This window comes from Artemia sp. Qi Xiang Cuo, chromosome 13, assembly GCF_049724085.1.
Source record: "Artemia sp. Qi Xiang Cuo chromosome 13, ASM4972408v1, whole genome shotgun sequence".
NCBI classification, from domain to species: domain Eukaryota; kingdom Metazoa; phylum Arthropoda; class Branchiopoda; order Anostraca; family Artemiidae; genus Artemia; species Artemia sp. Qi Xiang Cuo.
The window spans coordinates 55,045,876-55,117,964 of NC_142806.1; the positions used below are offsets into that span (position 1 = coordinate 55,045,876).

Consider the following 72,089-nt stretch of genomic DNA (forward strand, 5'->3'; position numbering starts at 1 on the left):
TTCTAAGTGATACTTCAACATATAAAAAACTTAACTCGGACCCAACTGATTTGTATGCTAAAAGATTAAGAAAATATTTAGAAGACCTTAAAACAAATGTAAGAATCACAACACATATGTATCACAAGTTCTTTCCAAGGGTATCAGTTAGACCTAGAATATATGGTTTGCCAAAAATACATAAAACAGGTATCCCCTTAAGACCTATTGTTTCAACAACCAATTCACCAACGGTAAAAATCGAGAAATGGGCAGCAATGACACTTAAACCATTATTATATCTCCAAAATTCGTATATAAAAAACTAGAAATTTTTAAAAGATAAACTTATAAGTGTAGAAATATCAGAAGAATCTAGATTGTTCAGTTTTGATATAAAATCCATGTATACGTATAGTCCTTTAGATAAATCGTTTAGTATTTTATCCAAAAAACTGGAGGAACTAAAAAATGATATAGAAGAATTATCTTCGGGAATTGAACTGGAAACTATATTATATTTAGTCAGAATAACTAGCAGGTATACTAAATATTTCACGTTTAGAGATATTTTTTACCATCAAATTAGGGGTTTAGCAATGGGAGGGCCTTTAAGTCCGTTGATAGCAAATATTTATGTAGAATATGTTGAAAATTTAGCTATAGAAACATATTTTTTAAAACCTAAATTTTGGGGCAGATATATGGATGATATTTTAGTTATTTGGAATTACGGGGAATCAGAAATTGAAGGTTTTTTGGAACATTTAAATAATTTTGGAGGAGAATTAATTTTTACAATTGAAAAGGAAACAGAGAATAAGTTACCGTTTCTAGATATTTTGATCCATAGAAATAATAACGAACTAGCATTTTCAATTTACCGTAAACCGACTAGTAACAACCGTTATTTGTCTTTCACATCAAATCATCCAATCCAGGTAAAAAGTGGTGTGGTTATTTCTTTAGTTGATAGGGTATTAAAATTATCATCACAAGGATACATAAGAAATGAACTAATTTTTATTAAGGATATTATAATAGGTAATGGCTATCCGGAAAATATGATTTCTCAAATAATTGAAAAAAGGAAAAAAAGTTGACGGAACCAAAAATATTAGAAGAAGATGGGTCAAATGGATAAACAAATTACATAACTTTGTCTTTTATACCAATTTTATCACAAAAATTAAGAAGAGAATTAAAAAAAACATAATATAAATACGGCATTTAAATCAGGACATAATATAAGCTCGTTGTTAAATAAAGGGAAAGACAAGGTACCAAGAAATTTGCAAAAGGGAGTATACAAAATTCCATGTTCTTGTGGTAAATTTTATGTGGGAAGAACGCAACAAACTTTAGAAAATAGGCTACAACAACACAAGAATGCAATAGATTGCGCTCTAAAACAAAACAAAACACCAGAATCGTTTGAGTCAGCTGTTGCAGAACATCTTTATAATTTTCCTCATCGCAGTATTTTATTTGATCAAACAAAAATAGTAGATACGTCTGTAGGACTTTTACAAAGCTTGTGGGAAATTATAGAAATAAAAAAGATAATATATGGGGGTACTAGTATCAATAAAGATGAAGGGGAATTTAGGATCAATTCAATTTATAATAGTTTAATTAAAATGCAGGCAAGATATTCAACCAGTACTGATTTTAATAATATTTCTGAAACGAAGGATGACCTTGCGAACAAAGGTCAGAATGGGTTAAATGATGAGAAAAGTAAACGAACTGCAGCTAAGCTTGCAACCAAACGAATCCATTCAATTTATATTCATAAATTGGTTGATGAACTTGTGAAATTTAATTTGGGGTTATGGGCCGGGGGGTTAGTTGACCTTTTATTGTTTTGGTCTAAGTATAAATATATTCTTCATTTTTGATAGATTTCCATTTATATACTGGGAGGAGGCGATTTGAATCATTATAGACATTCAGTGCATGGAAGTGTTTATTTGATATATTTCCATTTATATACTGGGAGGAGGCGAGTTGAATCATTATAGACATTCAGTGCATGGAAGTGTTTATTTAATATGTGAGTTTTGTTTCTTATTTATTTATATTTTTTCTTTGTTTTTTTTTTCTTTATCTTTATGTGTTTAGTATGTTCTATTTTGATGTAAGTTAAGTTTTTTTTATTTTATTTTATTTTTTTTTCCGTTGAGAAAGGCTCCTGGATGTGAGATCGAAATATTAGGAGCTTTTGTGCATAATTAATTGTTTTTGTATTTCACTGCTTTATAGAAAATTAAAACCCGTTTTTCTTGTTTAAATTGTTTTTTGTTTTTAATGGAAAAGCAGTGTGGTCTAAGAAATTATTTACGTTTAGCCTACGGGTGGCAAAAGACCAATTCAATTTTATTATTTTTGAATTTAGCAAAAAATATGCCAATATAATTACACAACAAAAGTTTTTAGAAAAGTGCAAAGTAAATAAACTAATTCCAAAATCGTTTCGTTTTAATTATCATTTAAATACATATAATGAAGAAAAGCACACGAGAAAGTTAAATTTACTAAACTTAAACTATATGCTGAAAGATAAACGTTTCCAAAGATCACAAGTTGTAAAAGAAATAGATTTTTTAAAACATAGCCTTGGTAAATTCCTTAATACAAATGATTTCCAACAAATTATATCAATCTTTAAAAATTCTTTTGAACATGTTCTAAGATTATCTAGGGAAAGACTAAACCAAAAATTTTTGCAGTTAAAAAGGGAAAAACAAAAACAAAAACTATCAATTTATAAGCCTATTTATTTCCCAGGTCCTGGGGTGGTTAATTTAAGCAGAAAGGAGTTAACCAAAAAACAAAAGGAAATCCTTGAAAGAGGTATACAATTCGGACTAAATCCTAAAAATATACCGATAGAGGAAATTATTTCAAAGATTGAAGCAGGGATTCATAAGTTTTCAAAAGATATAAATAATGTAGATGAGTTAAGACTAAGGGTAGTGAATATTTTAACAGATTTTGGCAGTTATCGAGAAAAAGATAAGAACAAAGATATTAAAATTTTAAAAGATTTAAAAAAAGATGATTCTCTAATAATAACTAAAGCGGATAAGAGCAATACAGTAGTGATCCTAGAAAAAGATGATTATGATAGTAAAATAGAAACAATTCTCAGTGATACTTCAACATATAAAAAACTTAACTCGGACCCAACTAATTTGTATGCTAAAAGATTGAGAAAAGATTTAGAGGGCCTTAAAACAAATGGAAGTATCACACCCCAGATGTATCACAAGTTCTTTCCAAGGTGATCAGTTAGCCCTAGAATATATCGTTTGCCAAAAATACATAAAACAGGCATCCCCTTAAGACCTATTGTTTCAACAACCAATTCACCAACGGTAAAAATAGAGAAATGGTTAGCAATGACACTTAAAACATTATTATATCTCCAAAATTCGTTTATAAAAAACTCGCAATTTTTAAAAGATAAACTTATAAGTGTAGAAATATCAGAAGAATCTAGATTGTTCAGTTTTGATATAAAATCCATGTCTACGTATATTCCTTTTGATAAATCGTTTAGTATTTTATCCAAAAAACTTGAGGAACGAAAAAATGAGATAGACGAATTATCTTCGGGAATTGAACTGGAAACTATATTAAATTTAGTCAGAATAACTAGCAGGTATACTAACTATTTCACGTTTAGAGATAATTTTTACCATCAAATTAGGGGTTTAGCAATGGGAAAGCCTTTAAGTCCGTTGTTAGCAAATATTTATGCAGAGTATGTTGAAAATTTAGCTATAGAAACATATTTTTTAAAACCTAAATTTTGGGGCAGATATATGGATGATATTTTAGTTATTTGGAATTACGGGGAATCAGAAATTGAAGGTTTTTTGGAACATTTAAATAATTTGGGAGAAGAATTAATTTTTACAATTGAAAAGGAAACAGAGAATAAATTACCGTTTCTAGATATTTGGATCCATATAAATAATAATGAACTAGCATTTTCAATTTAGCGTAAACCAACTAGTAACAACCGTTATTTGTCTTTCACATCAAATCATCCGATCCAGTTAAAAAGGGGTGTGTTTATTTCTTTAGTTGATAGGGTATTAAAATTAGCATCACCAGGATACATAAGAAATGAACTAATTTTTATTAAGGATATTCTAATAGGTAATGGCTATCCGGAAAATATGATTTCTCAAATAATTGAAAAAAGGAAAAAAAGTTGACGGAAACAAAAATATTAGAAGAAGATGGGTCAAATCAAGAAACAAATTACATAACTTTGCCTTTTATACCAATTTTATCACAAAAATTAAGAAGATAATTAAAAAAACATAATATAAATACAGCATTTAAATCAGGACATAATATAAGCTCATTGTTAAATAAAGGGAAAGACAAGGTACCGAGAAATTTGCAAAAGGGAGTATACAAAATTCCATGTTCTTGTGGTAAATTTTATGTGGGAAGAAAGCAACAAACTTTAGAAAATAGGCTACAACAACACAAGAATGCAATAGATTGCGCTCTAAAACAAAACAAAACACCAGAAACGTTTGAGTCAGCTGTTGCAGAGAATCTTTATAATTTTCCTCATCACAGTATTTTATTTGATCAAACAAAAATAGTAGATACGTCTGTAGGACTTTTACAAAGCTTCAGGGAAATTATAGAAATAAAAAAGATAATATATGGGGGTACTAGTATCAATAAAGATGAAGGGGAATTCAGGATCAATTCAATTTATAATAGTTTAATTAAAATGCAGGCAAGATACTCAACCAGTACTTCTTTTAATAATATTTCTGAAACGAAAGATGACCTTACGAACAAAGGTCAGAATGGGTTAATTGATGAGAAAAGTAAGCAAACTGCAGATAAGCTTGCAACGAAACGAATCCATTCAATTTATAATTCATAAATTGGTTGATGAACTTGTGAAATTTAATTAGGGGTTATGGGCCGGGGGTTAGTTGACCTTTTATTGTTTAGGTCTAAGTATAAATATATTCTTCATATTTGATATATTTCCATTTATATACTGGGAGGAGGCGAGTTGAATCATTATAGACATTCAGTGCATGGAAGTGTTTATTTAATATGTGAGTTTTGTTTCTTATTTATTTATATTTTTTCTTTGTTTTTTTTTCTTTCTCTTTATGTGTTTAGTATGTTTTATTGTGATGTAAGTTAAGTTTTTTTTTTTTTTTTTTTTTTCGTTGAGAAAGGCTCCCGGATGTGGGGCCGAAATATTCGGAGCTTTTGTGCATAATTAATTGTTTTTTATTTCAATGCTTTATAGAAAATTAAAACCCGTTTTTCTTGTTTAAAATTTTTTTTGTTTTTAATGGAAAAGCAGTGTGGTCTAAGAAATTATTTACAAATTTCAGAACCCTCTTGAGAGAGAAGGAGTGGATATAAGTACTTCAAAACACCTTCCCATGACATACCCTAGCCTTTAAACCCATCCTTGAAAGTTTCATATTCCTAACCTAACCCCTTTCCAAGATTGCCAAAAGTACCTAATCAGAATTTTACTGAATTAGCAAAGGGATTAGGCTCTAAACACTTTTCTTAAGCCATGTTTGTGATGTAAATCTTTTCTGATAGTTTCAATGGTAAAATTCTAGATAAAGGGCTTTTGGCTATCTTAGAATTTGGTAGATTTAGGCAAATAAGATTTTAAGGAATAGATCTAGAGCCTTAATGATTTCCTAGGAAGATAGTTTGAAGCTGCTATCTCTACTTCTCTTTTATTTCTAGGGCTTATAAGACATTGCTTTCATTAATTTATATTGTATATTCACTCCTGTAAGTTTCATGTGCTTAATATACAACCTTTGGGGTTCTCCAAGAGTTCAAATAAATATGGCAAAATAAAAACAGGGGGGAAGGCATTGAAATTGTCTGTAACAAGGATATGAGTTGAAACATTTAAAATACATGCTAAAAAAGTTATAAAGTTTAGTTCAATTGTCTGACTATTTTATGGATAAAATAAGGCTTCTCTGATGGTTGATGTAGTCTTATTAGATGCTTGATTAGTCATGTTTACAATTTTGGTTTTTATTGATTGTTTTTCAGTTGAGAGATATCCATGGGTTCTTTGGTGCCCTCACAAAAGAAATGGAGGAAATTGACCCTGAGCTGTTTTTTAAAACCTATCGGATTGATAAAGAGCATGTGAATGCTATTGCAACTCTGGTCCAAGCTGATATTGTGAAAGAGGACACAATAATGAGAGTAATGAGACCTGCAAATCCAGTTAAGGCCCATTTAGCTGTGACACTTAGGTGAGAATTATTCTGTTCTTTTGCTTTTAGTATAGATTAGGACCCAACCAGTATAGATTCTTGGGGTCTGATAACATATATTGCTATCATACTGACTCAGTACCAATATAATTTGCTGATAAATTCCTCTCTGGAAAAAAAACCTTACCTGAAGTTTAAACCTCCTATTCTTTGCTCATATTCATAGTCACTTGTTTCTTCATTGTCTATACACACCAAAGAACAGCCTCAACAATTCACTGTGTATTCCAAATGCATATATGCTTTTTATAGTATTTGTATTATGGGGGAGGGAAGATTGTTAGAGGCAGAATTTGTTTTGAACTACCTGTTCAATGTTCTGAGGTAAAGATTATCAAGATTGAATGTGATTCACTCATCCATCTGATTTGTGGTAGGTAGAGTTGGATGACGTTTATTTACTTTTACCTCATGATGTTATTTATAAATCAAAGAATAGAGGCTTGATATGATCTTTTTTGTCTTTACTATTGATTCCCCACTGGGAGCCCCATTCGTCATGAGAATTATGCCTAGCATCTGGTGATACAAACAAAGACAAAATAATAAGCAATAATTTTATTTAGATTATCACCCAAAGATGGATAGACAATGGAGTTTCAGTAAAAAGTATGACAAAAATGGCTTAAACTCAGTCTTGTTCCTCCAGACTGAATTTATGGTTTATTCATATATGCCTTAGTTGGAAGCGTTTCCCCTATTTTGTTGTTCCCATTACTGTTAATCATTTTATTCATGTTTTTCACTTCTAAAAAATTAATAAAATTTTTTTTGGAAAAACATGAATGCTTAATAGATATATTTTGAATGAAATATAATAATATTAAAGTGATGTTAATATTGTTATATTGTTTTTTTTTTTTTTTTTTTTTTTATAGAGGAATAGAAATTATATTTAAAAAAACTTAAATTAAAATTTTTTTATTAAATTATATATTTTGTATTAAAAACCCAGATTTTTTTTTTGCCTCGCCATAATGAGCCTCAGGCATTGTATTTATCTGTTGAGAAATATTCGCTCAGTTTTTGACCTATTTATTACTACAAACACTTGATTAAGCTATGTGATCGACACTACCACATTTAAATGAGGAAAAAATGGCCTTGATAAATTTCTTTGTGATATAAGGTAAAATACCTTATTTGGAGTTTCTTGACTGTTAAAATATTTTATGTAAAACAGTCAATATAATTTTTCTCAAAGGCTTGGTTATTAAGATAAATTGAAAGTTCTCTACCCTTTGTACTTTGCAGAAATTAAGTCAGTGTAAGGTTTCGATTTTATGCCCAATTTTAGAAAGCATATAAATGTGATATAAATGGATTTGGACTACTGAGTGTATCTCCTTTCACTTGTTTTCTTAGATGGAGAACAAATTCAAACTTGAATGTTTGTTTATTTCAATCTTGTGGCCCCAGTTATTTTTTTGTATTCTCTTTTACAACTGAATTTATACAGATCAATTTTTATTTAGAAAATATGACAACTATCCCATCTTTTGTGGAAGTTCCCTTTTATATATATATATATATATTATATAAATATTTTATTTTCAGGTATCTTGCAAGTGGGAATTCTATGGCAACATTATCATTGTGTTACAGAATAGGACAATCCACAATTTCAGGCATCATAAAAGAAACATGCGAAACAATTTGGAAAAACCTATAACCTATTTAAACCTACAACCATGAAGCCACCTTACAAGGAAGATTCTTATGCAATAGCCAGAGTTTTTTCTGAACTTCGGGACTTTCCACATTGCATTGGGACAATTGATGGAAAACACTGTCAAATTCAGTGTCCTTCTAATTCTGGTTCTGATTTTTTCAATTTCCATCAATTTTACAGCATAGTTTTGATGGCTGCTGTAGATGCTCGCTACAAGTTTATTTATATTGACGTAGGCGCTAAAGGAAAGGAAAATGACAGTACTCTTTGTTGCCAAACTCAGAGGATGTTATCCCATTTGTTTTTGTTGGGGATGAAGCTTTTGCTCTTCAAAAAAAACTTAATGCGGCCATATCCAAAGTATGGCAGCCTCACCGAACAACAAAAGATATTTAATTACAGTCTGTCACGGGCTAGAAGGGTGGTGGAAAATGCTTTTGGGATAATGTCCATTAAATTTAGAATCCTCAAAAGTAGTGTCAATTGCAAGCTGGAAACAATGGATCTTATAGTGAAAACCACTTGCATCTTGCATAACTTTCTTTTAGGATCTGATTTGTCAAGACATAACTTCACCACCCTTGTTGACTGAGAAGTAAATGGGCATATTATTCCAGGCTCTTGGCACAACAGCTCTAGCCTAGAGTCAGCTGGAAATTTATCCAGTAATTTCTCATCTAGAAATGCTATCCTAGTAAGAAATACCTTTAAGGAATATTTTACTGGTACTGGATCTATTCCATGGCAGGATCAGTCTGTGCAAAATGGATATATTAGTCTCAGCCCGTCAAATTTTTTTTTCTCTTTTGAGTTTGCAAATGAGGCTATTTCCATAAAACGCGTATGTTACATCAAAGTTTGTTTTCGGATTGGGGTAAGTAATGGAATAGCATCTTAGTACCATTTAGTTTTTAATGATTAGCAATCTTCAAAGAGAATAGTGCTGGATAATCTTGAGGAATAGAAAAAAAATATTAGATGAAAATTATCTTTCTAGAACTCAAACTATTTTGTAGAAAAAACCCATTTATTTATTAAATTTTTTTATTTTTTTCATGGGTTCCTTGAAGCGATTTTGCATTTATCTTAAAAACTAATCTTGTTGTTATTATTTCTCAAATATATTTAAGAAGTTATTGAAATATAATGTTTTGTTCAACCCCAACACTCCAATCAGATTCAAAGCCTGTTTTGGCTTCATTTTAAAATTGAAGCCATTTGCCACTGAATTTGTAATGTTTCTTAAGCAAGACAATTTTTTTTCCTTTTTTGTTTTTGTTTACTTGCTTAACCCAAGACACTTCCTAAACCCCATAAAGTACAAACCTCAAGATGTTTGTTTTTCAAGCCCCTATTTTTTTCCAGTACTAAAACATGCACAGAAAGGTATCAAAATTACAATATTTATTTAAAAAATTCGGCAAGAAAGAAAAAATTATCCAAATATTTTTTCAACAATAGCCATTCTATCTGTGCTAGTAATCTCCTTTTCTTTAGTGTCTACTTTATTCTTGTCTTCCATAGTTTTTTGTACTATTTTAATTTGTATTTTGGTAACATGACACATATACTGGACTAGGCAGGATTCTTTCTCCTATTAATGTTATTTAATTTTTGTCTTGCATAGTTTTTGGTTTGCTTTAATGATTATTTGTTCATCTGGGGTCTAATTTTTTGGGGTCTCCAATTACCTCAAATGAATTACAGAATTTATAGACAATTGTAATTACCTTTATTAAAACCCCTACACCTTAGTTCTTCCTTAGGAGTAATGATAGACTATCTATCAACCATTGTTGTATGTTTCTTAAAAAGGTATGCTAGCTTTGCATCTAACAGAGACAATCTGTCTTGGCTTTACTCTATTAGCCATGGCTTTCCATTTTTTCATCACTTCCATATATTTGATTTTAATTCAGTTTTTTTTCTTCTTCTTGTCCTTTGTTTTTTATTTATTTTTTTTTTTTTGCTAACTTTAATTAATTTTAATTGATAAATTTAATTGTTTTTTGCATAACTGCCCTTTAATTTCTACAAACGTGTACTGATTATACTACAATATCAAAACAAATAAAAAGGTTATCTCTCTTATCTAAGTATGTTAAGTGCCAAAACCAGCAATAAGATTACCTACCATACATGATATATTAGGACCTTAACTTGATCAAATACAACCAAATCCAATTGAGGAAGCCATATTCGAATCATTTACCTAAAATTTTTGTGGAAGTAACTTATAACATAACTATGATAACTTAGTATTGATAAGCAGAGTAGTTTATATAAAAAAAATAAAAAAAACACAATTACTCAAGTTTATCAAGCTTTTGTTCAAAAACCTCCAGAGCAGCCTTCTGAATACGGATTTGGCTATTCAAGGGAAGGCCATACAAGTTTTTTGCAAGCGTGCATCAAAATCCATAGTTTCTTGACCCTTCCCACTCGTCCTTTTTATTGATCCTATTTTCAAGAAACTGCTTGACAGCAGACATGGTATGTTGTACATCTGCTGTCTGTTGTAATTCTTCTGGTACAGTGGGGAGTCTTTTTCTTTTTTATTGTGAGAGTTGGAGGTGGAAGTAGATGAAGAGGTTGGAGTGGAGGTTCTTGGGTTCTTGGGAGGTTAAAGCGTTATTGGGAGTGTTGGAGGTGGAAGTAGGTGAAGACGTTGGATTAGATTCTAGGTGAACAAAAGTGGTTGGAAGAGGAGAACAAATTGGAGGGGGTGCAGGTATTGGCACGCTTGGGATGTGCGGTTGTGTTTTTAGATTATGCCGGAGGATTTGGGGGAGGGGGAAAGATTTCACATGAAGAATTTGAATTTGATATTTGGAGGATGGGGGGATGGGGGAATATTTCACATGAGGAGTTTGAGTTTGATGTTTGGAGGAGTGGGGGATTGGGAAAGATTTCACATGAGGAGTTTGATATTTGGAGGATTGGGGGATGGGGAAAGATTTCACATGAGGAGTTTGATACTTGGGGGATGGGGAAAGATTTCACATGAGGAGTTTGAGTTTGATATTTGGAGGATTGAGGAATATCTGAGTAGAGGTTTGATGTTGAGCTTTCATCACTTGAAGTGGTAGTGGGCAGGTCCGTGAGTCCATCATCTCCAGAGAGCTGAATAATGACTGTCTCTTCAGTATGTGCCAGATTCCCTGATGTCTTGCAAGACAAAGTAAGTTGAAAATATTTCCATTTACACTAAACAGCACATATATTTTTATCTGTAGCTACCTTTGAAAACCAGAAAATTAAACAGTCTAATTTTTGTCACAGAAAGTAAACAGAACATAAGGAAGATGCAAATGGTTGGTAGTTTGTCAAGTATTACTATTCCTTAATAGCCTTGTAATCAGTTATAATAAATTGAAGGACCTTAGTAGATTGTTAATACATTACTGAAATTGGCACAAATAAAAAGTACTAAGGTCTACTACACATTAGGGACATGAAAGATGAGTAAATCTTTAATAATTAGAGGTGATTGCACGAAAATATTAACAGTAAGATTTCAACAAAATATTTTAGGATAAAATACAGGCATCATCTATAGGAAAATGACCAATAAGGTTTCAATAAAATATTTTAAGATAACATGCAGTCATCATCTATAGGAAAAATACTTTCCAATCACAATAATCATTCAAAGAAATGATAAAATCATCAAGTGAAACACATCTCAAATCAACTGCAAATGTAACATGAAGCAAAACTAAGAAAAACTTGAATTCCTCTACAGTTTGAAAAATTGGGCTTCTTGAAAAAATTTATTACTTCGCAACCTGAACTCAAAAGAATAGAATCACATTAAACTTCTATTTTGCAACCCAAACATTATAGATACATGTAAATTGCAAGACACACCCAAGTATTTGCAACTAGCTAGCATGAAAAAAAAAAATGCATGCAAGACAAAGAATTAAAAGGAGACAAAAAAGTTAGTTGGGAACCACCTGTATTTTGGCATTCTTATTTGGACTAAGATCAAAACGTCAATATAGCAATGTTAAAATTTTGAAAATATATACAAAATGGAAAATGATTTTTAAACAGTGTTGTTTGAGTAACCAGACTGAATTTATGCCATTTTTGCCCAATTATTTACTGAAACTTTATTGACTATCTTTGTGTGAGTATCTATATAAAGCTATCGCTTATTATTTTGTCTCTATTTTTATAATGAGATCCAAGAAAGGAAGGAAATGTACAAAGGTACAATTATCTATCTGTTTTTTTAGACAGACTGAAGGTACAAACCTCCAAGCTTTGACAAATCCAATCTTACTTTTGGCTCCTTTTTTAAGGGGACTTTCTTTGGATTCTTTTCCATCCAACTAAAAGCAGTAGAGGCAGCATCAGGTACAAGTGACTTTCCTCTTAGTCTACATACATAGGGGGAAATCATGCAGCTCTATACTAGCCAATAAACACATGGTAAATATATGATATGGACTATACATTTGGGAAAGGTTGGGTTTAAATTGAAGGTATAGATGCATGGTTGATCCTCTACATAAGGAAACATGTTAAGAACATAATACTTCATAATATGCAGAATAATCCTACTTAACATATTCTGAAGGGGAAGAACCTTTATCTTCAATTCTTTTCTTGTTTTTCTAAGAAATTCATGAATTTCTTAGAACATATACATAAGGCTGTACCCAGGATTTTTTTTATGGGGGGGGGGGGAGGGGGTTCAATCCTCCCCCTGGGTATGACCTTGAATACATATTGACAAAGTACACACCCCACCCCCTTAATGTGTAAACATTTACCCAGAATTGCATTCTGGATCTAAATACAACCTTCATTTGCATCACAGATAAACTTAATGCCCATGCCTAAATGGATCAAAATCAAATTATATATTTGCAGGTCATATTGGTGGGGGTAAAGTTGATCTGTGATGCAAATGAAGAATATATTTAAATTCAGGATGCAATTCTGGGAATACATTTGCATCTTACAGGGGTTGGGGTATATACTTTGTTAATATATAGGTTCTAAGAAATTCATGAATTTATTAGGAAAACTGGAAAAGCAAGGAAAGAAAAAGAAGTGAAGATAAAGATTCTCCCCCTGCAATAAATGTTAACTGGGATTACTCTGCATATTCTGAATTAAGAACTGTTTTCTTAACAAGTTTCTTTATGTGGAGGACCAACCCTGCATCTACACTGAATTTAATTAGCAACAATAGGAATTAAGCTATTATATTTGGAAAAAGCACAAATAGGCATTAAGTTGTATGTTCATTGGTCAGATAGGCTATGTAGATTGTTCCATATTTACCAATATTCGTTAAAAATTACAAATTTGGGCAATCACATCAGTAGCCTAGCCTACAAAAAATGCTGCAGTTTTAAATGCATTCAAACCCTTCCTAACGTTTAAATTTGTATAATGAGCCAACAGTTCATAAAAAAAAACACATAAAAAGCAAAGGCAAGCACATAAAACCTATTAATGTGGAAAAGGGAGTATATAAGACAGTAGGCTACCTGGCTGTCCAATTTCAACAGCTATTTGATTCCATCGGTCATTTTTAAATTTTTGATTTTTTTAACTATTATTTCTTTTATAATAAAGACAAGGATGGTTTTGGTCAAAAGCAATCAAGTCCATATTTGGTTCTACTTTCACATTAACTCTTTCCTGTCTTTGATCAGTCATTTTTACAATCTTCTCAGTCCTCTTGAAGGTAAAATAGGTTTTACCCTTTGTAAGATCAGGAATCCTATCACCCTCATAGGGTCAAGTTAAAAAAATTTCAACGAAAAAATCCTATCACCCTATGAGGAAAACCTCATAGGAATCCTATCACCCTCAAAGGATTTTGATAAAATCCTACACGTCTGATTGAACCTTTAAATCTTTTGTCAGAAAACGCTTAAAAGTGAAATCTTTGAACAAAGATCTTACATCTTTGGTCATTTTTGTGCAAACGTCTTCTATCATTCTGCTCTAATCAGTGGCCTGAGAACACTGATGAGTATATCATCGAAGTTCTCTCATCATTGTTCTATATGGCAAAACAGTGGCGGTCTTCACACTTTTTGCTAACATCAGTGAGCTGTAAGATCTTCGAACAAAGATGAGTTAAAAAACGATAATCTTTGCAGAAAGATTTAAGATCTTAGATGTAAGATCTTAGTGCTAAAAAACGGGCCTAATATAATAATCATTTCTATCAGAAATGAATTTTAGCCCCCCCCCTATATACGCAAATTCCGGGTATATATTTCTACATTAGGGGGGGGGTAAACTTTGGTCAATATTTACCAAATCATATTATTGAGTTAGGAATAAAGTGAATACACCATTCATTGCCTTTTTATATGCTGATTATGAATATAATAATCATTTCCGATAGAAATGAAATATAATAATCATTTCATAAAATGATCATAAAATGAATATAATAATCATTTCAGATAGAAATGATTATTATATTCATGGCTCGTAGCCTTTGATGGGTAACATTAAACCTAATGGAATTTATATGGATTAAAAATGGTCCTTACCAGTGTCCTATGTGTGGTGAGGAGGAAGATCTTATCCATTTTATGGGTACATGCCAAGAGTTAAGAAATTTGAGGAGGGAAGTGTTTTCAACAGATTTTGGAGGGGTGGATTGGTTTGAAAAAATTTTAAAAAGTAGAAATTTTGATGATTTTAGAAGGTTGGGTAAATTTGTAAGAGTGGGTATGGCACATAGAGAAACTTTTTTGATGAATTGTGAGTAGTTTAATGTGTTTTTTTTTTTGGTTTTGTTATTTTGCCATGGTCCGAAAAGGCTTTTGTTGCAATAAATATCTATCTATCTATCTATCTATGGCCTACTTGAAATCAGCATAAAAAGCCGATCCTTTTGATATATCTATTGGTATCAAAATTCGGTTGTTTAGAGTTTTGGTAACTATTGAGCCGGGTCGCTCCTGACTTACAATTAGTTACTACGAACTGTTTGATATTTAGGTTTCGATTTCGATATTTGGTCCAATATATCGACATCGATATCTAATAACGCTAAACACTAGTAAAAGTTGCCTCCCGCCCTGCCCCAAAGCAACTTAAACCCGTTTTTTCTAAAGGAAATTTAAGGCTGAGGGAATTTGCCGGAATTCCTATACAAAGTCTTTTTATTTGTCTTTGCGGTACTTGTTAGTTATATAATACACAGTTGAGAAGTGAAGTTAGGTGAATGCTAAGGAAATAAAAAAAAATGATGAAAATCTAATAGTTTAGAAACAGATTTGGGCTATATATTTGCACATCAGGGGGGGGGGGGGTCGCATAGCAAATGTTAAATACCTACGCAAGTTACCAAATAAATACTTAAATAAAATATAGCTACAATTTATTTTCTGCCAAAACTAATTGTCTGGTATAAAGAAGTTGCTTGACCAGTTTCTTGTCTCATGTTTGTGTCATTGGCAGTCAAAATTCTCAAGTGTATATTATATATCTGACAAGTGCTAACTTTGTCAACTAAATTTAATTTGTGCAATTGTTCCATGGAAAGTCTTCAACAGGGTTAGAATTGTCTTGAGGTTTTTCCATGGGGGGGGGGCAATTTTTCTCTGGATAAAAATTATATTAAATTAGTAAAAAAACAAGCTTCTTTTCAGCTGAAAGTAAAGTGCAAAATAAAAACTTAAAACGAACAGAAATTGTTCTGTATATGAGTGGGGCTGATTCCTTCTCAATACTTTGCTCTTTACGCTAAAGTTAAGCTTTTTGTCTCAAATCCTCAAGAACAGCTCCTGAAACTCCAAAGTCATTTAATTAGAATAAGAAGTATATTTTGTAAGTTCTGAAGTACGTTAGCGTAAAGAGCAAGGTAATGAGGAGGGGGCAACCCGCCTAAAATATGTGATAATTTATGTTGCAGTTATTGTAGGTTGCCTTGGAGCTTGATTGCAGCTATTGCTGCAACTATGATTAGCCTAATTTTTCTGTGATATGTGAGGCTAATAATAACCTTATGTGATATGTGAGCTTAATAATATCTGTGATATGTGAGCTTAATAATGGCTTCGCTTTACGTATAGACAGTATTTTATTATATGCTGTGTAAATAAGATAAGATAAAATTTATTCATAATCAATTAATCATACAAGAAAATACATTAACATAGTTTTGTACAATACATTAACAATACTAAACATAGTTTTGGTTAGAGGTTCAATTTCTTCACCCAAGATAAAACATCTAGCCTATTTGAGGAACTGAGCTTAATCTAAGCCCATAATCTAGGCAATCCACTTTACACAACAAAGCTGTTGGGATAATACATCAATCATAAAATATTTACACAGTCAAATCTCATTATAAACATGATCACACATAAAAATAAAACATTTTTAATAAAACAAATTTACATGCAATCGAAATACACATATATGTTTTATTCAGAAAAGATTGCAAGAAGAGATGCAAGAAAAGATTTGAAAAGTAATCATATGATTTGAAAAGCAATCCGAAATTAGTTTTTTTCAAATAAAAATAATTACATTTAACAAAAAGATAATAATAAAAAGATAATTTTTCAGACGGAATCGTCTACAAAAACATTTCCTGGGAGATTTTCAGCAATGATTGAATTGTCTGGGAGTAATTTGTGAACTTAAATCTCGGGATCACATACAAAAATAAACCATTTATAATCAAAAAAATACATGTAATCCAAATACGCATACATGTTGCAGTGGGCGCTACAAGAAAAGGGATTAAACAAAAACTAATCCGGGTATTTTTCAAGTTGATGTAAATTGTAAATCTATTTGTGTAAAAATAAGTCCAAACTTTCTTGATAGGAAAATGGAAAAATTCATGACGAAAATAAAACAGAAATTTTACTGAAAAAAAGAAAAAAATTTACGAACGATCTGAGAATTGTTGGGAAATGTCCAGATTCTTTCTTTGCCCAAGTTTTTAATCAAATATATTTTGTAAAATTTTGTATTAATCGTCACATTTAAATATTTTGCTAAATATATAAGAAAATGAGGTTCAGGAAGCTGTAAGATTGCCAAAGTAAGGTGTCTAGTAGGTAAAACCATAAAAGAAAATTTTATTGCCAGTGTTTTTTTTCATTTGCTTGATAAAAAAAACTCGGTAAAAATTTAATTTAAAAAGTATTTACAAATCTGTATGCTAGGGTAGAGCAAACAGAGTACTAATAAATGATCAAATGACCAAATTTATATTTCGAATGAACTAAAAAAATATAAAAGGAACAGGGTAGTGGTCACCCTTTCCTCTGGGTCTTAGATTTTTAACTATTCAGTATAAAAAAAAGATTGAAAAAGAAACCCCTGTCAAAACAACTAAAAAGTAATATTAAAAAGCAAAAATACGGAGGAATAAAAAAAAGAAAAGAAAAAAGTTTTAGCTAGGGCTTGGGAGTTGAATTGACTATGTAAGATAATGAATAGTGACACAAAAGGCACAGTAAAATCCATGTGCAATGTCCGTACAAGTTTAAGAAATGGCGTGGGATATTTATCCAAAAGCGGCTTGGGTGTGTAACAGTAATGCATGTGTTAATCACATTCAAGATTGCTGCACGATGCCCAAAAACTGCGTTTTGCACTTTGACCGTATAATTCTTTGAAATAAATGTAAATCTACTGGTCATCTTCACCATTAACCTTTTGCCGCTTTTTTTTTTCATGGTTTTCTTATAACCCCCTCAAACGAGAAGATTGCATTAAACAAGAGTTAGGTGGACAACTTCTTTTCCGGGAAGGCCTTCCATTGTCAGTGGCCTCTACACTTGTACCTGATAAAAACTTTTCCATTGGACCAGTGATAGAAAAAGAAGGGGAGCTAGGCATAGCTGCAGAGCTACAATGTGGCAGCACCACGGTCCTCGGAATAGAAGTTACTTCCCTCCTTGCTGTGCTTATTTCAGCACACACACTGCATGACTGCCGCTATTCTCTGCGGTGTTGGTTTCAATGTTTGGTAAATCAGTGACCATAGAACTGGTGTTATGAAGAGAATTATATGCATCTCGCCACATATAAAAAAGTAGCGTATGCTCTCTATTCCCCTCCCACCTTATAGAATTCCTCTGTCTCATAAACTCATTGAGGTCATCGGGGTCAATATGATCACCAACATAATTTAAAAAACTTTTTTATCGAAGGAGGAGAATTTTCTAATGGGAGAGGACTGTGTGTTGCTGGAGAAGGTATGGGAGATGAAAAGAATGTTGTGGAGGTAGTTGTGATGGGCGTAGGTAATTCAAGTGGTTAAATATTAATTAATAATGATCACGAGGACGGTAAGTGGGCGAGATTCAACCACGAAGTTGATGAAACAGGAATAGGATCTGGGGTCAAAATTAAGGGGGGTGAAGTTGAGGGTGAATTTTCATTTTCTAGAGAAATAGAGGATCCCTTTGAACACATTTTATAAGGTTGATAGTGTCTGCATCGAATGGACAGAACACAGTTGCAAGAAACGCATTTTTGCACGTGATTTATTTCATTATTTTTCGAATTATTCTTTGTAGATTAGCCGCGAAATTAGTTTTTTTTTTATTTCTTTTAGACAGTCACCGACTCTTTCCAATAGTGCAATTCCATTCTCGTCACAAATACCAGCCTTATATTCACTAATATGGTGTTTCCATGACCTTTTCAAGGAGCCAAAAATACCAACGTCAGCTGGTTGTAATATATGGGTTACATTTGGAAAGAACCACAGCAGTTCAATTTTATTCTCTAAACAGAATCTGGACAATTCATGATTTACATGGTACGTATGTCCATCAAAATTTACGACGACTTAGTCATTGTTTAGGCCCTTTTCTAGTAACAATGGCACAAACATATCTCGGATATACCTTAGTAAGGCTGGGGCCTGTATCCAACCTGAGTCGGGGAAATCTACTGTCAACTCTTGGGGTACAGAGTTTGCTAAAGCAGAGTTTCTAGTTTTGCCTTTAAAAAGAATGAGGGGTCTTGGACACTCCCCTTTTGCATTAAAACAATGGAGGAGTTTGACCCCACTTTTTTTGTTATTTGCCTGAAGGTAGACAACTTGGCTACCTTTTTTAGCAAGTACTCTGGCTCTTTTGGTGGCATCGGGGTTAAAATATAACATGGTTTCGTCTAAGTTAAACCACTGATTCGGGTTATGAAACACGTCTCGGGGAAGTACACCTTTCAATTGCAATTTGGCATTTGCATGCCAATTCCTTAAAATTTGTCTCACTCACGGTGGTAGCATCATCATGGAGTATGTCAATGGCTCTTTCAGAAATAGTCTGGCTGTGCCTTTTTTTGAACCACTAAGCCCATGTTCTTCTTGGGATACCGCCGTTTGAAAATCAGGCTGATACATCGGTACCAGCCATACTAGCAAGCCAAGCGGCAGTCTTCCGAAAGTTTAGTGTAGTTATTGGGAACCCCCTTACCTGGCTTGAATGAATGAAGTTTATAAGAGCTTCTTGGATTTCTGCTCCCAGTGCTGGATGAGGCCCTGTGTTTTGAGCCTCCTGGGGTGCCAGGCGATACGCATCGTATAATGTTGATTTGGGGATCCCATATTTGATGGATGTCGCTTTAATAGTTTGGTCTTGGCGTATCTCCGCCACAGCTTGCTCCTTTTGCGAAGGATTCATACTGAAAAAAAAGAAAAGAATAAGTTTCTGCTATAAAGACCAAATTGAAACCAAATAAAGACCAAAAGACACTGTCTCTAAGCTAATTAGATAAATTACGTGCAGTAATGGCGTTTCATATTAAATTGTATACCCTTTTACAGTAGCATAACGCTAAGAAATTCAAAGTTTCGGAAAGAAGTGTGTCTGTCACATACTCAACCAAGCCAACAGTTCTTGTTTAGGGAGGGAAGGAGTACCAAGATTTTTTTAAGTATGGGCGGGGTTTTGAGAATTTTTTGACCCATTCATTACTTGGCGAAGTGTTTTCTGGAAACCCTTCTCCAGCTCTACAAATAATTTTGCACTACATTGTTTACCCTTTAGTTTATTATACATGACTTTTAAAAAGCCTACAATGGAAACGAGAAAACTGCTTATTATATTTGAGTGATTTTTTTCCTATGAAGGACCGCCAAAATCTCAGTTTGAAAAAATGGCTTTTTTCTGTTTACGAACTGTTAGCTTAATAAACAATGTTGTTGACCAGAAACAATTTAGCTACAGAGGCTGTGTTACTTGTGAATGGAAATGGCCTAAACATTGATTTTTCGTCAGACACGCGTCTAGACATGGTATTTTAGCTAGATACGCATGTTAACGCCATTTGATAGTAACCAAAGCTCTAATAAAAATAAGTTTTGATTGAAATATATACATAAAAGATCTAGTTTTATGTCAACGCTAATATCGTCGTGCCCAAAACCAAAGGGCGTATCTAACATTTTACAAATTTTACAGGAGAGTAAAAACAAGGTTTGTGAAGCTGTTTTTAAGAAGAGATTTTTTTGTAATGACGTAGTCGCAATGTATTTATAGGTTCTTCACTACGAGAAATCGATTGGTGAACAGTAAAACTCTCGCTAGAAAAACCAGATACGCCCTTTGGTTCTGGTCATTCTAAAACATTTCCTTTAGTTACGACCAAGTGATTTTTGAATAAGTTTGTGTAATTTTGCTTCAAATATTAAAAAAGAGTACAATAAAGCTTCAATTAAATTATCAAAGGAAGGCACAAATTCACATTACTCTCCGTTGTCACTTTCGTCGTCAATATCACTGTCTTGTAGGACATCCTTCACGGCTTTTCCATGGGGAAGGTTTCGGTAGAATGCATGAAAGTCGGCATGGATTAGCCGTTGTTCGCACAGTGAAAGCAAGTCTTTAAATTTTGCATCACTTATTGGCAACTTTTTCTCGTAAGCTGGCATCAAGCTTAACATTGTCCCACTCTGTCCAACTGATCGTTTTACCTTGTCAACATCAATTGCCTTGTAATCCCCGCTGTAATCGTAGCTATAGAATATTTTAGCCGCATCGTCCACTGTGTAACGGAGAATTTTGATATCAAGCCACTGAACCTTTTCTCCACGAGTGTTCACCTTAACGTTCTTTACGACCTGGCCAGTCAGCTTCTTGAAGTCCTTGAAGAAGGAATGATCGAGTGTTCTCACAGTATACGGATTGTTCCGCCTCGCTAAAATGCAAATGTTTTTCCATTCAACTGGAGCATTTATAGAGGTATGCCTGGAAGCTCGTTCAATGGCACTGTGTATACTATCCCCCTCTTGTTCTGTGTGCCCCTTTTCCAGATAGACATGAGTAATCGATCGGACATGATATAAGGTGCGGATTGCCCATAAGCACATTCTAGAAAAAAATTGACTTCGATTCTGTCCTCCGCAAGAGTCAGACGCAAAGTAGAAGTCAGAATGATCTTTGTCGTTCGAAACAGCATCAAACACGGTCGATGCAACCTCGTTTGCTCCTCTTTGTCCATCTGTTTCACATCAGATATTACAAAGTCCGGCGTGGCTATTCATATTGTATAGGATAAGTTATAGCAAGCAAGCTTTCGCTTGTAGAATATAGGACCACCTGGCCCTTTCGGGGTTTCGAGAACGCGTTGAAGATCAAAATTAATGAACGTAGCCTTTTCAGAGCCCTCCTCTTCTTCTTTAATCTTCCGAACGATTTCGTTTTTCAAAGCTCGCGCTTTGTTCTTTCTTTCCTGGTGTTCTTCATACTGCTTCACATCTTTTTCTGATTTGTCTGCGAGCTGGTTATACCTAAGACAAAGTCCACACTGGTCTTTTTTAGGCCTGTGAAACCCAAGGTTGAATTTCTTGAACTGAAGACGGTAATTTTCTAATGCAAGGGCTACTTTCTTCTCTTCCTTACATTTTTCCTTATACAGATCATACATTTTCCGCAATGAAAGATTCGCATCCAAATCGAGTTTTTTTGTGCTCTTGCGACAATATTGACTCTCGACCGTCGGGAAAGACTTGATGCGATCATGGACAAATCCAAGTTGTTCTGCTGTGACCCGTTTGGAATTTTTATTTTTTTCTCCGTTGATCAGGTTTCACAGTTGATGTACTCGGTTCTTGAAACTCTGATTTCACGCAACGTCGTAGAAATTTTTCTGATATTCCGAAAGTCCCAAGAAAAAATTTCTTGCAAACTGGAAAGTAGTTTGTTTCGGACGGTAGACTGTAAACAAGACTGTTAGATCTTCTTGAAGAATCTGACACAGTATGTCGCTTTTTAGGAGCTTGTTTACACAACCCAGCAATGAACTGTCTTTGCTGATCGTGGTTGCCTGCCTCTTTTCCGAGATTCCAAAACGATACAAACATACCGTTCAACATCTCGTCTGTAAAGCCTTTCTTGCATATTCATAAAGCTCAGACAATTTTCAATAAGATAGACACAAACAAATATTTCCTCCGACAATTTTAAATTTACCCCAAGGTTGACGTTTTCATGGAATTGCCCTTAGCGAAAGATTAATAAAAGTAAAAACAAGTCAGGCTCCAGGCTCATGCAGCCCAATTTGGGATCTTTCATAAAATGAAGGTTGTGTATCCATGTTCAACAATAATCGTCATAATCAGTCTGTTTTAACACTAGGCAATATAATCAGTAAGGTAAAACCGGCCTCTCCCCCATCATTGTAATGTCCAAAGTACTGGAATCATAAGAATGATAGGCCTAGCTTACGACTGTGGTGGTGGAACAACTTGAAGCTCCGAAAATTGATGAAAATTTCACTAATTAGTGTTTTGAGTTTTCCTTGTTTTTCGCAGCGTATCTGTAACTTAAATCTTTTCTTCGAAATGTGACCATAACCAATGGGCGTATGTTCAGATACGCCCTTTGGTTCTGGTCAGAGTTTTCAGATACGCCCAGGTGCCTATGCTGTAAATCAAAAGTGTGTTAATATACGTCTTCGTGTGATTACAGGGATTTTCAGACCTCGCTTTCGCCTTCACAAACTTTCCAGTAGCAGGAGATACGTATTCTTTGCCTGAAACCCGTTGCGCCTTTCTGTGCGCTCTTTTGGATGTCGAACCCGTGGCCAAGAGACTTTCATTGGAGGAAATGATACCTATAAGATTTACCTCTGCAGGAAACTGTCGCATGGGGCTCAGTACTAAAATTCACAACCAGCGCTGGTGTCAACTCACTGGGACTTACGGAGTCACTAGACGGCAGAAACGAAGGGTCACCATCACCTTCACTGTTGGACATATCTTCTGGCTCGTCAGATTCATCCAGATACTGCAATGCTTCTTCTGTCGCATTTTTCTGAAAGGCAGGTTTGAATCATATAGAAAACCACTAAGAGCTGCTAATCATGAACTGACATCGATTAAATAATGTCAAGGCTTAAATATGAGCCCACGTTACTCAAAATCGCTGTTATTTTAATCCCGTGGTGATCGGATTAAAATAACCGTAAAATTTCCAATTCCGATGTCAATAAAACATGTGACTTTGACCTAAAAAAAACTTAATTGCGGTTTTCACATTAAAATGATTCTTGCATATTCATAAAGCTCAGACAATTTGTAATAAGATAGACACAAACAAATATTTCCTCCAACATTTTTAAATTTGAACCCGAGGTTGACGTTTTCATGGAATTGCCCTTAGCGAAAGATTAATAAAAGTAAAAATAAGTCAGGCTCAGAATTTCTATATAACCTTAAAATAATCGTAAAATTTCCAATTCCGATGTCAATAAAACATGCGACTTTGACCTAAAAAAAAACTTAATTGCGGTTTTCACACTAAAATGATTCTTGCATAGTACCCCACTAGATGACTCTTTGGAGCACATTAACTCGTTTTCGTAAAAAGTGTCAGATACGCCCTTTGGTTTTGGGCACGACGATATATAAAAGTCATTAAGTTTAAAGTTACATGTCGAAAATAATAATCCTCAAAAAATTTGCTTGATTTGCTGGAAAAGGGAAAACATCACTAAGTATATAAGATTAATGAAAAAAAATACATCATATTCAGCACATCAGAGAACCTTGATTGGGGAATTTCAAGTTCTCATCTACCATAATACCAAATTTTGCATTATTTTTCTTGACTTTTTGAGAAGACAATTTATAAGAGTATGTATTCGTTTTTATTTTTATCCCATAGCCTATTACAATAAACCACTGGTCTTAGAAAATCAAGAGAAGGCTCATCTGAATAGAAAACAAAAGTTCTAGCGTCCTTCTAAGTATGCCTAGTTTAGGCAAAAAGACTGCGCCTCAGTAAAGTGGCGTTTTCTGTCTTTTTGTGGCACCGAACTACACTTTTGTCCCAAATAGGGAAAAGGTGATACCGATTGAAAATTCTGAGGAAGCCAATAGATTTAAAATGATTAACAAATTATATAATAAAATTTCTTGTTTCCGGTTACGTATTTACTTAGCGCATAAACTTAACCCGTAACTTATAAACTTATGTAGCTATGAACTTAGACCGATAAATCGAATACGCCTAGTCGAATCAGCAATTATTCAAGATTAAACGCTTGATATTATTTGTTTATTAATATACTAATAAACTTACTGAAAGAATTGCGTGTCTTACACGGAACAGTCCCGGTTCTTTAAAGTTTTAATGTCACTCTTTAATTAAAAAAAAAAGAATAGGAAATAGATAGATTTATCAGACGTCCTAATAACAAGCGTATTTTTGCGAAGGTCGTGAGCAAAGACAATTTAAGTTCAATATAGTAAACAGACTAGGGGCAGAGGAACGCTCAATGGAAGCAAGAGCAAATTTACAATGACAAAGACTTGAGTTGACGACTTAGAGAAGCTGGGGGATTAGGCAGGATGGTGCACTAACAAGCATATATAAAGGTACATTTTCCTGGGTAGATGGCAAAATTTATCAACCAAATGAAGGGGAGGATACAACGTCAATCAACATTTACAAAAATTGCTAGGCACATGTGACCTGGCGGTCTGTACATGGCCTTACGATACCACGTGTCCCTTATCTGAGCAGGGACAGTAATTCAGGTTTATTTCCACCCTGACCAAATTTTTAATTTTTAATTTTTTTTTTTTTTTGCTTATATTTTAGTCAGGAGGAGGGAGCTGAATTCTATTTTTCCCTGGGTACTATGACAGCCAGTGACGGTCTTGTTTGGTATGAGTACAATAGGCAGATGTGACCAGTGCGTCCGCACAGGTCTTGTACCACCACAGGCCCCGTATTTAAGCAGGGCCATTAATTTGTGAAAATGTCATCAATATATTTGAGTAAAGAGCTATAAATTAGTTTTGAACCCCTGATACTCCCTATTATTTGGCTCCCTCTTTATGCCAGTAAGACTGACCGAGTTATTCCGCAATCTGATTGAATCAAATAAAATACAAAATAACTTAAGTGATATCTCGATATAATTAATTATCTTAACTCAATCAAGTTGTCTGTCTCCTGAACTGCCAGGACTTGTCTATCTCCTTGCTCCGCCTGGAGTCTTGTCCTGCTCCTCACATGTCAAAGAAAAAGTTAATCTTCAAAAAGTCAAAACTTCAAATATCCGCTCCTCGAGTGTTAAAAAATAGAGATAAAAACCTAATCTTGAAGAAGACAAAGATTTAAATCAATCGAGTATTATATTTCTTCATTGGTACTTTCTATCTTCACTGGTAATTTTGATAATTTTTCTTACAATAGTTTGTTTCGCGGTCACAGGTTGTTTTATAGATCGGTTACCGCAGTACCCGGGTTAACCTTTCTCGCGTGAGCTTACAGGGTGAAAATGAAAAAATCTGTGTTTGTTCCTGGCGTTTTAAATAGACATTTAAAAATGAAAAAGAACTGAGATTTTTGATTTGAAACCTAATTAATGCTCTAGAAACTTTTTGCTACGTGCTCATATTTTTTTCAGGGACAACAATTGTTCAGGGGTCCTTCAAATTGGAAAATTCGGCCTAATCTACAGCATTGTAGGGGACAAAAGCTTAAAAAGCCCTGATTCGGGCATTTAAAGATTTTTTGTGGGTTTCCTTATATTTTTTTTTCTTATTTAGCCGGCAGTGTTCTATTGAATAGTAATAATTTCAATACCCTTTTTGCAATCATAATGTACATTAAATGCCGAAGAAATTTTCAAACAAACACAGCCTATCTTATCCATGTTAACCAAAATTTGCCGAAAGATAAAATTTGATAATCTTCTAGTCCTTTAATAATCCAAAATAGAAATACCATTGAATAGCTACAAGTTAGCTTATATTAAGTAATAATATAATTATAATATTATAATTATATTTGAATTATAATATTATTGCATTTAAAAGCTTAAATTATAATTTTTCGTCCTAACAAATCTCACTACGACTATTCCAGGACTATAATGTCCCAGAGATTTTAGACCCTTTTTCAAACAATCCTGACTAAATTTTTTCAGTTGGGGGAGGGGCAATGCTCAATACTTACGGTGTAAATTGAAGGAATAATGTGTTTTCCTTTTCAATACCCCGATCAGGATGCACCTATCTTTTACAAGCTTCTATGTACATAAGTTAAAAACCTTTTTTTTTGGAGGGAGGGGGTGCTTACTACATGTGCAACCAATTTTCCTCCCATTCTCTACACAATGGGCTACTCTAAGGACCCGTCTTCATTCTAACCCTTCTCAAATATCTTATTCATTCCCCAACCAAGATTTCTTACCTGTACAAGAAATTGCCCACGTAATACCCTCCCTAGATAGCACAGCTTTAAAACATACCTCCTCTCTCCGTGCCTCTTTTTCCCTAGAATACCAACCAAGACAGTCAGATGTTCTCATCTGACACCCAGAATTCTGAATTTCCTGATCAACTAAAATAGAACATACCTGTTCATATACCTCTCCTACTCGCTAACTCCTACCAAGTCCTCTATTCCGTTTACCCGGCATTCTGCACGAATCCAAAATTGCCTTAATCTGCCCCATCCACAAACAAATTCTTCTGCCTACCAAAGACTCTACCAATGCTTTCCTTACTAACAAGCATAGCATATATTAAATACATAACCTAACCTAGGTACCTCCCCCCCTCAACCCCAAAAAACTATCGTTTACATATTGTAAACTCAATAAGAAACCATGCTTTGCCATCAATTTATCCAGGAAATTCCCGTGCATTTGCTTTAGTGTCTGGTTTCCTTGCACAGTCTCCAGCGCTGGGTTAGTTATAATGTACAAGCAGGCATGTACGCAGGAATATGTTTCGGGAGGGGGCTCAAATCCCTCAAACCCATTATTCTGTGAAAAAAATCAGAAAATTATGGGAAAATGAAAAAAATCGTGAGATTTCGAGGGGGCATATAATTATATAACATATAATTGACATAGGCCCATGGAGAGACAAGCTCGAAAAACTAGGCCTAGACAAAGATACAATAATACAACAATAATATAAAAGTAGCAGCTAGCCCAGGATCCAAATATAAATATAAATATATAAAAAAAATCAATATTATTAAATATAAATTCATACTAAAAGATAGCCGAGAGGCCCACATTCACCTAGAACAACAATCCAAACAAATAACTTAGTCATATTAGAAAGACACTTAATTAAAAATAATCCTAAAAACTAAATGAAATTTAAGATTCCTTTTTATTAAATGGATAGAAGAAAATTTATCAATAAAATCCTTGTGAGCATCCCAGCACCGGGTTATTGACACGAACGGGGCGAATTTAGATCTCTCAGTACTATACTTGTCAATGTAGATACTCTTTTTTTGTCGCGTATTATAACGATGTAAATCTTGTGATTGGGAGAACAAACTTTGATTGAGGTAATATGGTGGTAATTTCTTAATGTCATAACTAAATTTGAATATAATTTCTCCAAAAGTAAATTGTTGAGAAACTGGAAGTATATCTAGATAAGTATATAAAGATGCTTTAGAAGACTTACTTGGAAGTGCAATAGGCGATGAAATAAAAAGTTTCAGGATTCTTACTGCTTTATTTTTTAAAATCTGTATTGGTTTAATATGGCTTTTAAATGTAGATAAATATACTAGAGAACAATAATTAATACTAAACTGAATCAGAGCATAACAAATTCTTCGTAAAGCACAGTAGGACAAACAATTCTTCAGCCTTTATATTAAACCATCACACTTAGAGATCTTTAAGCGTAGATTTTGAATGTATGTTTTAAAAGACAAGCTTTCGTCAATAACAAGTCCAAGGTACTTTATCACTTCCACCCAAAATATTTCTAATAGATACTTTGAAGAAGTAACTCGGGTAATACGAGGGCATATATTTGACTTCCTGCCGTAAATTATAAAATTAGTTTTTGATAAATTCAAAGCAATAAAATTTGCAAAACACCATTCAAGAACATTAGAAAATGCAGTATCAAGTTTTGCCTCCAACTCCTCTCAGAAATTGAAACTGCCGTATCATCAGCAAAATGTGTGCTGAGACGTGGGATTGCCAAAGCGCGGTGAAAATCATTTATATAAACTGGAAAAAGCAGAGGACCTAGGACAGAGCCCTGAGGCACCCCAACTATCGAGGACTGAGGAACAGGCGAAGAGAGAAAATCACCTCCATCTATTCGTTGCTTTCTCTTATCAAGATAAGATTTAACTAGATCCAACACCGGTCCGCGCACACCACAATTATCCAATTTACGAAAAAGAATACAATGGGATATTGTTTCGAATGTTTTTTTAAAATCTAAATATATTGTAGCTGGAATTTCACCTCTATCTAAGCATTCATGAATATATTGGATGAGAGCAATGATAGCGTGTTCAGTATTGTGTCCAGACCTAAAACCAAACTGGGAATTTGTGATAAAAAATAAACGATTTAAGAAAGTCATAGAACCTCTTATAAATTGCCTTCTCAAATATTTTAGAAAATACTGACAAAATAGTAATGGGGCGGTAAGTTGATGGGTTTTCAGAAGAGTCACCTTTGTGAAGCGGAATTATCCGCGCTTCTTTAAAAGCAGACGGGAAAACTCCAGTTTTTATTGAAAGATTAATTATACGCTGTAATGGTAAAATTACTGCAGACAATATTTCTTTAACAATTATAGAACTAGACCCGTCATTTCCCGCTGAATTGCCTGGATTTAGATCACCCACTATTTTTGTTATTTCAGACCGAGGAATAGGCCCAAGAAAAATTGAATTACTTTGAGGAGATGGAAGGTATGAAGAAAAATGTTTATTACAACGTGAATCAAACTGGTTCATTACTGATGAAACAATTTTCTCTCCTATACTAGCGAAATAAGTATTCAAAATATCAGCCACTTTCTCCAATTTGTTAGTAGTCGAACCATCTTCTAAACTAATAACTTCAGGAAACTTAGAATTCCTTTGTTTTTTTATAATAGAATTTAAATTTTTAATATTATAATCAGTTGGATTCTTTAACTGCTTTTTTTTTCTTAAGTGATATCAAAATTCCAGACGTTATCCACGACCTTATAGGAAATTTTTCTCTGCAAATTTTCTTCGTAACAAATGGGCAACTAGAATCAAGGCAGCAATTGAAATTTCTAAGGAAAGTATCAGTTGCCACATCTGTATCCTCCGTGGATATCACATCCTGCCAATTCAACAGACCATGGCTTTCATTCAGGTGCTTTAATGTTATTTTATTTATTAATCGTACTTGACGTTCCTTACTTACCTGCGGTATTTTATAAGTAAAAGCTAAATCTGAAACCAGCAGGAAATGATCCGATATATCACTTAAAACAGCAAAATTTGCTTTAATTGGTAAGGATGTAAAAATATTATCAATGAGAGAAGCAGAACTAGGTGAAATTCTTGTAGGTATGAGGAAAGTAGGAAGCAGATATGCAGAAAAGAAAGAAGACAATAAATCAACAGAAGCTTCATTTGAAGCTTCTAGAAGGTCAATGTTGAAATCTCAGGAGAGGATAACATCTTTGTTTTGAAAATGAAGTTGATGCAAGAAATCATGGAGTTTATAGAGGAAATACTTGACTGAGATAAGATATTTATTTCAAAAAATGACTATCACAAGCCCTGAAGGGCCGAATTCGCATTTCGGGGTCATATAATAAAAAAAAAACATAGAAATAGCACAACAACTAAAAAACTGGCTAAACAATGCCAAAAACAACAATATCAGAAAGGCAAAGCCATTCATTGTCTAAAAAACAAAAAGTATCAAATGTAAGAAAGTTAAAAAGGCACAAATTAAAACAAAACCAAAAAAAATTGAGATAAAAATAGTGTTAAAAAGGTTTAAAAGAGAGTATATAAAAAGGGGAAGGAACAGAAGAGCCAAACGGACACCAGTATGGGTATCACCAGTACAAAAAAAAAAAAAAAAAAAAAAAAAAAAAAAAAAAAAAAAAACTAGTGGTTTATTTGATCAGTAATGAAGGGGAGAAAGGTTTTTTCATATCTGGAGGTTAAACAAAGGATGGGGGACAGGATAGGGATGGGTTCAGAAACAGTGCATGGCAGGTGGTGTCTGGATGGGGAGTGTCTTTTGGGGTGGTCTTTTTTAGAAGGAGTGAATATGGTACCAAATTTTCTTTAAAAATTATTCTTAGGGCCCTTTTTTGAATAGCTTCAATTTTATCTGATTCATCACGGGAGATGCCAGGATGCCAAACTGGACAAGCATATTCAAGATGCGGGCGGACAAAGGAAGTATAAATCCTTAAAGAATGGGATGGGGGGATGTTAAATTTATTCAAGAGCTTAAGGAGAGACATGGACGCATTAGCTCTAGGGACAATATCTTTCACGTGGATATCCCACATTAAATTAGAAGAAATTGCAACCCCAAGTAATTTAAAGGAAGACACAGAAATATCTGGGGGGATAGGGTCAAGGAAGGCGGGAATAGATTTCAAGAAATTTATCGTCATTATATTTGATTTAGTGGAATTTACTTCCATATTTAGCTTCATCCGAAATATATGATAGAATTTTAAGGGGGTCGCTTTTAATGGTCCTGTAACATACCTCGAGGATCGAGAAGTCATCAACATATTTCCACCTTTGGGGGAATTCTATACCAATATCGTTATTCGTTACAAGAAAAAAAAGTGGTCCCAGTAAGGTTCCTTGAGTACTTCCAAAATTTATATGGAGGATGTTGGAGAAAATAATGTTGTGTTCAATAATTTGAAATCAATTTTAAATAAACAATTTAACAATTTTTACTAACAGAGGATCAAGTTTAAAGTTAAACAGGAGTGAACAAATTAAGCTGAAGTGGTCAATCAGTTTAAAAGCTTTTTGGAAATCAACTAAGACAAGGTTCAGCCAGACATTTGGTTTATCAAGGTTACTTACGATGGTATTCATTAAGTTCACAAGATAATGGGTGGTGAAAGTTTTCTTTAAGTTACCAAACTGCTGGGTGTCAATACGCGGACAAATTTTATCCTTAAGCCAGTCACAGAGGAAAACTTCATAAAGTTTGGAAAAAACAGAAGTGAGCGTAATGGGGCGAATGTTGGCGAAAGTTAGACTGGCGCATTTTTTAGGGACAGGTGTTATAAAACCTTGTTTCCAGCAACTTGGGAATTTACCAAATTTTGTGATGTGGTTGAAAATATTTTATAAAGGCTCTGCAATTTTGTCCGAAACGGCCTTAATTAAGTCAACTGGGATGTCCAAGGGACAAATACTTGATTTTCTAAGCTTAAGAATTTTATTTATAACATCAGAGGGAGAAATAAAGGGGAAGGAAGTATTGGGAGGAATAGTTGGACTTGAGCCAGTGAATGGAGGGAGACTTTGCATGATGGAAGCAAGGTACAAGTTCAGATCATTTGGCAGTCTTTAGATGAAAATCAATTTCGAAAGGACTTTTTCCGCATATTTCTTAAATTTTTCTGTACCATTGCTTGGGCTTGTTAGAATATAGATCTTTGACTTTATTATTATAATAATGAGAAGCTGCTTTTCTTAATTTTTTCTTTAGGAACTTCCTTAGACTATTAGCCTCAGTAATGCGACCTGCTTTGAAAGAATAGATTTTCTTTCTTATAAGTATTTTAAAAGACTCAGTAACATAAGGCTTATCTGTAGAACGTTTAAAATTTTTTCTCAGGGAAGTGGAATTCATAATTACTCCTCAATAGATTTTGGAGGAACAAAGCCATTTAGTCAACGTCATTTGTTTGATACATAGTGGACCAATTTTCAGTAGTAATCCAGGAGCCAAAATTGAAAAGTCCTGAGTCAGTGAGAGGTCTGTAAGTGGTTTCAGTTATAGAAAACGACTGTTTAACTTTAACCAGTGGAGATAGGAAAAGGCTAAAGTGGTAGCTACCCCCTAGAGGAGGCAGAGTGGAGACGGCTTTGTAAAACTTCGAAAGATTAGTGTAAATTAAATCAAGAGTAGTATTGCCTTTTGTAGTAGGGACATCAACGACCTGTTTTAAATTAAAAGCGTTACATGTAGAATCAAGTCTTATATCGTTTGCGTCACCCATCAGGAAAATTCCTGTATCTTGGTATTTTGATTGTACAAAGTCAGCACTTGCATGTAATTTTTCGATAAAATTTATTTTGTCAGCGGATCTCTGATTAGGGGAGTAATAAAAACAACAAAGGACAATTAAATTAAAAGGACGCGGCAAGACTTTAGGTCGAACACACACCCACATATCTTCATCAAAGGGATTAAGACACGGAATTGGGATTTCACTTAGATATAAATCATTACGGATAAAGCACAGAATTCCGCCACCTTTCTTACCCAGAGGGTAGTTTTCTGGTCTGGGTTTAATAAATTGAGAAAAATTGTTAATCTTTAAAATGTGCAAATTTTGAGCTTGAACTTCAGTAATAGCGATTACATTTAATTTATATATTTTAGAAAGGGTCTCTAATTCATTGAGTTTTTAGAACTTAAGGCTTTCAGTGTTGCTCAGCAAAAGTTTGAGGAATCGAAAGCAACTTGAAAAGGTACCGTTTTTACACTTAAACTGGAGAAGAAGGAGGTCGGTATACTACGCAAAAAACTATATCTTTTTTTCCAAGACTAATTTCAATCACCAATACTTCAAAAAGCATTTCCTCATGAGAACATTCTAGATTTGCAAGACGTCAAAAAAGAGATACCTTCTTTAACTAATACTGCCAAACCACCTTGGCGCCTTGTCAGTCGGTTTTTGAAAGTAAATTGATATCCAGGAAAAGCAACATGAGGAGCCGGGTCTATAAGAAAAGTCTCACAGAATCCAAAGACATGACAAGATAGCTTATGAACTACAGCGACAAGATCATCCTGTGAACTAAAAAAACTTAAAAATTTAAAAATTCTGTTCTCACAACACCGGTACTGGGAAGATCAGAAACTTTAGATGGTAATTTATATTTTCATTTTGGAAAGTAAATTACCCCACCATTATTCATCTCATTTCCAAAAAATTTATCATGGCTCTTGAAAATGAAAAAATCAAAAGGGTTAGACACTAGGTCTCTCAGTCTATCCCCAATACAATTATCATACAATGTAAATAATCAGAATTATGATCAGGACTAGCAGAAACCTTCGCAAAATGCACACCGTCTGAGTCTTAACGTAGCCAAAACAACTGAACCAGCGAGAACTCAAAAATAATGATGAAAGAAAAAGAAACTGCTTGAAAATAAATAGAAACAAGAGAAAGAAATGGAACTTATTCATTGTAAGATGAAATGCGGATACAGAAAAAATTATTGTACTCAATTACTTAATATAAATAGAAACACACAAAAAAGACAGAAAATAAACTTATAATAAGTCTACAGAGGGACAAAAAACCTCACAAGAAATAAAAATGATAGATCCAATGAACAAAGAAACATTACATAAAGTAATAAAAATAATCTCATTATTAATCACCGTAACTAGTTAATCTTAACCACTGTGAAGACGGAGACTTTTTACACTCCAGCCATAATTTACTCCCTTTTTGTTTAATACGCGTATGATGAACCCAACCCGAATCACGCATGTCCTTTCCCTTAGACAATAGCTCATTCCGAGGAAATTTAGTTTTGGTGGGAGATGAGTGCAATTCTTATTCATTAAAACTTGAACTAAAGAATTATTAATAGGCTGCAGTTCAACTACGGGAAATCTCATTTGACAATTTATACGAGGATTAATAAATTGTCAGAGAAGCAATAATTGCTGGAGAGTCAATACTTTTCTGGGATATCACTAGCCAATTTAAACAATCAGATTTCCTTTTGATTGTCCTTGGTACTATGCGGAAAGTTTTTTAAAGAGAAGTGCGAGTTAATCAAATAGTATAATCGACAACTTCTGTTTCTGTAGGTTTGGTAATTCCTTCCAAAAGAAATTCCTTCAAATACGAACCGCATTACTTGCAACTTGGAATAACAGGATATTATGTTAATCATCATGTAACCGGTCTCTTTTGGTATTATAAATTTATAGTAGCAGGAGCCTGAGCTTCGCCATGGCGAAGTCCGTATTAGTTTCAGAGAGGAGTCTCAACCCTCGTTCGTAAAGAGCGAGAGTTGAGGGAGGGCCAGCCCCCCTCAAATATAAAATAATTTCTGTTCGCTTTAAGTTTCACTATTGCTCCTTACTTACAGTTAGAAACTTTTATTTAATACTTAAAAAGGACAGTGGAACTTAAATTTGTCTTTTTAATGGGCCTTCTTCCGATGTTTTAGAAAAATTGGCTCGATATGGTCACCAGAAAAAAAAACGCTTCTGAGGTCACATTTGTTGGAAATTAAATAAAAAAAACAAGTTTTTTTTTAACTGAAAGAAAGGAGTGACATTAAAACTTAAAACGAACAGAAATTATTCTATATATGAAAGGGGCTGTCAACCGCTCACCGCCTCGCTCTTTGCACTAAAGTTTTTTATTGTTTTAAAAAATACATTTCTGAGAAAGAGTCAAACTTTAGCGTAAAGAGCGAGGCGGTGAGGAGAGGACAGCCCCTTTGAATGCGGAACAATTTTTGTATGTTTCAAGTTTTAATGTCTCTCCTTACTTTCAGTTAAAAAAACTGTTTTTTCATTTAATTTCTGAACTTTTTTGAATGAATGCAGGTTTGATTTTGGCTCACCGTACATGAATAATTAAAACAAAATTTGCACATTAATTTTACTTTTTTGGCTAAATGGCTTTCTCGAAATTTTGCTCTGACGTAACTTACGTAACGAGTTTCTATATTCGTATATTTTTATTACGGAATATTAAAGAGTTCGCCCCCTTATCAGTACCTCGCTCTTTACGCTAAGGTTCAAATTTTGTTCCAATTCTTTAAGAATGATTAATCACAAAGGCCATTAATTAGAATAAATAGCTCTGATGAAAGTACAAAAAAAAACTTTAGCGTAAAGATTGAGGTAATGACTAGGGGCAAACACAATCATATATGCAATAATTTCTGTTGGTTTTAAGTTTTAATGTTGCTTCTTACTTTCAGTTGAAAAAATTGTTTTATTTTTTTATTTAATTTTTGATCGTTTTTTAAATAATACTGAAAAATCCGGCGCCCCCTTCATAGCAATGTCCCTTCCCCCATGAAAACTTCCTCCCTGAAATAGATCCTCCCACGTTACCCCCGACGCCCCCCCCCCAAAAATACCAGAAAAAATCTCCCCTGAAAACTTATGTATACTTCCCAATAACCAATACTATATGTAAACATTGGGAAAAATTCATAACTTGCAGACCTTCCCCCAGGGACTGTGGGGGATTAAGTCATCCTCAAAGGTATAGTTATTGTATTTTTCTACCATGCTGAACAAAATGGCTACCTCAAAATTTTGATCGGGTGACTTTGGGAAAAAAATGAGCGTGAGAGGGGGCCTATTTGCCCTCCATTTTTTGGTTGCTTAAAAAGGGCACCAGAACTTTTGATTTCCATTAGAATGAGTCCTCCCGTGATATTCTAGGATCACTGGGTCGATAGGAACACCCATGAAAAAAAAAAAAAAAAAAAAAAAAAAAAAAAAAAAAACGCATCCGTGATCTTTCTTCTGCCCAAAAATCCAAAATTCAACATTTTTGCACATAGGAGCTTGAAAATTCTATAGTAGAGTTCTCTGATACGCTGAATCTGATGGTGTTATTTTCAATAAAGTTCTATGACTTTTAGGGGGGTGTTTTCCCCTTTATTTGAAAATAAGGCAAATCGTCTCAGGCGCGAAACTTTTGATGGGTAAGACTAAACATGATGAAACTTATATATTTAAAATCAGCATAAGAATTTAATCATTTTGATGTATCTATTGATATCAAAATTCCCTTTTTTAGAGTTTCGGTTACTATTGAGCCGGGTCGCTCCTCACTTACAGTTCGTTATCACGAACTGCTTGACAATTCAAAATTGCTTAGCTAGAGGCTCGAAACTTCTACAACAGAGTTCTCTGATATACAAAATTTAATCATTTATTTTCATCAAAAATATTTTTCCTTTTTTTTTGGGGGGGGGGGGGGAGGGGTCTTCCCTTTTTTTTAAAAGGCAAAATTCTCTCAGGTTCGTGACTTCTATTGGGAAGCTTAAAACTTAAGAGCTTCTCATATTTTGAATCACCATAAGAAGTTAACACTGTAATTTTATGTGTTGTTATAAAAACCTTATTTTTAGAGTTTCAGTTACTATTCACACAAGTTAAAGGTAAAAACCAACATTTCCATTTAAACGTCAACAAAAACAAATTTCCTGGTAACACCTGGCAATTATAAAAAAGAAAACAGAAACAAAAATAACTTTTATAAAAACCTTCCATAGTTAGGGTTTTACCATAAATAACACCAGGCAATTTCCTTGTTTAGATACGTGCTTGAGTCATTGGTATTATCTTATTCTTAGACTTTATCGAACAATGGTAGCAGCAGTCGTTTCCAACTTTCTGTGAGGTGGTTTGAAGCTGACATTTTACAAGACTATCAAGCCCATTTTTGAATTGCAAAAAAATAATTTTAATCATTTTCAGAAGCATTTTGTTATTCACGCTTGCTTACTGGCGTTTTACTTTTCGATTATTTTTTTTGCTTAGTTTTCCATATATTATTTTTGCTGACTATTTTGCTAGAATGCAGATTGTTCTGCATTGGTGTAGCAAACTATGGTGTTAAAAAACTTGAGTGGCAAATTATAGATTTTTAATCTTAGTGATTAACGTCCAACTTTCAAGCAATTTTTCGTAGAACCCTTACTTCAACAAAAAATATTAATATTATGTTTTTTGTTAGTAAAAAAAAAAAAAAACTTATCTTAAATATCTAGTAGTTGTGCTAATGAAGCAACATTTTACGTCATGCATATTTTTAAGCATATTTAAAACTTACAAAACGTATATAAAATGGTGGCTTGCGTTTACCCCCCCCCCTCTTCCCCCTCTGTGAAAAATAGGGCTTTCCAAATTTGAGAATTTTAATTGAGATTTGCTTTTTTATTTTCCGTAAGGGAAAGGAATTTTGGTACTTGTATATTATACGCCACTCACTCAAGTTTACGCTGTGTAAAACTCAAAAATAAACCGGTTTCTTTCAGCTTAGTGTTAGGAAAGACAAAGACAAGTGACAGAATATATAGGAAATATATAATTTGGGCTATATAAAGTATTTGGTCAGTTTGAAGTTAGAAAACGATTCTTACTTCATAATATGCAGAATAATTGTACCTAACAATATTTCGCATACAGACCCGCTATACCATCCCCCCTAATGTGCTAATATATAGCCCAAATTTGTTCCTAAAGTAACAAAGAAACTAACGAAAAAACCGGTTTGTTCTCGAGTTTTACGCATCGTAAACTTGATTGAGTGACGTATAATACACAAGTACCGGAAATTTTCATGAAGATACAGCCGGATTTCCCGGTATTATTTAAAGACAATCAGAAATTAAATAAAAAAAAAGTTTTTTCAACTGACAGTAAGGAGGAAACATCAAAACTTAAAACGAAGAGAAATTATTACGCATATGAAAAGAGTTGCCCCTTCTACAAGACCTTGCTCTTTACGCTGAAGTTTTAACTTTTTTATCTTATTCTTTCAGAACGATAAAATAAAAGTTCAAAATAGGGATAAAATCTTTTTTACTAGACGGTGTATAGAAATTCACAAAAATACCATATATTTCGGTCACATATACAGTGACAGTCATCAGTAAAACTCAAAAATAGTAAAAAGTTTTACTACTGATGAAGGTCACCTGTGTGAACTCTTTGGTGTAAATTTAAACAGTACGATCGGGAAAAACTCTTCTGACATATATCACATTTAAACGTTTTTTTTCCTGTATGAATTCTTTGATGTAAATTCAAATTGTATGATTGAGAAAAACACTTTTTGCACACATCACATTTATAAGGTTTCTCACCTGTATGAACTCTTTGGTGTAAATTCAAAGAGTACGATCGAGAAAAACTCTTCTGACATATATCACATTTAAATGCTTTTTTTCCTGTATGAATTCTTTGATGTCCTTCCAATTTTGAGTGGATGTGAAATCTTTTATTGCACATATTGCACTCATAGTCTTTTTTGTACTTTTTCCTATTCAAGCCGATATTAGAATTTGCAGCTTCCATAGGTCTATTCATATTACTCTGTGAAGTATTTGCAACTCCTACAATAAAAATAAAATAAAAGGGATGGAAAAAACCTAAAATGCTATAATAAGATGTTTTCAATCATATATCCCGAAGTAATCACAAAAAAAATCAAGCCAATTAAGAAAAAAATAATAGCAAAACGAGAGGCTTGAACAGATTCAAGTTTATTGCCAGAAGCATTATAAAATAAAACTCTTTAATTTTTTTATTTACAGATTTTATAATTCAAATAGTAAAAATATCCCTCTTTTAAGAAAAACAAAAGAAGTAAAACCTGTACTTGCAATTAATTACATTTTAGGTTAAAGGTGGGTCCAATAGTCTAAGGGTTTATCTTTTGTTGCTGATATTTTGAGCAAAACAACAAGGGAGAAATAAAAAAAGTGACCAGAAAAATATTCCCCCTTTCTTACATAATTGTATTTAAAAAAAGCTAGTACCAACTCTGAATTCCTTTATTACTTAATTTTTGTTATGTTTTGACACCGTAATTAATTTTTAGAGCAGTTACTAAAGCAGAAGTTTTATGTAAGGTCTACACAAACTCCCTTGAATCTATCAAGATTGATGAAAGTAATTTGTTTTTAAGAATAATAATAAAATCAACAGTGCATGTCATAGTTCACCAATTAGCTGTCAGAACACGTGACTGCTAAGGTTTATGAATCGATGTTCTAATTTTACGTTATTTTCACAACATGTTTTGGCTTTCACCCGTGGAAAAAGCAGCTTCAGATATCACGAATGTAGAAAGCTGTTGGAACTTGATTATAATATATATGTACATAAAAATAACTGATCAGCCAATCGGCAGCGAGAACAAAGAAAAGGCGATCAGCAGTCAGAACACTTGATTTTTAAAGCTTGTAATTTATTGGAAGCAGGAACCACCCCCGTTTTAAAGAATAGATGTTTGAGATGCAGAGGGTGTCTTAGAGAGATTAGACTGTATATCTATTTGTGAGTTTTATTCGCCCATCAAAAGAAATATGCATGAATTAATTACGTTTTTTTTGCGCGGAATAGCTTTAATTCTTCGATGAGTATTCTTCTGTCTCCGAAAAAAGAAGGTTTTTATTGTGAACAACAAATTAGCAGGCTTCTTCCTAGAATAAATTGTAAGATGATATTTCACATTTGAATTAAATGAAAATGCTCTCTCACATGGATTACATTTACATGGTTTCTCATTAGTAAGCGCTCTTTGTTGCTGATTCTAACTACTTGATTGTGCAAAACATGTTTTCTAAATATATATGTATACTATCTTTATATGTTAGCAATAATTGTGTATGGATGTATTTAAGTTCTCGAAAACGGCTCCATTTTTTTTCGGGAAAATTGGTATCTTAAGATATTCTTGCATAAAAAAAAAAGATTTAGATACGTCAAAAGTCTGAGAAAAATAGCTAAGAGCCTTAATTTTGTTTTTTGCAAATGACGTCATGTACTATGTTAGTAAATCATATTAGCATTTCTTATGACATCATATATGGTACCACCTAAGCATTTTCTTATGTAATGCCAAAATGAAAATGAAAAGACACGTGGTTAGAAGACATGCGACACCTAGCATGTGAACAAGTCAAAAATGAAAATGAAGAGCAAAGACACACGCGGTGAGAAGACATGCGACACAGAACATGTGAGCAAGTCAATGAAAATCAACCTGGACAGCGAGAATCTAATCGTGTTAAAATTGAATATTATAGCGATGATGATCGGGTTTGAGATTTGGACACGAATAAGGTCATCAATGCCTACCATACCTTTGTTAAAAAAAACAAAGGTTTGATAATGTGTGTTTTTTAATGGTAAAAAATAATCCAAGGTATAACGAACAAAACAAATTAAAAATGGTATCGATGATGATTGAGTTTAGAATTTTGACTTGGACAAGGTCATCAATGTCTACAATAACTTTGAAAATCAAATATATATATATATATATATATATATATATATATATATATATATATATATATATATATATATATATATATATATATATATATATATATATATATATATATATATATATATATTTACGGCTACGTGAGGGGCTTTTATATATTGATTCTGATTGTCGCTTATCTTCTAACCCAGGCTGCTGTCCCAGTGAATCAGTAGGTTGATTCACATTATCCTCCACTTCTCACATTTTCATGTAACCTGTGGCATAGTTGTTTGTGTGTCGCAATATTTCTTCCTAGAGATCCAATAGTTTGAAGGATGTTCAACACGTTCTTCAAATGCTTTATCTGGTCTAAAATACATATTTGGCTATAAGAAGGAAGTTCAAAATCCCCTTCAGTGGTTTGTGATTGATGTGCCGTTTGATTGGTGATAAATTTGTCCAACTACTTTGAAGCTGAAAACGTTATGACTATTGATGGTTTGATCATGGCTTATGTTAAATGAAGCTAAAGAAATACCTGAGTTCAAGTTTCGGATTTGTTTGTGGAAATCCTTAGAGAGCAAGCGGCATCCTATAAAAGGCTAAACTAATTCACTTGGAAATTGTGGATGTGACAATACAATTCAATCAAGTAAGCAGCAACCTCAAAATGAATCACCTTTGTTGGCTATTCTTTCCTCGGAAAAGTGGAGGACTCCAAAGTGAATAAATACACACCTGTAGGGTCCCAATAAGTTTAAATTAGCATTTGTAGAGTTTACTGCATCTTCATTTCTTTGTTCTTCATTTTATTTTTTATTTGTTCTGATCCTCGTTGTGGCATGTCTTGTTGCCGCATATTTTCTTGTGATTCAGTTTCGTTTTGATGCGCTGTAATTTTAGCTCCCCTTATCTTTTAATCGCATATTTCTTTCTTCTTCGTTATCATTTACTATTATTTCAGACATTTTTTTTTCAATGCCCTTCACCTTAGCTGCTCAGATTGGTCTTGTCACTTTTGATGGTCTTGGTTGTTGATTTTGATACGTAAATTTAAATTTATCAGGTCGTCCTCTTGATCTTTCCTCATTTGATGGTTCAATTTGTTCATTTTGAGCAATTGTCAATTTACAGCAATTGAGCAACTGACCTCCCCCATGCCTTCTTAAGACCAGAACATAATTTGCAATTTAATGAAAACAAAATAGATTTTAAATGTTTCCACTTTTTGACTTTATTCAACGAAAATTATTAAAACTTTAAGGAATAAATATTAGTATAAGCATATTAAACTGACAAACCATGGTAATTTGCTTTATTTTTTCAGTAGAGTGCAAACAAAGTTCTGGCATGGGGGTTGCCAGCCCTACTCATGTTAATTTTTGCTCATTTTGAGTTGGACTCGTCTATTTATTGTAATTTCTGTTTGTTTGGGGTTTCATTTATTAATTGATTTTGATTTGGGGTAGTTTTAGGCTTGGAAGATTTGTTTATTTTATTTATGCTCATTTTTGGTTTAATGTTGCTCTTTACTTTTCTTTGAAGAACTATTTTTGTGGAAAAAGTGTTTTAAATTAATTTCTGTTCGTTTTTAATTGACATAGTCATTAAAAAAAAAAATTAAAATATGTATACACTTGTATATTTTGTTTTTCTATAAGAATCCATAGTATGGCTTGCTATTTGTATGTTGGAGAAACCTCTTCAATAATTTTTGAATCCTGACACAAATAGTATTGTTTAAATTGATATCAATAGAAACACGGCTGAGAAGATAAAAAAAAAACATAAATAAATTTCGTAATGATGAAAATATAAACAAATAATAAATTTTCAGGCAAACATCTATCATATATTTCATTTCATTAATAAAATATTCATCGATTTTACATTAGGCTTGTCTAAAGTTTCTATTTTTTCATTTGAGCTCTCCAGAATTTCGTGCATGACTTCTCATGAAGATATAAGCTCAATAGATCTCATTCCGCAAAAATTAAAAATAAAATAATTGAAAAACAAAAAACTTTTGACTCTTAACTCAAGAAAATTAATTTTGTATTTTTGTTTGAGTCCTGGGCTTTTAGTAAAATTAATACTCTCTACAATAAAATATAGTATATAAGAAAATATATATTAAAACTACTACTACTAACAACTCACCGTAGCACCAAGCCGCCTGAGGCCAACACAGATACGCACGCTCCTCCTCCACCCCAATCTATTCAAAACCTCCCTTTTTACACCCGCCCACGAAGTTCCCATTTTCTTTAAATCTTTCTTTATGACGTCCTCCCACCCCAGATGGGGACGACCTGCTTTCCGTTTAGCCCTAGATGGTTGTCCAAAAAGTACAATCTTCGGCAAACTGTCATCCTTCATCCGCACAACGTGCCCTAGCCACCTCAGCCTTTCTTTCGTTATAGCCCTAGAGAGCGGTATTGAACAACATTTTTCGTATAGCCTATTCTTGAAATACGGTCATTCAGCCGGCTACCAAGAATAATCCTTAAGCAATTTCTCTGGAAAACGTCTAGCAAATTTTCATCCGCTTTTCGGAGCGTCCATGATTCAGAGCCATATTTAACCACTGTCATCACTGTAGCTTCTAATGCTCTAATCTTGGTTTGCAGAATTATCTTCCTATTCTTCCAGACTTTCTTTTAACTGTGAAAATACACCCTGAGCCTTGGCTATTCTATATTTAACATCTTCGCTGCTCCCACCATCTTTACTAACAATACTACCAAGGTAAGTGAAGCTTCCCACCTGATCCATCTTTTCATTACCCAACGTCACCTTTTCATCTTCACTTATTCCTAGCCTTAGTGACTTAGTCTTCCTAACATTAATTTTCAAACCATTTCTAGCACCATGAACTCGCAAAACCTCTAAAATTTCATTCATTTTGCTCACACTTTAATCTAGGATGCTTAAATCATCAGCATAATCCAAGTACAAGAGACTTTTTCCTCCCCATTTGATACCCTGGTCTCCCATTGCCTTTCTTGTGCTCCTTAAAACAAAGTCCATCAAAATAATCCATATAAAGGGGGATAGAACACAACCCAGCTTAACTCCTGATTCAATACAAAACCAGCTGCTAACCTCATTTCCTACCTTAACCACAGCAGTGTTATTCTCGTACATAGCACTAATCACTGTAATGTATTTGTCTGGTATACCATACAAGAATAAAACCTTTACTAAAGCCCTTCTATCAACAGAATCGAACGCTTGCTCATAATCTATAAAACTGAGGACCAAAGGTGTCTGAAAACTCAGGCACTTCTCAATTATAAGCCTAAGAGTGAAAATTTGGTCGACACATCCTCTACCTTTTCTAACACCGCACTGCTCTTCTCTTAAAACTTTGTCTACGGCATCTCTCAGTCTAAAAAGTATCATATTGCTAAGTAATTTACTACCTACAGAGACCAGACTAATGCCTCGATAATTACCACACTCACTTTTATCACCTTTCTTATAAAGTGGCTTAATTAAGGTTTTCCTAAAATCGCTAGGTACTTCCCCTTTTTCAAAAAGTCATATTCATAATCTTCAGTAACTTATTTCTAACCTCAGAGCCACCATATTTAAGAAACTCATTTACCACACTATCAGCACCTGGAGCTTTATTATTTTTTAATCCTTTTGGTACTGTTGCTAATTCCTCCTCACAAAACAAATCTTCCTTCACATCCAAGGTATCACAAACTTTTTCATTTTCCTCTATATTTTTTCCTGCAGATCTATCTCGGTTAAGCAAATTCTCAAAATGTTCGGCACATCTCTCTTTAGTTTTTTCCTTATCGCTAATTGAGACCCCATTCCTATCTTTAACTGGGCCAAGTCCGGATTGACTATTCCCTCTCAATTTGTTAACGTGTCAGTACAATATTTTACTATTATGCCGTCTAGCTGTATCTTCCAGATCCTCGGCAATTTTATCCATGGCCTCCACTTCACACCTCCTTAGTTCATATTTTAATGCTTTTTCCACTTTCTTTTGTTTTCATATGATCTATCACTCAGATAATTCTTGTACACGCCCTTTCTCCTTTCTATTAAACATAAAGCTTTTTCACTAATATTCTTAGCTGCAGTTCTTGCTTTCTTCCCTAATACACCTTCAGCAACTTCACAAATTATTTTTCTAAAAGTATTCCAACCATCTTCCACAATATCAAATTTTAAACTCCCAAGTTTAGTATTCAACTGAAACAAGAAAAATTCCGTCTTCAGATTAGTCTATATTCATAACATCGTCCACTTATCCATCCCAGTTTTTTTTTGTTTTTTGTTCAAATAACCCATAATCCAATATATTTGATTCTGCAACAAAAAAGGAAAAAACTGAAATACACCTTGACAGTCAAAAGCTTTGGCGCCTGATTCGTGGGTGTTAAGTTGAAGTTTTAAAGATCCTGAAAAGCCATGAAAATTACCCAAAGGAACATCTTCACGTTTAGGAAATAAAAGAAGGTTTTGAACTCCAAAAACCATCTCATTATGACTTGGTAAAACATCTTCAACTTCTAAAACAAAATATAAATAAAATTGACATAAAAAAAAAATCAACAGTATATTTTACTAAACCAATTCAACATTTCGTATGGAAGAAACTGTAGTTAATACTTCGGAGGTGGCTCATTCAAACAGAGAATAAAATTTTGAGTGTCCATTTAAGGAGTAAAAAACGATAGGTCGACCAATCACCCGTTCCATGCCCCCTTTAATTACTTTCCTTAAAAAGACATCAAAGTGAAATTTTCAAAGTAACCATTTTATCTCAAAATGACAGAACGTTTCTATCACAATGCTTCTGTGCATGGTGATCACTCTGTAAATCACGTGTGAATCTGTGATCACGTGTGAGATACCCCACCAGAATCTTCGGCCCAAGGGCTATAAGTTATACAAGTTGTTAATGTTTATATATTGATTTTGTCATGTTGTTGTATTGTTTATGTCCATTGGGCATTAGCAACAGACAGCTGGTGCAAAGAATCAGCAACCAACAGCTGATGAAAGTATGCGGACAAAAGCGTGACGTTTCAACCATGATAAAGAAAAGACGTCTCAAGTGGCTAGGTCACCTAATAAGGCAACCAGAAGAGACCCTGACACGTGAGGTACTACAAGCAGCCCCCACTTTCTCATGGAATAAAAAACCAGGTGGCCAGATGAAATCTTGGCACAACGTTGTCAGAAAGGATTTAGAACCGCTTTTGAGGGATTCCAAATGCATGGTCACACTACGCACAAGGCGTGACAGAGTTTATTTGACAACTCACGGATGACAGAGCCCAATGGAAGAATTTGGTCCAGCAGCTTCATGATACCCAGTTGGGCTGAATAGCTTTTGCCTCGTCTTAAGTAAGTAACTAAGCATTGAAATTGTTATTTTCAAAAGAAAGGGAGCCATGTTTTAGCCTCAGTCTAGAAAAAGGTTATGGGTATGTAAGTCAAAGTTTTGAGAAATATAGGAAAGAATAAGGAAACAAAAATATTTTAGCAACAGCATATGGTATTAAATTGAAACTTTCAGGGATACAACTACTAGTATTGAACTAAATCAAAAGAGTTTAGGTTTATCCTATCATCATGTCCTCTCATCAACGGTATTAAGGTGAAACTTGAAGGGCTTTAACAACTACTACTGCTTCTACAACTGAGCTAAATAAGATAGTATGTGAAATTAGATTGCCAAAAAGGCGTATATGCAATATTCCATGAAAAGCTGGAGGTATTACGTTGGAGTTTTCATAGCATGTTTTTAATGATGTTGAAGTAAATCAAAAGATACTATGTACTTTAAAGTTCGTCAAATGTTTGCATATCGTTCCACTGTAAATGATATACCATTTATTGGCAAAAATTTTTTAGCTTTTTTCCCAACAATTTCCAAGACTTTTAAAGGATTTCGGGATTGCTATCTTGGAAACTAGAAGAATTACGAGAAAAAACTTTCAGCAATAGACGTAAAATATAACAACATTTAGTGAGGGCAATACCAATTTTGTGTCTCAAATAGTAGCCTAAGGTATCTCAAAGGGAGGTATTTTGGCTTTCCTACCTCATCAATATTTTAATCCCAGTTAAGGGGCATTTTCCTATCTTAGAAATTAATTGGGCTAGAAAAATGAACCCCCCCCCAAAAAAAAGGATGCCGAGCTTCAATGATCACCTTGCAAATTGATGAAGATTTAACGTGATGATGATGTGATGAAAACAGTTGGTATTTACTAATGGTTAGGACATGGCTTGTTATGATTACTAGTACATACAGCTTGTTAGGATCTGTTGTATTTGTATATTTTTGTTGGATTTACATATGATTACAACTCTTTTGAAAAATGTAGATACCACTGAACAGTTAAAAATTTAAGCTATGCATCAATGTGTTATTTATTAAAATTCTTCGAGATTCACTTCAAAATTATTTATCAATTGACTTACCTACAGGTGAATTTTTAGAAAGACCAATTAGGCTATCCTATTTAGTTGTATTTACCTATTTACATGACTATTCAAAAATTATATTAATTCTTTTTTTTCTGATTTGATAAACATCATTAATCTTACTTAATATTGACATGTTCTCACTGTTCTTTATCTCTTCAATGGAAAAGAGTTGTACAACTTCAATGGTTATTAAAAAACCTGAATCAATGGATGCTCGTAAAATGGGCGGTACAAGTGTTTTGTTCTGCATTCAGTGTAAAAAGGACATTTTTTTTTCCTTTTTCACTACACAATTCAGTGTGGCAACTAAGGAGAAATTTTACACGATCAAAATGATCTTAATGCTTTAATAACAGCTAAAATGATAATCGTAAAAAATCACCGTTGTCAGGAATATATAAATCCAAGATGGGGGAAATATATTTTCATTTTGATGTCCATGGTGCCCTAATCATACACTTCTCTGCCACGAAAATACCCAACATGGACTTTCGCTATATACATTTAGAGTGGAAATAAGAAATTTACACCATTTTCTAGCAGGTTTTTGGAGCACGTCAGATGGATTCTGGATTGAATGATAAGAAAACAATATTGTTCGAAAACTCACCTTCATTCTCACGAATACTTGACTCAAGCTCATAAGACTTGAGATTACAATTAAGCTGTTCAGATACGTCAGGAGAAACCACCAGAGGAATATCTTCATTTTTGGGTGATAAAATAGGATATTTCCTTCCAAAAATATCCTCACTGAAATCTGGGAATGGTTCTTCAACTTCTAAAAAAAAAATGAAAATAAATCAACATTAAAGCCCTCACAAATGTAACCCTTCTGTCATTAAAAATTATGAAGAACAAATATTAATCATTACATGGTCCTACAAAAATGAGAAAAGAAAACTTAATTGTAGAAAAAATTGAAAAAAAAACATTTAGACATTGAATTAGATCTCATGTAATTGTAATAATTAATTGTATATATATATATATATATATATATATATATATATATATATATATATATATATATATATATATATATATATATATATATATATATATATATATATATATATATATATATATATATATATATATATATATATATATATATATATATATATATATATATATATATATATATATATATATATATATATATATATATATATATATATATATATATATATATATATATATATATATATATATATATATATATATATATATATATATATATATATATATATATATATATATATATATATATCTATATACATACATTTACTATCATTTCTAATTCCATAAATATCAATCTGTTTCGATGGTACACTTACCAGGCAACCCCACGCGTAACTCCGATTTAAATTGATTAATGGGTAATTCCTAGGCACTCGGGATAAGCTTATTCCATAGCTGATTCCCTCTACAAATAACTGAAAAAGCAGTCCTATTTGAAAATAGGCAAGCAGCCTCAATATCTCATCTGGTCCGAGTTTCGTGAGAATGAACATTCGACCTTTCATGAAAAAATTCCTGTAAAATAGTCTGGAAGGCACCACTTATAATATGTGTACATAAAAACCAGTTTATAAAAATTCCGCAATCCAACTGCAGGCATTATATTAATTATTCTGTCCACTGACCTGACCGAATCCCGGTTCCCTATTCCACAAAATGATCAAATGGCATTATTCTGTCAATCTACCATGGAACTGACATGATCAATAACCTTAGGGGGTAAATAGGATACCTAGGTACATGGGAGTATTGTTAATTATGTTAAAAGTAAAGATAACCAGCTAGCAATGACTAGGGTTAACCTAAAGATACAACTTGGGAAGGATATCTACTTACCAGGATACTTTGACGTTGGTAGACTCCAGTATGAGAATTTGAGAGGAACTTTCCAGCAAAAGTTAAACATCAAATTAGAGAGTGTCAAATTTGCAATGTAGGAGATGGATCAAACAATCTTAGGAAAATAATTGGTGAACTCGCTGGATGATGTTTTGGAGGAAAGTTAGAAACACAGCTAGTAATATTCGCGTAAATACTTTATGTTTAATAGAAAGGAGGGATTTGCACAAGCAATTATTTGAGTTAAATATCATATGAAAATAAGAAAAAAATAAGGAAAGCAGAAAGCATTAAAATATATGTTAAGGAGGTCTGAAGTGGATGTCATATGATTTTTTTCCAATAATAAAAAAAATATATCACTCTTAGGCCAAAGAGTGCATAATATATTATAATGATAAACCAATATGATATAGAAACACAACAATCAACGTATACCCTTCGGCTGCATAGTGCAGCCAAAGGGGGTATTATTACTCAAAATGTAGAAAATCTTTATTTGTTCAATTGCTTCCTTCGGTGTTCCATAGGGCACCATGTGAGAGAAAGTTTAAGCAAAAGATTATGTTCTATAAAGTTTAATGTGTTTAGGCTAGTGTTGTAAATGGTAAAATCGACCACAGTAAAATTGGGTTTTTTACGGTTATTGGGTTTTTTACGTTTTTTACCGAAATTTTACGGACCCTAGTAAAGTTTATAATTTACCTGTTTTACACGTTTCACCCGTATTTACCTATATTTTACTGACATATTTTATGACGCCTTGCAGGGGCGTAATTTGCTACGGGGCAATTGCCCCCTCTAGACCCTGGTTTGTCCCCCCTCCCCAAATGAAATTCATTTTTTTGCAATAAAAAACTTGTCAAATCAAAGATAAGCCTGCATAATCCAAGCATCAAGAGAATCAGGTCAGTTTTCTATAATATATATTTGCCTTTATGGTACTTTATAGCTCATTTTTTATTCTTCGCGTTCATTTTCAGTTGATTTGGGAAAATTAGCTCCAACTCCCCCTCCCAGGATTTTGATGAAATTACGCCACTGACATTCTGTAGTTAACATCGCGCAAAACTACCCAAAGGCAGGGAGAAACAGACTTGGATGTGATATTGTTATTGGGGTTTTTACTGGATACATAGGACGTAAGAAAGTAATATATTTGTTAATTGCACTCGTTAAGTTCATTTTTAAGTGTTTATAGTTGAGTGACAAATTATTTGAATAGCCCCTCTCTTGCAGCGTATCACCTTATTTACATAAACCTATTCTCTTTTAATGAACAGTTAATGTAAGCTCTGAGGTTTGAAATAAGTTACTCAAGATTATGAATATGATTTTGGAAAAAGGGGAAGTACGGTACCTAACGATTTTAGGAAAACCTTAACCAAGCCACTTTATAAGAAAGGTGATAAAACTGAGCGTGGTAATTATCGAACAATTAGTCTGGTCTCTGTAGGAAGCAAATTACTTAGTAATATGATACTTTTTCAAATGAGAGATGCCGTAGACAAAGTTTTAAGAGATGAACAGTGCGGTTTTAGAAAAGGTAAAGGATGTGCCGACCAAAATTTTCACTCTAATGTTAATAATTGAGAAGTGCCTGAGTTGTCAAACATCTTTAGTCCTCAGTTTTATAGATTAAAAGTAAGCGTTCAATTTTGATGATAGGAAAGTTTTAGTAAAGGTTTTATCCTTTTATGGTATACCAGACATTTACATTAAAGTAATTAATGCTGTGTACGAGAATAACACTGCTGCAGTTAAGGTAGGAAATGAGGTTAGTAGCTGGTTTCGCATTAAATCAGGAGTTAAGCAGGGTTGTGTTCTATCCCCCTTTATATGGATTATTTTCATGGACTTTGTGTAGCAGAGCACAGGAAAGGCAATGGGAGACCACGGAATTAAAGGGGAAGGAAAAAGTATCCTGGACTTAGATTATGCTGATGATTTAAGCATCCTAGATGAAAGTGTGAGCAAAATGAATGAACTTTTAAACATTTTGCAAGTTCAGGGTGCTAGAATAGGTTTGAAAATTAATGTTAATAAGAGTAAGTCACTAAGGCTTGGAATAAGTGAAGATGAAAAGGTTGATCAGGTGAGCAGTTTCACTTACCTTGGTAGTAGTATCAGTATAGATGGTGGGAGCAGTGAAGACGTTAAAAGCAGAATAGCGTTTTTTTTTTCACAGCTAAAAAACTATTTTTTTCACAGTGTTTTTTTCACAGCTAAACACAGATGTTTTCCAGAGAAATTGCTTAAGGATTGTTCTGGGTAACCGGCAGACTGACCATATTTCAAACAACAGGCTGTACGAAAAATGTGGTTCAATACCGCTCCGTAGGGCTATATTGAAATAAAGGTTGAGGTGGCTAGGGCACGTTGTGCGGATGAAGGACGACAGATTGCTGAAGATTGTTCTTTTCGGCCAACCGTCTAGGGCTAAAAGGAAAGCAGGTCGTCCTCGTCTGAGGCGGGAAGACGTAATAAAGAAAGATTTAAAGCAAATGGGAACTTCGTGGGAGGGTATAAAAAGGGAGGCTGTGAATAGAATGGGATGGAGGAGGAGCGCACGTAGCTGTGTTGGCCTCAGGCGGCTTGGTGCTGCGGTGAACTATTAGTAGTAGTATTTAATCACTAAAAGAGTATCAGAAAGCATTATCATTTGGCCTGTGGGTCTGTAGCAATGTTAAGTAGTCTACTAAAGCCTAGAACACATGTACCGTAAATATTATCTGCGCCGATTTGGTAAATCAGTGCCGATTTCCTTCTCTTCAGCATGAAAAGTCCAAATGCTGGAATATTACCTGAAATAAAATTATGTGTTTGGTTAAGGACTGTAGACTATCTTTAACCAAACACAGAATTTTATATTAGGTAATATTCCAATATTTACAAGTTTTAATTACCTCTTCTTACCTCTACCTCTACACTTTAGCGCTCTGATAGGCCTAGAACGTTTGTAGAGGTGTATAGGATAGTATTACGACAGACACATTGGGCAGTAAAAAAAATAAGAAAAAGGCAACGCACCCAACTATTGTCACTACAATAAACAAAGGGCAAAATATACGTTTATTTTAACGCCCACCCCCAGATAAAAGCGGAAAAAATTGCAGAGGACATACAAGGTGCTTTTTTTCTTTTTTCTGCTGATAAGTGAGAGTATTTGCAGAAGTTTTATCATAAAAAAATAAATAAATTGGAAGTCATAATTTTTTTTATAGCAAGAGAGAGGACGATTGTAAATAAAAGAAAATGCTAGATAATATGATTTGACCAGAAATTAGATGTGCCAGGAGATTGGGCCCAAATTATCCCCTGCTTTTGGCCCTAAGAAAATCAAAGCCTATTTATTATAAGTAAAACAAGTGTTTATCCAATTTATATGACCTAAACTAAATAATATTTTAACAAGACTTGGGTTTATTCAGTTTAAGAAAATTTCTACCTATTGGTTTTCAAATTAGAGATGGGGTATTACCTTTTTAAGCCTAGAAAAATCCAAATATTAAAAAATTTTTATGAAAAGCTCAAGAAATAATATAGACCAAAAAAAAAGCTCAATTGGTCTTCTAGCTAAAGAGCATCTCTGAAACAGCAATTTTGCCCAATGTTTCCTACGGAGCACCTTATTTTACAAATATTTCCTCGTATAACCAATTTTACTAAACGGGTTTTTATTTTATGTTAATTTTGCAATAGCAATTTAAGGAAGTTACTACTCTTGTGATTGTTGATTACTCTAATCAAAATAAATAAAGAAAAAAGAGATGAACAAACAGTAAATATTTTTACTCCTTACTTTTTAATTAAACAAGGAGAGACTAACCTGGTTTGCTCTCTGTTCTTTCCAAAATCTGATTCCCGATAAGCTTAAAAAAAAGAAAAATTACACAAATAAGTATGGGCAAATCTTTAGGGTTGTAATAGATTAAAATATAAAACACTTAACCACACATCTTCAAGTAATGTCAATCCTGTTATTATTGATATGAATTTAACTGCTATTATTAAAAAATAAACAAAATAAAAAAATACAACCCCGAAACTACCAGGTTATAACACAAAGAAGAAAGGGAAAATGCATCTATAAAAATTTTCTTTCACCTCAGAAGCCGTTTCATCGAAAATTTATTAATATTTCATGAGATGCACTTATATATTTATAGACAGAAAGAGCAGAGGGGTATCCCATCGATGGTGTGTAACAATGCATGTTATTAAGGGTCTTTATCCCCTTTCCTTGTGTGAAAAATGCTAAAAAAGGATCAAGTATATGCAAAATTCCAATTTATGTTAAGTAGAGAAAAAGAACATACATGGAACTTCAATCTAAACAAGTTGAAGAGCCCAACCCACTTGCCGAAAGGTTTGAATAAGCCTGTTAGCTTTAAAAACAAGAAGTGCAAAATAAGAATAAAAAAAGACTAATAAGAAATTTAAATTTGAACATTGATAAATATTATTGTTAATACTAACATTGTAAATATTAGCATTGATATTAGTGAACACATCAATCAAGTGCTTAGAAAAAAAAAGCTAAAAACTAATAAAAGAAAAACAAATGCTTACTTTTTCACTGCCATTGTCAAAATGTTCTCCATCAACTTCAAACTGACCAGGACTATTGTCCCACCCTTTGTCAATACCTACAGCAAATTCATCTTTGATTAGCTGAAAAAAACAATCCAAATAAAAATTAATGTTATCAAAGGATAATATCATTGTTATTTTTGTTGATTTTAAATTAAAATCAACCTGGTGGACTGTGATGAAAAACTTTGGAGCCATGGCTAATTGGAGTAAAGCACAGATAGTCTCATTGAGAGGCAAAGTTGACATAGATTTTGAATTAAAATCAACCTGGTGGACTGTGATGAAAAACTTCGGAGCCATGGCTAATTGGAGTAAAGCACAGACAGTCTCATTGAGAGGCAAAGTTGACATAGAATAGTAAAAAAAAATTCAGAATTGTATAAAAATAATTTCAGTTCACTTGTCGACAGATTTTCTATAGTCCATCCTAAACAAAGCTTAATCTTCCATCCAAAGTAGATAGTTTATAAACTGATAGATGAATCTATCAAATATTATGACAAAATTAAGATTACTTTCTATAGACCTTACTTGATCCTATTCAGATGAAAACAGACATATTTTGATAGCTCAGTAATATTTATTAAAACATATATGATATAAATATCTTTTTCAAATTGTTTACTGCAAATGAAGATAGTTATTCCAGGGGAATTCCTAATATGACTGTCTATGCCAGAGCAACTTTACGAGGACATATCTCCCACAAAGAAATGAAAAGGCAATTTAGCCAAATCCTTATCTTAGCATGTTGAAGGGTACGAAATTAAAAAGGTCTTAAAAATACAAAAAAAGTTACACATGGCCAGGACCCATGTAAACAAAAAGAGTTAAGGCTCTGTTCCTATCTTAAATAAAAAAGGAAAAACAGTGACCTGAAAACATAGTTTCCTTAAAATTTTAACCTATGTGGTAGAGACATCTCCTGGCAGATTTTTAACAGGACTGGAAAAAGGCCACACCTTTTATTATTACCAGAGATTTAAAATGGGAAGCAAAAGACATCTAGTCTAGTAGAAAATGGTAATACTGGGCTGCAGATGCTCAAGCTTATGTCAAAACATGGCTCCCCTCCTCTGAATATTTACATCTTTTATTCACCCAATTCTGGAATATGCAGCTCCTGTATGGCATTTTAGACTGATGACTGAAAAAAACGCCAGTATTGCAAAGAGCTCTAATGATAGTATCAAAGCAGGCAGAAAGAGCTGTTGACAAAGTTTAAAATGTAAACTCTGAAAAAAAGAAGAGAGAAACTCATGGATTTTGCAAGAAAACCTCTGATCCACCCAATCCCCAAAATACTTTTCTCCCTTCAATCCACAACAAAATGACCCCCTCGCAAGATTGCAGTGCCTGTTGAGAAACTTCAGCCAGTATGCTGTGCCCATCAGTGGTTAGTAAAAAGTTTTATATCTTGTTTTGTTATAAAGTTTTATTATCGAAACTATGAGGGCCTTTTTAATACATTTGGGTTCTTCTTTGTTAAATTTAAGTTAAATTAAGTTAATTTAAAGTTAAGTTAATTTAAGTTAAATTAAAGTTAAATTTATGCAATTTTGGCAAAGATCAGGGAGAATAATGGTAGCCTATGGGCACTTTGAACTAAACAAAACCAGAATCTGAGAAAAAAGTAATGTCTGATCAAAGAAGAAAATCTTAATAATAAAATCAGACCAAACACTTAATACTTTTTAACTGTTAAGTTAATAAATTTCTAGCCAAAGATATTTTTCAGGTGGGGATTGAGATTCTAGTGTCTAGGTATTACACAAATATCATGTTACCTTTTGAATTCAACCTAGCCTAGTTGCTTCCTGAAATTGAAATAAAATCAAATACATAAGCCATCCTTTGGTCACATGACTTTGAATAAAGTGAACCACAATAATAAAAAAAAACTTACCAGTGGGTTGCGCGCAGCAATATCTGTTTGATGAACAGAGAAACTGGCTTCAGCAGGATAGTTTACCAGCTTATCATTTGAGGTATCTGCTACAGGAGGTTCTAGATTACTCGAAGAATCTCCAGCCAAGAGGTTGTCTTCAAAGGTTGTATCTACTCTGTTTCTCTTTACAGCAGGTTGAGTCATTTGAGTATTTTGAGCAAGACAGCTAGGTTTCTGTATCTGGTTAACTGTTTCATCAGGATAAGCAAGACCTTTAACTTTAAGCATTTCAGCCACTTTTATTAATGAACTAGTTTGAGCTTGTGGAACAGTCACTTCACCTGTATACATAAAATTCACCAAAGCTAGCATGTCATGAAATTTCACATCCTTTAGAATAATAATAGGATGGGGATGTGAAATCTCTAGAAGCAGTGTTTCAAAGTAGGAACTAAAAGATGAGAGAACAAGTCTGTGACATTTGATGCTTTGGCTGTCACATGATAGGGTGACATCTGTGAAATGTTCACTGTTTAATAGAGGTAACAAAGCTCCATGAAATACATCCAGGTAGTTGTCCCACTTTAAACAAAATAGTTTTTGCTCCATTTCAAAAATAGTGACTAAATTGTTGAATGGCACAAACTTGCTGAAATAGATTGAAATATACAAAAAAATATTCAAAATCACCAGTATTATAGGCACTAAAGGAGAAAATTAAGAAAATACTCTACAATTAGAAATTAAGGAGCAACTCAGTGCATGTAGGGTAAAGGTACCAATGATTTGACAGTTTTTGTAAAAAAAAAAAAACAGTTTTCCTACTCCAGAACTCCTAATTTAAAAACTTTTGGTTTGAAAAAGGGTTCAGTATGTAGGAAAAACATCTAGGAATCTAAATGTTTGATGAGAAGTTTGAAGTTTTATCTGAAAAGGGTCCAAAACTCCGATTTTCTGAAACTAGAGCATTTTCACCTACAAATTTGACACAACAAAAAAGTTACCTGTTTTCAATGCAAGTCAGAACCCAATTCAACATGTGTTGAAATACTTAGGGAATACACGCCAGTGGAACCAGGTGTATTTGAAATGTGTTGAAATACTTGGGGAATACTTTTGGGTGGAACCTGGTGTATTCAACACTTATATACTTATTTCTTTGTTTTTCTTCAACCTTAGTTAATGTATAAAAGTATAAAACACTATTAAAAAAGTAGAAGTAATAAAACTAACAAAGTTGTTTCAAGTATGTAGTATTCAGTATAACAAAATTGGTTTAACAAATTTTAATATACAGTATTAAATACAAATAGTATTTAGTATAACAAATTAGGTATAACAAAATTGTTTCACTAGCATTTTGGAAGGAATAGGGTCTAGGAAAATGGGAGTGGATTTCAAGAAATTTATTGCTATTATATTTGATTTAGTGGATTTTATATGCTGATTCTTAGCTTCATCCAAAACATAGGTTAGTTTCTTGTTGTTTTTTTTGTGGGGGGGGGGGGCTTTTGATATTTCTATGACATGGTTCTAGGCATTTACCCTCCCCCCCAGAAAATAAGATTTTCCAAATTTGATAAAAAATTTTTAGTTCCATTGGTAAGATCTAAAGAAAGGGAAAAAAGACTTCTGTGTGAACTTTTGCATTTTTTACACCAATAAATTTGACAGCTATATTTTTGTCAGTGGACCCTGGAATTTTGACACCAATTATTTCTCATTTGTTTTATATGTTTAGTGAAGTCTTGACAGTCACCTATATTTTGACAGGGCCTGTTGCTGTCTGTCAAACATTTTGACAAGGTTACTGCTAGGTATTTGCAAAAGAAATAAATCAACTTGTAGAAGCCATTATCCATGGTTGAATTTGACTGAAGGAACATTTTTAGTGCACCTGGTATTCTACTACATTAAACAAGAATTTTTGACACTTGGAACGCTTTTGACACTTGGAACAATTTTTGACACTTGGAACAGTTTTAATGATGTAATATATGTTGCCATTCTAATTTAATTTTATCAAGAAAAAGCTGATGTGACTAGAATTAAGATAAAATCAGACGTATATTGATGTATTTGTGCCAAACCCAACTTTTTTTTGCAATAAATAACCAAGTAACAGCAGTTTGAACATTGTATACCTAAAAAATTGTTGGGAGCTCCTTTCTTGTTGAAAACAGGAAACTAACTGAATGAAATGTTATTTTCTTATCTGGGTGTACTAGATATTATGCCAATATTTCCTACCATTGAAATACAAAAATGAAAATTAATTTAGAAATTAAATTAGAAATTTAAACTTGAAACGCAAGAAATTGAAACACAATTAGAAATTAAAAAGCAACTCAGTGCATGTATTTTCCTTTGAAAGCTTTGATATTCTATTTCAATTTGTAAATATACCTAGCTTGATAGGCTAATAATTTTGTCTCTATGAATGTTGAACAATAGGGCATAGGCTATGCTTTCATAATTTGCAAGGATTTTTATATCAACATTTATACAGTTTAGTTTTAGTATTAAAACCTGGGGTGTAACCAATAAAATTCAATGTATTTCATTATAAATTAGATTTGAAATTCATTTTGATCAACAAACCCATGTGACATTGCAAAATTTGAACTGTGGATTATTGCCTCAAAATTAAGTGTCAAATACATTTTTCCAAGTCTAGTATGTTATTTTCCTAATTAATAAACATAATGTGTTTTATTATACTTACTCACCTTGGTGTTTGAATTTCCTTGTGTGTTTTATAACTGATAATATACAGTCTAAATTCCACCAAGATTTCAAAATTCCCTTATTTTGAATTTTTTCTGTCGCTGTCGCCGTTGCGCAGTTGCGAAACAATTTTCTTTTGGATGAATTTGAAAATCAAGAAATAAAGCCAAAAACCACACAATATATGTTTTGATCCCACCTAAGACGCCACCAAAGAAGGGAAACCTTGTTATAGGACCAGGATATGAAATAGTATGTCCGTTCTAATCTCCTTCTCTGTCTGTATCAAGAACCCCCTCCTTAACAAGAACAGGATCAACAGTTTCTAAACCCGAATATGATTTCTTCCGATCCTTCCCATCAGATTTCATGGATGAAACCATGATAACTGTTGGAGCTAATACTACAATAAAGAGTATTCCCCCTTTGTAGGATGTTACTTCCAACACAAAAACCCCCACGCAAGACTTTTAAAAAGTTCTCCCTCGGAATGCCAATAAATGTAAAAACATTTCTCCAGCAAAACCCTTCAATTCCCGGCCCAAGAAAGACCACAATATCTCCCCCACTAAATGTACTTAGACATTTTTGCCGAGCAAACTTTTATTGTCAAAGATATTGCTTAAATCAGATTGGCGATTTTCAAAATAATTAAATTAGAATTCTCACTAAATATTAATAAAAATCGTGCAATTTTAATCTCTCTGAAGGATAAAGCTGCATCTGAAAAACTTCTGATAACTAATAATATTTTAATTATGTGAAACAAGAGTGGTTATTGGTCTCCTCCCAAAAAGGAGACAAAAATCGATATTTACAATATCCCAAGAGACATAGCCCTACAAGAGCTGGCCACTGGGCTAACAAATAACCGAAGGGAGCCTATATCAGTGTCAAGTGTCTCTAGATTAGGTAAACCTGATACTACCGGCAAAATAAGCAGCAACTCATTTCTATTTGGTCTGAACGAGGAGGCAAACCTGAATCAACCTTTGCTGTTGTTTGGCCAAGAAAAGCCTTCAAAGCCTAGCAGCTGAAGCCTATCCAATGACATAAAAGTTCAAAGCTAGGGCAGATAGCTAAATTTTGCTCTTCGAATGCTATAACCTATGCAAAGTGTGATAAACAACATAATGAGGATGCTACCTGCCCCAAAGAAGAACCCAAATGTATTAACTGCATAGGACCTCATAGATTGGACAATAAGTGTAAATGTCCATCATACAAACAAAGAGCTGTCGCTCTAAAAAGCGCCAAACAAAGGTCAATACCTTACGCTTTTGTGGCTATGGAGGCTAGAGTAATACAAAGTCAAGTCTCAAACAAGCGTAATAAATCAGATTCTCTGGTACCTGTTTCCCTTGGTGTACATCAATCGAGTACCCCCCCCCCCCCCGAGCAGCCAGCTCTCCCCAGTTCCTCATTCACCAAGCCTTAAGGAAAACAAAAATACGAAGCATTCAAGCCCAAACAAAAAGTATGTCTCCCCTTTGCATCAACGAGAACGATTATCCCCCTTTAATACCCCCGTCGAGGAAAGAACATAGGCAAGAAGCGTCAACCCAATCCCCAAATAGTGAAAACCACTTATCTGATATGTGCCTCTCTATGCTAAACATGTTAGTTCTGATAAAAGTCACCCTGCCACCCCAACAGAAGTCGGATATTGCCAGTGAGATAGCCTCAACTTATCTCTCAAAAGAAATATTTGCCCAGGCTGAAGCTCGCTTCATCCAAATTATGAATAAGTACCAACCGTCCTGTTCAGCTCAGATCCAAAAAAAAAACTAGCCACTGACAGGGGCTGTCAGCCCAACTAACTGTTCCCCTGTCTTAGTTTATTGTTTATCCCAATAATTTATCAATGTCAGCCAACATTTTTTCCAACTCAAATTGTTGTCAACGCATTTTAAGTAGCGATAAAATATTACCAAGTATTTACAGCGGAGAACTTTTGGATAGTTCCACTTTTGAATTTTGCGAATTGCAACTGCGAAAAATGAGGTTTAATCTCACTTTCTAGGGCAATAATGAAAGAAAGGTTATGGTGGTTAGGGCATGTTCTGCGTATGAAAGATGACTAAGTGCCGAAGATTGTGCTTTTTGGCTAATCACCAAGGGTTAAACGAAAAGCAGATCTTCTGCGGTAGGGGATGAAGACGTCGTAAATTAGGATTTAAGGGAAAAGGGGACTTCTTGGTATGGTGTAAAGAAGGGGGTTTTAAATAGATAACGATGGAGGAGGAGCGCCTGCAGCTGTGGTGGTCCCAGGCGGCTTGGTGCTGCGATGAGTTTTTAGTAGTAAAAGTAAAAGAGCAAACATAGAAGTTTCATCTGACTTTGGTTTGTTTTTTTCCCTTATATTTGAGTCGCGAGGGGGTACTGTAAAGTATTATTCCTCGGCCACCCCCAAATCCAGGAAAGGCTCTGTATTGGGGAGGGGCCTTGAATATTATTGATCACATCTCAAAAATTTCCGACAAAATAACAGTAGTACTATAAAATTTATTTTTCCAAATATCATGGTCGCTTTTTCAGCAATGCAGCCACCCTCAGAGGGTTGCTGGTATAATTCTTGGATATATAAAAAACTAGAACAAAGAATGTGTTACTACATAATTGCAGTGTGTTTCTATTAATCAGAGTATCAGGTCTCTTTTAATTGTTACCCCCATTTTGGAGTATCTTGAATTAATATTTTAATCAAGTAATAATATTGAAATCATAGCTCAATTTTTTTTTCGTAAAGTAAAGAAAATGACATTAAATTTATTGACTTCATTTTCACTTTTATTTGCTTGGCATTACGAACAAACTATTGATGAGAAATAAGTGACAAAAAAAAATAATATCGACAGGGTTAGTTTTTCAACTGGAGTTGTAACTAATCAAGGCATTGCTAAGCTTAAATTCAAATAATAGGCGTATCTTATAAAAGGTAATAATCAGCGTTTGGGTTAAGGTTCTTTTAGGCTGCAATTCTTTAGTTAACCACTTTCTACCATTAGACTCAATTAGCGAGCTCTGTTAATTAGAACCCCTCCCCCCATCTTCTCCGAAAAAATACCACCACCTCCAGAATGAAAATTCTAGTTCCTATCTTTATCCTCCTAATATTTTATTGCCAGTCGCCCCTTATCCCTCCATTTCTAGAATTGAACAAATCTAATATTGTTTTTATTCTCAGTAAAATCATCTTTCTTGATTATTTTCATTTAATAGATTAGAATATTTCAAAAATTCAATCACCACCCACCGCATAATTTTGTGAATTGACACCACTGCTTCCTGACTGGTTATACGACAATTGTGACAGGTTTTATTCCGAAAAGTAGGTAGCAAATCTCAATTAGTACAGTTGTTTTTCGAAAATATTTCTCACAAATTATTATATTTTCAATTTGTTAATCCTTAATGGATTAAATAATTCAAATTTCTGTAGTTATAAGCATATTAAACAAAATTCTTGAATAAATATTAAAACTATTCCAATGAGACAAATGCATTGAGAAGCTACTTCTTCGTCTTTTATGCCCTCCGATTCCTTTGGGCTCATAAAAAGGGAACAAAAAATTTCAATATCCAACTATAAAAAACTTGGCCCGGGACTCTGGGGGTTTGTGCCAACCTCGAAGTTTTTATTGTCTAATGTTTGAACTATCGATTTTTATTATTGATGTTGAACAAAATGGCTATCTTAAAATATTTATTGGGTGGGTTTTAGGAAATGAGGGCATGAAGGGGGGGGGGGCTAATTACCCTACGATCTATTTTGGCTCTAGAAAAGTGAACTAGAACTTTCAATTTTAAATCAAATGAGCCCTCTCTGAAATTTATACGAGTATTCCTTCTAGAAGAACCATTTTAGAAAAACTTCCCATTTGCGCTGCAAATGCGAGGATATTACGGGGGTCAGATTTAATACTAGGGGGCTTTTCATTTGAGTCCCCTCCAAAATTTATACGAGCATCTCTTCCATTAAAACCTTATATGCCCCCACAGCATAAGTTAAGGCCCCTCCCCGGGTTCTGGGGGGGTATGTTGACCCCGAAGCTTTTGTTATCTGATCGTTGGACTACTACACACAAACTGGCAATCTCAAAATTTTGATCGGATGCATTTGGAAAAAACAGTGTGTGTGTGTGGGCAGAGGGGGGGGATTCTCTCCAATCCCTTTTGGCTTATAAGAAGGAAACAAGAACTTCAAATATCCAGTCAAAAGAACCACTTCTGAAGTTTATATGACTTTTCCTTACATAACAATAAAAACCTTATATATCCTGTGGTATAACTTAAAACACTTGTTCCCGGGCTCTGGGGGTTTGCGCCAACCTTTTTATTATTTGATGTTTGAATTATTTGTAACAAAATGGCTATCTCAAATTTTTTATAGGGTGGGTTTTGGGAGGTAAGGGCGTGGAAGAGGGGGGGGCTAAATCCCCTTCGATCTCTTTTTACTCTATAAAAGTGAACTAGAACTTTCAGTTTTAAAACAAATGAGCTCTCTCTGAAGTTTATACGATCATCCCTTCTAGAAGAACCGTATATCCCCCCATGTCATAACTTACAACGCCTGTCCCCGGGCTCGGGGGGGTTGTGACAACCCATAAGTTTAAATATCTGATGTTTGAACTATTTTTATTTTATTTTATTTTATTTATGCATTAAATCTTTTATTTGATGCATTTGGGAGGGGGGCGGCTAGTTGCTCTCCGGCTCTTTTGACTCTTAAAAGTGAACTAAAACTTACACTTTCCAAACAAATGAGCCCTCTTTGAAGTTTATACGACCATCCCTTCCATAAGAACTATAAATGCCCCCAGGGCATAACTTACAACGCCTGCCCCCAGATCCTGAGCGGTTTTATTGACACAAGAGTTTTTGTTATATATCCTTTTAACTATTTACAACAAAAGGGCTAACTCAAAATTTTTATTTGATACATTTGGAGAAAAATGGCGTGGAGAGGGGAAGGGTAGTTGCCCTCCAATCTCTTTTGACTCTTAAAAAGTGAACTAGAACTTTCCCTTTCCAAGCAAATGAGCCCTCTCTGAAGTTTATACGAGCATCTCTTCCATAAGAACCATGTATACCACTAGGGCATAACTTGCAACACCTGTCCTCGGGCGCTGGTGAGATGTGTCGACACAGGAAATTTTTTATCTGACCCTTGAACTATTATTAACATTCTAAATGATTTTTTTGGGTAATCATCAGTTTTTTTTCAATGTCTATGAACATGCAGTCAGTAACACGATCAAACGGACAGCAGACTTTGAATACTGGAAATTTATTTCCTATAGTAAGATGACATTTTAGTACTTTAAAGCATAAAGTATACCAAATTGCTATTATTTAATTGCATAGAACAGTTTTGAAGTAAAATGAAGCATCTGACCCAAAATGATTTCAAAGAATTTCATTTAAAAAATCTACTGATGATATGTATTACAAGAAAAACTTTAAAATAAATTCTTAAATTTCAGGTAAAAATATTTTAATAATACATAATCACATGTTAAGTCAATTAAGTTGTAGTTGTAATAGAACAGTATATACAGTTTATACATGCTTTTGTTTCTTAATTATTTTTTTTGGTAATCATCAGTTTTTTCTCAATGTCTATAAACATACAGTCAGTAACACGATCAAACGGAGAGCAGACTCTTCAATAACCGAAATTTTTTCTATAGCAAGATGACATCTTAGTACTTTAAAGCATAAAACATACCATATTGCTGTATTCTTTATTTGTCAACATTTCTGGTCATTGTTTTTTTTTCTTAAAACACAATTCTAAATATACATATATATATAAATTATATATATATATATATATATATATATATATATATATATATATATATATATATATATATATATATATATATATATATATATATATATATATATATATATATATATATATATATATATATATATATATATATATATATATAATTGTGTTTTAAGAAAAAAAACAATTGACCAGAAATGTTGACAAATGCTGAAAAAGCACTTTTTGTATCTCGTTACCATTCAAGAATACCTCAATTACCAACCTTGCAAGCCTCTAAAATGTTTTACATGATGAATATGTTTCTCTGCAAGACCATAATGGGCTTTTCACTATCCCAAAATTCTATCGGCTGACGACTTCCCTCCAGACTCATGTTTTCCATATTAGTTTTTCCCTTTGTTTCAGGCGGCACATCCAGAAGTTGGTTTGTATAAGGAAGATTTATATCCTAATAACGGGATACAAAGAGGTAGTTTAGCTACTGTTTTGGTAGCTTTACTGCGGACACTTGCGGATTGGGACTTCTGTCCTATGATCAAGTGTCCCGTTTCCTTCGTGAATTGAATAAAGAGTTGACGAATTTTGTGTCCTACCGGACAAGGAAATGTAGTTTCGCTACTGTATTGGTAGCTTTACTGCGACCACTTGCAGATTAGGACTTCGGTCCTTTGATCAAGTACCCCCTTTCCTTCGGAAATTGAATAAGGAATTGACGGATTTTGTTTCCTACGAACACGAAAAAGGTAGTTTTGCTACTGTTTTGGTAGCTTTACTGCAACCAATTGCAGATTAGGACTTCAGTCCTAGGATCAAGTGCCCCTTTCCTTCGGGAACTGTATTTTTATGTGGAATGTAGGTACATATACAAATAGGATTAAGAGTGTCCTATCTGAAGCTTGAAAGAATACTGTCAAGTTTCTGTCTCCTAAAACCATTAGAATGGTTTCAAAAGAACGAAGAAAAAGGCTTAAAGAAAAAAGACGACCGAAAGCAGAGCTGAAAAATTCTGCAGACAAAAAAAAAAAACTATTATGAAGAAAACAAGAATGATGTAAAAGCGAATGTTACTCAAAGATTCAAAAACAATGACAAAGCTTCACTTTTAAATAAAATAAACACTTGCAAACGCATTAAAACGAAATATGCAACAGATGATTCTTTTCGGGAGCATTATATTGACTCAGCCCTTAAAAGGGATCGAAACCAAGTACAACACTGATGAAACGTTTCGCCAAGAACGTATCGAGTCAGCCCTTAGAAGGGATCAAACAGAGTACAACACTGATGAAACTTTTCGCCAAAAACGTATTGAAAGGGATCAAACCAAGTACAACACTGATGAAACGTTTCGCCAAGAACGTATTGAGTCAGCCCTTAGAAGGTATCAAACCAAGTACAACACCGATGAAGCTTTTTGCCAAAAACACATTGAAAGGGATCGAACCAAGTACAATACTGATGAAACTTTTCGCCAAAAATATATTGAATCATCCATCCAAAAGTACTGAAAAGACGCTGATTATAGGAAAAATCATATTGCTAGAACAACAGAAAAGTACTGGAATAAAGAAAAGAATCCAATTCATGAAGTTCGATGCACTAATGCACGGGAAAAAAAAAATAAAAAAACATTGTTTATTAACAAGAAAATAAATTTTGCCAAGAATATCAGACTTTGAAGCATTACAAGATGCCTCTTCTTTTTACGCTCTTAACGATACAGACAATTCTATGGTTGAAATCAAACTACTTTTAGAAAAATTCAAAGAAATTGTAAATACAGTATCTAATTCATTGGCAAAACTGCATGTGAACATTAGAAATCAATGCAAAAAATTTGTACAGAACCTACCTAATTCATTTGATGTGCCGGAAGCATCTCAATTCATGGTTGCAATGGAAAATACTCTAAAACATTGTGAGAACAGTGAAGCTTTTCATTTTGAAACCGCTTATAAGAACTGTGGCACAAATAAATGCAAAAGTTATGGTCAAGTAGGTGATGTATACAAGACAATACCAATTAAAAATACAGGACGAGCAATTTTTTTTTTTACTACGGTGAAAATATCCTAGTACAACTTCAGGATCCACGGAGGAAAGACAAGAAATTAGATTTTCCACTGGCTGGAGGGAGACTATATTAGATATATTTCAATTATATGAATACTGCACAAGCAAAATGCTTTCATGTAAAGACAATGTTCGTTCTGTTGCAAATAATCTTCAAGTGAAAGCACCTCCGAATGCATAGCAACATTGAACAAATTTGAATTAGCACTAATTCGGTGTTTCATGCCCTCTCTAACTATTTTAAGACTAGGACAAGTAATGGGATCAAAGAGACCAGGAACTGAATTAATTAATGCTCTTAAAGGAAGAATCGTTTATTTGCCAGTAGATGTTCAAGCAAATGCAGAAATACCTCCGGAAAAGTCTTTGGTTGAAAGACAGCAATTATTTGCATAAAAATATACAAGCGTTCACAATAGAAGAATAGGAGTAAGTACTTACAAATCGCCTATTGGAAAAAGAAGAAGGTCAATAGACCCCACATAGTATACCAGAAGGTGCTATATAAGAAAAGTTATCTAATGTCGCGAGATCTAACTTGGTTGAACATTTTTCAATACAGCCACTAGACAGATCAGTCCCAAAAGACTTAATAGAAGACTTCCAGAAAAATAAGAAGGTTGACTAAGATCAACTTCGAATGAAAAACTGGTTGGTACACGTGAAGATTTGTTTCAAGAAGGAATTGATGTTATGGCATCCCCTAATCTTTTTCCCGACGAAAAAAACTAAATGAGAGACATAACCCACCAATTTTATATTAGGAATTCTGATTGCATCAAATGCCGTCTTCTAAGTAGACATCCACAGTTTTGTCAAGATATACAATACTTATTCCAAAACTTTCAAGTTCAAGAACTTTCACATCTCTGTAATAGAATTGGTCACATGCTGCGCACTGTACGACCTAACCAAAACGCCCGCGATTTTATGGATCGTCTCAAAAATCGAGATGGAGATATGGAGTCTTCAATATTTTCTCTACAATCCAGAATCAGATGTTCGCCCCAATATTTTCAGGTACTTACTGGTAATGTAAGGGCAATGATAGAGCAAGAGGGTCCACCAACGCTATTCATTAAACTTTCTTGTGCTGAATTGTATTCTCCAGGATTTATCAAACATTTACGATAAATAAACAAAAATATGCCAGACAAAATACGATAAAAAAAAAAAATACGATAAACAAAAAAATATGAAAATAAGATGACTGCAGGAGAATTGACTTCTATGGATCCTATTTTCGTATCTGTGCATTTTCAACAAAAATGGAGAGTGATCTTTAACTAACTAATATGTGCGAAGGACAAACCTATATTTGGAAAAGTAAAGGATAATTTTTGGCGCATAGAGCATCAAGCACGAGGAACACCTTATGTGCACTGTATTCTTTGGATAGCAAATGTGCCTGTTATTGGAACGTCGTCAATCGATGAAGTGGTCGAATATTTAGACAGTATTATCACTTGTTAACTTCCAGATAAATTAACAAGTCCAACACTCCACAAATTGGTTGCCAGTCATCAAATACACCGATGCAACAAATACTGCCAGCGATAAATCAAAAGAAACCAAAAATAGATCAGTTACTGTATATTTGGATTTCTACGTCCTTTAAAAGAAAAGACGGAGATGCATGCCATTATTGACTGCTTAGCTCACGGATCAAACCGCAAGAAAACACGTAAGAGAATTTGCTACCTTCAACGTAAAGACACTGAGCGCTATGTTAATGACTATAGCCTTTCACTGTTAATGGCAAATTTATTCAATGTTGACGTTCAGTATATTGCTCATATTGATTCAAAACTACCATATTATATCACAGATTACATGATGAAGGTAGAAAGTTCTGATGTTGACAATAAGTGGGAAGAAATTAACAAATCCCTTAAATCCATTTGTCAAAAAGCTTGGTCTTATTTATTAAACTCAGGGACAACACGCCAAGTTGGTGCCATTGAAGCAGCTGATAGGCTTTTTGGTACTAAATTGTATAGCTGTTCAAGACAATTTAGATTTGTCGATTTATCAAAACAAACAGAATTGAAAAGGACACTGAAAACCTATAAGTAAATAAATGAACTTGCGGAAAAAGACCCAGAAAGCTCAGATTTATTTGTCACCCACTGGGTATCTGATATGTATACAAATAGACAAGACAGTTTGGAAAATATCAATTTATAGGAACTGCTCAGTTGGTATGAACGTGAAAAACAAGGAAAGGATGAGAGTATGAGACTAAAAAATGGTTTATTCTACTTAAAAAAGCGAAACCATAGACCTTACATCATTAAGCACAAAAAAGTTAATCCCCTCAAATCTGTCAAGAAGAATGAATTTTATTATACCATGCTTCTCAAACTTTTTACACCATGGAGAAAAGAAAGTGATATTATAGTCAGTGGCCTAACCAGTTTTGAAACATACTGTATTGAAGTGGAAAAATATCCAGAAATGGTGAACTATCACAAAAAACTGGTGTCCAAATTCAAAATTGACAAAGAATTTGAAAAGAAAGTCCAAGAGAGAGCTAAAGCAATTCACCAAAATGAAATTGATAATGAGACTACAATTTTTGAAGAAATAGATGATTCCAATAACGAAATACAAGGAGAAGTAATTGACAGAGTTGTTGATGCACTGGAGGACCTGACAGCAGCAAACTGACAGATTTTGGAGTTTGACACAATGGATCAGTTACAATTAGACTACAAATCACTTAATATTGATCAAAGGAAAATAGTTGACAAAGTCTTGGCTATCGTCAATCGTGGAAACACTCAAAAATCACTCAAAATGTTCGTTTCAGGATTAGGAAGAACAGGAAAATCACGAGTCATTGATGTTACTCGAACAATGCTCTGTAACCAATATAGCAAAGAAATCTGCCCAGTGGTCTTTATGGCCCCAACAGGACTTACAGCTAGCAGCATAAAAGGTGTAACAATGCATTAATGTCTAAATTTGCGTGTGGACATGCAAACAACGGCAACATATGCTCCTCTCTCAACTGAACAGTTGCTTACACTGCGGAAAAAATTGTCGCGAATATGTCTGTTTATCATTGACGAGATAAGCATGGTTTCGTCATTAATGACGATGTATATTCACTTGCGTCTTACAGAGATTATGTCAAACAATCTTTCAATGGGAAATAGTAACTGTGTTCTCTTCGGTGATCTTCTTCAACTACGACCAGTTTTAGCAAATCCAAAATATGCTTCTCTCACGCGTCTTGAAATTCGAAATCGTATTGGTTTCATTGGTATATTTGACCTATGGAATGAGTTTGATCATCAACATGATTATCCATGATTTGATTATCCATTCGTATATTGACCTATGGAATGAGTTTGATATCAACTGACTATCAACAAGAGACAAAAAAGAGACAAAGAGCAAAGAGAAACTTTAGCAAATGTTCGAGTTGGAAAGTGTGAAGAGACCCAACTTCATTATCTCAACGCAAGAAAATTTGGTAAAGACTTAAGAGCTACCCCCCAAGAAGTTTAAAATTTATATTTACGACTGATTAATGAAGGAAAGTCTCCTGTTATTTTTATGCCCACAAATGATGATTATAAACTAGTGAATACAATATTTTAACCAAAAACCAGCTCAAATTTCTGTGATTGATCAACTTTCCTCGGTCGTTTAAAGATAAGCGAATTGAGGGAGATGCAGAGAAGAATGTCATTCGTTTTAAAGATGACAATAAACTTACTGGCGGTGCATCAAAGAATCTGGTGTTGTGCACTGGGGCAAAAGTTATGCTTCAAAGAAATATTGCTGTTGACAAAAGATTAGTTGATGGGTCAATGGGATATGTCACAGGATTTAAAAGTCAATCAAATGGTGAAATTGGTAGCATCAATGTACAATTTGCCGGTAAAAAAAACATGGTTGAAATATCCCGTGAACCTGTGAGATTTAAAGCGTTAAAACAAGTCTATTACACTAGAAGTTTCCACTACAGCTTTTGCTATTACGTTCATAAGTCACAAGGCATTAGCTTAGAGTATGCTATACTTGATGCTGGAAACAGATGTTTTGGACCAGGAATGATTTATATTGCCTTGTTAAAGTAACAAGTGGGGCTGGATTATATCTCATATAATTGAATCCCAAAAAATTTTTGCCGACAGTGAGCCAATCACAGAATACAACCGTCTAAGAAGTAAATACAGACCAAATCTCTGTCTTTTTGACAGACCTAAGCAGCCAATGGTTTGCAAAGAGACCACACCCGACAGACCCCAGAAACACGGAAAAACAAGTGTAAGAATCCAAGAGTATACTAACAGTAAAAGAAAAATAAGTGTTAAGGAAGTGTTGTCTCCAAAACGTGCCAAAAACCAAGACACTTCACATGGTCTTTACAAGCCAGGAATTGGAGGAGGCAGGAAAGGGCTAAATAATCTTGACAAAGTTTCGCGTTATGTAAACTCGGCTGTTCAGTGTCTCTTTAGCATGCACGAAGTACTCTTTGACACGCTTGCCCATTTGAAAGGCCCAGTTTCAAAAGAAATTGAACGTCTTGCATTGTCATCTCTTCAAAAGAAGGAATCAACAAAGAAGCTTAGTAGCTTACTTCCAAGTCATTGTGGTTTTTCAAAGCAGAGGCAGTAGTCATTATGCGAATTTTGGGAGGCTCTATTTGAAAGAATTGACTATGAGAACAGCATCGCAAATCCATTAATAATTAAAAGTGCACTAAGTGAGAAATTCCATTCCAAGAATCAAAAGTTTGGTTGTGTGAGACCTGTCATTGGACTGAAATTGGGGACACATTCCCAGATCTAAAAGTTTGCTACTTTGCAGTTCCCGGGGTTCTTAACCCAGATGCATCTGCATGGGAAGAACAAATTGAAAGCACGGATATTCCGTTTTATAGAGTATTCAACCCAATCGATATTGGATATTAGATTAGTTACTACGTATTAGATTAGACTAGGGCGAAAAATACATTACTAGAGATTTTAGGAATACAAGAACTACATAATGTTCAAAAGTAAGGTAAAAAAAAATGTTGTACATATTTTATGATTGCCAATAAGCTGTTCAACCACTCTGTTGAGAGTGGCTATTTCTTCGTTTACTGAAAAGGATTCCAGGGACGCTAGCATAGCTGTAATGCTTACGTCGTGTGAAGTCAAAACGACATGGATGCTTCAAAGATTGGATTACATTACAGATCGGATTCGATAGATTACCATGTAGTTTAAGATACAATGACCAGATGAATTTGACTGCCACATGGTTTAAGATTACATTAGTTAAACCCATTTTTATGATTAAGGTAAAATAGAAAGTACTTTCACATTTTTAATTGCCGTCAATAAAGCATTTAAAACTCAGATCCTCGTATCTCAGGCTATCCAGAGAGTGTAATTCTAGGAACGATCGTAAATATTATACAGCTACTTTTATCATTCACTTTAAACATGCATTATTTCGAAGCAAACCAAAAGGGAGAGGTTTTAAATAACAAAATTTTACAATTGTAGTAAATGTTATTTCACCGACCATTTATCTTATTCTTGATAGCCGTTGTATATACTCAATATTTAAACTGAATGTCTATACTTTAGAAAAATTACTCTTAATTTTTGTAGACTCCATACAAAGGATTCCTTTTGACAAGAGGACAACGTGACGGGACAGGAATATGTTTATTTTTATATTGTAATATACTGCATAGTTGGATGCTAGCCAATTATACTAATTTCATTATTTTGTCATTCTAATCAATCATACCAAGACAACCAGCGAGTGACGAGAGAATACTTTATTTAGGGTTTATTTAGGAATATGTTTATTTTTATTCTTTCCAATTTGTAATATATTGCATAGTTGGATGCTAGCCGATTATACTAATTTCATTATTTTGTCATTCTAATCAATCATAGCAAGACAAGCAGCGAGTGACGTGAGAGTACTTTATTTAGGGTCTAAAATAATGCAATTCGAAAGGGAACTTCAGATAGCTAGAAACATGAATCTTATTTACATGCTGTCTTGGAAACGAATATCATTGTGAAGGAATTATATGACTTATAAATTTTATATTTTTTTCATATATATTTTTATAGCCTTGCTGTGTGTAGCCTAGTTAATATTATTCTTGGAAAGAAGTAACATTTTAAAGGAAGTATACCACTTATAGCCATTAGTCTAGATAATGTCCTTCTGGGAAAGGAATAACATTTTGAAAGAATTACCACTTAAAAATTTCTGTCAAGTTT

General features: G+C 33.7%; 1 protein-coding gene, 1 long non-coding RNA gene and 1 pseudogene across 3 annotated transcripts in view; 1 reads left to right on the forward strand and 2 right to left on the reverse strand.

Annotated features, from left to right (window-relative positions):
• The window catches only part of LOC148945442 (uncharacterized), a 12,930-nt gene extending 4,954 nt beyond the window's left edge, over positions 1–7,976 (forward strand). The window contains exons 2-3 of the long non-coding RNA XR_016142743.1: positions 6,067–6,275; positions 7,854–7,976. This is a non-coding gene — a long non-coding RNA (uncharacterized LOC148945442). The remainder of the gene's footprint in view (positions 1–6,066; positions 6,276–7,853) is intronic.
• Positions 7,977–23,030: 15,054 nt separating this feature from the next.
• LOC148945443 (uncharacterized) lies at positions 23,031–53,599 on the reverse strand. The gene is made up of 7 exons (XM_089099044.1): positions 53,330–53,599; positions 52,587–52,629; positions 47,505–47,675; positions 38,117–38,546; positions 33,073–33,229; positions 27,037–27,219; positions 23,031–23,249 (listed from the first exon to the last, which is right to left on the reverse strand). The coding sequence occupies exons 1-7, from the start codon at positions 53,597–53,599 to the stop codon at positions 23,031–23,033; spliced, it is 1,473 nt and encodes a 490-aa protein (XP_088955170.1).
• Positions 53,600–53,780: 181 nt separating this feature from the next.
• LOC148945444 (longitudinals lacking protein-like pseudogene) lies at positions 53,781–58,040 on the reverse strand (annotated as a pseudogene). Its single transcript, XR_016142716.1, has 3 exons — positions 57,971–58,040; positions 55,260–55,890; positions 53,781–53,837 (listed from the first exon to the last, which is right to left on the reverse strand). The product of XR_016142716.1 is annotated as a longitudinals lacking protein-like pseudogene (transcript).
• Between the last annotated feature and the right edge of the window lie 14,049 nt (positions 58,041–72,089).

Coding starts and splice junctions, on each gene's coding strand:
- LOC148945443 (XM_089099044.1), bottom strand. CDS start 53,599: ATGTCAACTTTGCCTCTCAATGAGACTATCTGTGCTTTACTCCAATTA. Junction 38,547..47,504: donor AAGTATTCGTGAGAATGAAG/GTGAGTTTTCGA, acceptor TTTTTATTGTAG/GAGTTGCAAATACTTCACAG. Junction 27,220..33,072: donor GGCGCCAAGGTGGTTTGGCA/GTATTAGTTAAA, acceptor TTTTTTTCACAG/AATAATGGGTTTGAGGGATT.